The sequence below is a fragment of the Cetorhinus maximus genome, chromosome 21 (genome assembly GCF_964194155.1).
Source record: "Cetorhinus maximus chromosome 21, sCetMax3.hap1.1, whole genome shotgun sequence".
NCBI lineage: Eukaryota > Metazoa > Chordata > Chondrichthyes > Lamniformes > Cetorhinidae > Cetorhinus > Cetorhinus maximus.
Window position 1 is genome coordinate 7,051,564 of NC_135899.1, and position 71,630 is coordinate 7,123,193.

At 44.9% G+C, this 71,630-nt stretch overlaps 3 protein-coding genes across 3 annotated transcripts; 1 reads left to right on the forward strand and 2 right to left on the reverse strand.

The window, feature by feature from the left end:
* The first annotated feature begins 263 nt into the window (after positions 1-263).
* Positions 264-2,983, forward strand: LOC144695605 (tumor necrosis factor-like). The gene is made up of 3 exons (XM_078566503.1): positions 264-470; positions 1,080-1,175; positions 2,571-2,983. The coding sequence occupies exons 1-3, from the start codon at positions 284-286 to the stop codon at positions 2,981-2,983; spliced, it is 696 nt and encodes a 231-aa protein (XP_078422629.1). The 5' UTR covers positions 264-283.
* A 13,507-nt stretch (positions 2,984-16,490) lies between these two features.
* On the reverse strand, positions 16,491-19,794 carry LOC144695322 (tumor necrosis factor-like). Its single transcript, XM_078566224.1, has 4 exons — positions 19,574-19,794; positions 19,058-19,118; positions 18,661-18,726; positions 16,491-17,436 (listed from the first exon to the last, which is right to left on the reverse strand). The coding sequence occupies exons 1-4, from the start codon at positions 19,748-19,750 to the stop codon at positions 17,024-17,026; spliced, it is 717 nt and encodes a 238-aa protein (XP_078422350.1). The 5' UTR covers positions 19,751-19,794; the 3' UTR covers positions 16,491-17,023.
* A 10,473-nt stretch (positions 19,795-30,267) lies between these two features.
* On the reverse strand, positions 30,268-34,298 carry LOC144695324 (tumor necrosis factor-like). The gene is made up of 4 exons (XM_078566225.1): positions 34,090-34,298; positions 33,374-33,419; positions 32,935-33,000; positions 30,268-32,116 (listed from the first exon to the last, which is right to left on the reverse strand). The coding sequence occupies exons 1-4, from the start codon at positions 34,264-34,266 to the stop codon at positions 31,704-31,706; spliced, it is 702 nt and encodes a 233-aa protein (XP_078422351.1). The 5' UTR covers positions 34,267-34,298; the 3' UTR covers positions 30,268-31,703.
* Positions 34,299-71,630: the final 37,332 nt, after the last annotated feature.

Sequence of the window (71,630 nt, forward strand, 5' to 3'; positions counted from 1 at the left end):
CAGCAGATGCGGGTGTTTCGGGGGAGAGCTGGGTCAATTCAGAGTGGGATCCGAGGCGCGAGTTCTTCATTTTCGCTCCTTATGTGTGTAGTGGGGGAGGAAGAGACTTTCCAAACGCTGCAAAATGGTATTTTCTATTTCGATTGACACCCACTCGTGGGTTCTTCCAGAGTGCTGTGGTATATACAGAGAGAGCCAGAGAGCTGAGAGTGAGAGAGGACAGCTGGATCACTCACACACACACACCTGGTACTCGCAAAAACTCCGACTCACATCTGACACCATGAGCGCCGAGAACAAGTCGCTGGACCTTGAGAGTGGAGCAGTATTTGTGGGCAAGCAGTCGGAGCCGAAGAGAAGCTGTTTCTGGCCGTCCCTGTGTGCGGTGGCTGTGCTCGGCTTGTTGGCTGTGTCTTCCTACCTCGCACTCTGTCAGTTCGGAGTTCTCCCTTCAAAGCAGGTGAGTGACCGTGCCTCACGGTTTGATATTTATTGAGCCTGAGCGGAGCGAGTGGCAGGCAGCAGCACATTGTGTGAGACACTCTTCCTCTGGTGTTGCTGCACAGAGTTGTTTGCACCAGTGCCTCTGTGCAGTACAGAGAATCTGCCTTGCAGACCTGCTTTGCACCTTTGTGCAGTGGTTGCCTTGTGATGCCTGCTTGTTTGGGGTGAAGGTTCACAGTTTAATCGCTTTTTGTTGTGCAGGAGACATCACTGAACTCAAAAACTGACCCAGCACAGGACGCGAACAACGGTTCAGCTGTGACAACAGTTCCTGGGAGCGCTGGTGAGTACTATCTGTCCCTATTTTGATTTTTTTTACCCACCCCTCTCTATCAATCTCATTCTCTCTTTGTCTGTTAGCCTCTCTCCCCCATTCTCTATCTCTTTCAATTAATCTCTCCCTCTTGTTCGCTCCCTGCTCTTTCCCTGGGCCTCTTTGTGTAAGTGAGTGCGTTTTGAATGACTGAATTTTCCTCATATTTCTCTGTCTCCCTATATCTCCATCTCACTATACCTCTGCTTGTGACTCTCTCTCTCTCTGTCAGTCCGTTTTCGCTCCTTGTGTGTGACAATAGTGGCTGAGAATCCGTCTTTTCCAATTCCAGGTTTGCTTCACCTCATGAAGCGGGTGGGAAATGACCCGCGGAGGAGAATCGCAGCTCACCTGACAGGTACGAGGCTGGGTTTGATGTTAATGGGCTTTTCAGTGAAGGATTTGTTTTGCTGGCCAATGTGTGCAATCAAAGTCAAGGCCAGAGGGAGGTTTGGGGGAGGGGAGGCGGTGGTTGGGGGTGGCGAGCAAGTGCAGAAAGAGCATTTAGGACAGAGATGAGGATAATTTACTTCACTCAAAGGGTTGTGAATCTTTCAAATTCTCTACCCAGAGGGTTGTGGAGGCTCCATCGGGGGATATATTTAGGGATGGGATAGATAGAATTTTGGGGTCTCAGAGAATTAAGGGATTATGGGAGGCAGGCAGGAAAATGGAGTTGGAGCCCAAGATCAGCCATGATTGGACTGAATGGCGGAGCAGGCTCAATGGGCCCTGTGGTCGACCCCTGCTCCTATTTATTTTCTTCTTGTGCTCCTAAGAGCACTAACTTTAAAATTAGGGCTAGGCTGTTCAGGGGTGGTCAGAAAATACTTCTTCAACACAGGTTTTTTTTGAAACCTGGAGCTCGACCAGTCTGTAAAGGTACAGGTTCACCTTGATGTAATTAAATGGTGGAACAGTTCCAGTGAAAATGGCCAACAAATGAAGGAATAAAAGGACGAGTTTTTCTCTCAAACATCAGAATTGTCATCAATTGTATTCCAACACTAGTTAAAGGTTGAGTTCCCTATCTCAGTCTTGTTGCTTTAAGAAAGATGGCATGTTAAATCCCAGCTCCACTGCATTGGGAGGTTCAGACATATCAGAGGGACAATTATCCCTGAACAGGTCAGCTCCAAATTGTCGAGGTCGGAGACCATCAAATTATGAAGGGATTTCACAGAGTGAAAGAACCCATAGCATTATTACAAATTGGAACAGAAGGAGTTCCCCCTGGTGCCCTAGCCAATATTTATCACACAACCGACTCACTAAAAAAAAAGATAATCCGGTCATTATCACATTGCTGTTTGTGGGAGCTTGCTGTGCACAAATTGGCCACATCCTTTCCTACATTATACTGCACTTCAAAAGTTCTTTGTTGGTTGTGAAGACCTTTGGGACAGCCCACAGTAGTGATAGGTACTATATAAAGGCAAATTCTTACATTTCCTTCTGTTGACTTTAAGGGACCAATGTGAAATAAGGCTTACAGGAAAGAACAGCCCATCAAGCAACACAAGTTGCTAGTTTCATTCTGACAGAACACAAGATAGTGTTCCTTGCAAGCAGAAAGCTCTCATCTGTATGCATTAGGGGCAGAATAATTTTGAAAGTGCTTTCAGGGAGAACCAAATGTAAAAAAAGACACAAAAGTGGCAGCATGTCCTTTGACAAAATGTTGACAGGAAGAATGTTACTAACCCACGCAACTTATTCCATTCTTACCCTGTTTCCTCTCTCCTCCTCTCAGCATCTAAGACTGCAAAAGGGAAGAAAGTGATTTGGCAGAATGAGGCAGACTCCACGTTCACCGAGGGTGTTGAGTTCAGGGACAACCACCTCGTCATCAAGACCCCTGGTCAGTACTTTGTCTACACCCAGGTGGTCTTCTACAGTGTGGGCTGTCAGGAACAGACCATCTACCTGAACCATGAGCTCACAAAGCTCTCATCAGACTATCCTGAGGAAGCCTTGCTCCTGAAAGCCACCAAGTCCACCTGCCACTACGGCCAACACAGAGCACCCTGGTTCAAGACCTCTTACCACGGAGCCATATTCGAGTTTGAAGAGGGAGATCAGATCTTCTCCAGGGTTAGTGAGGCGGTGGTCACATATGTAGACATTACCCAAGGAAAGAGCTTCTTTGGAATATTTGCTTTGTGAGGATCCTGAGACACTTCTAGCCAATGAGTAAATAATGATGAACAATTGAAAATTTCAAATTGAAATACAGCAATAATTGTTCAGGGCACATTGTTCTATCTGGGACTAATTGGACAACAAGGCAAATTGCTCTGCCAGTTTGGACCTGTCTTGTTATTTAAAGGCTGTTCAGACCAAAAATTACTCATTTGTAATCTTTGTGCCTGAAAGTGTGTTATATTCCACTACACACTGCTTTACTACTAAGTCAAAAGTGCTGACTTTCAAATGAGGCACCAATCCAAGTATGCCCTATGGCACTATTTCAAATCAGAGCAGGAAATTTCGCCTTGATGTCCTGGCCAATATTTATCTCTCAATCAAGGTTGCTAAAAAAAAAAGGAAATTGATGGGGTTATTTAGCGCAGCTGCTGTTTGCGGGATCTTGCTTTGCTTGGGTTGTCCCCATTGGCAGCAGTGACTACACTTCAAAAAGTATGTCACTGGCTGTAGGGGGCCATGGGACACCCTCAGATTGTGAAAGACACTACAGAAATGCAAGCCTTTTAACGCAAGCATCAGCTGGCTTCAAACAGCTGGGTTAAAGCTTTTGTGGCAGCAGATTGGGTAACTTGCTGTGACAGAACTGAATGGCCACAAGTATAGGCTGTGCAGAGATTGGACACGTAGAATTAATTAATCAGTGCGGGATGGAGAGGTGGGGAGGGGAGTGGGAACCAACAATCTCCGTTAATCTTTTTGAAACTGGGGTTGATTGAATCTGCTGCAATGTCCTGAGACAGACTAATGTCTGCTCTTTGCTGCTCTGTGTTACCTGGGCTCTGATATAATAATCCCATTTTGAATAAACTAATCCCATTCTGAATAAATTTGCTAGTAATAAAACCCTATCATTAATTTAATTTATGAAGGATGTTATTTAAGTTGGTCCTCCTCAGGGTCAAGACTAAATCAGCAAGCTAACAGGTATTGGGTCTGACATTCAGGCTGGTTAGCCTGTTGATTTGTTTATTCCTGTTAGGTTTCACATTACTATTTACAACGATTAGCTGTTTAAATTTTTGTTTCTAATTATCTGGAACGGTTTCATGTGTTGTTTATTTGTTGGTACCTGTTCAGCTATTTTTCTCCCTAGCATCCCTTGCAGGTACTTGTTATGGAATAAGTAAAACTGCAACCTATTTGCCAGAATATTGAAGATTAAGGGGTGATGTAGTTGAGATCTTTAAGGCAATAAAATGATTTGATATGACAGATTGAGAAAAACATTTGTTTATGTTGGGGTAATCTTAAACAAGTAGGGATAGCATTAAAATTAATCCTAGACCCTTGGGGGATCCTTCCAGGAAGCACTTCCTCACATAAAGGGTTGTGGAAATCTGGAGCTCTTCCCCCTCAAGTGGTGGCATAGTGGTAATGTCACTGGACCAGAGATCCCAAACTAATCCTCTGGGGACATAGATTCAAATCCCACTATGCCAGCTGATGGAATTTGAATTCAATGAATAAATCTGGGATTGAAAGCTAGCCTCAGTAATGGTAACCATGAAACTATCATCAATCATTGTAAAAACCCACCTGGTTCACTAATGTCCTTTAGGGAAGGAAATCTGCCGTCCTTACCTGGCCTGGCCTACATGTGACTCCAGACCCACAGCAATGTGGTTAACTTCCCTCTGAAATAGCCTAGCAAGGGCAATTAGGGGTAGTCAACCAATGCTGGCCTTGCCAGTGACACCCACACCCCATGAAAGATTTTTTTTAAATATGCTGAGGGTGGAGTTCAATTGAAAATTTCAAAACTGAGACTAAAGATATTTGTAAGGCAAGGGACTGTGGGTTAATGAACCAAGGCAGGTAGATGGAGTTAAGATACAGATCAGCCATGATGTAATTGAAGGGTGGAACAGCCTGGATGGGCTGAATGGCCTCCGCCTGTTCTTATATTCCATTATCAAGATTGATTAACTGTTTTTTTCTCTGGAAACACAGCAGAGATAAACAGAAGCGGTCCCTATTAGACTGAACGTCTTGGTCCAGTGACATCCCCGTTGAAAAAAAACCTATATCTCAGCTTTGGACATTTTTAATTCACCTCCAGCCTCAACAACCGTTTAGGGGAGAGAGTTTCAGATTTCCACTTTGTGTGAGAAAGTGATTGCCTTCTCAATATTGTGATCAAACTACATTGGCCTAATGTTGGGGCACCTGATGCATTGAGGGATGGTTCTTCTCCTGTACCAGCTGGTTGCTATGGAGGAAGGACAAGGCAGACAACGCACCTTTGCCCAAAACATGACCTACAGATTCAGCTGGCACAGGCCCAATGGGCCAAATGGCCTAATTCTGTGATGTACCATTTTATAATTCTATGAATGGTCTGGATAAAGGAGTTTTATGATTGAGATGCTCCATAAATTTATTGTTTAGCAATAATTGTTTATGGTGAATGAAATCAGTATGTTTTACATTGAAACGTGAAGTTTGTTCGAAAGGAACTAAAATTACATATTGATTGTATTTAAATAGGTTTTAAGTATGAATATGCATGAAATAAATTTCCTGGAACCTTTTGATTCTAGAACCACTCTATTTTGTTTGTGCTCAGGCTTTTACCTGTGCACGCAGTTCTATACTTTGTTCACGTGGCTTTCAAGGGACTGTGCGCCAATCCAAGCAGCCTATTGTTGGAGTTCCATGTGGTGATACCACGGTTTGCACATTCCTCAGACACCATGTCCCCACAATCAGGCATATATGATAGATGACCCTCTGGTTTGTCAGGCCAGTCACATGTAATTGTGAATGCCTTGTACACCAGTCACTCCTTGACCACCCAAAGCCCTGTAAATGGGAGAGGTAACAAAATTAGATTAAGAAAAAATAACATGTCAAGAAGGGAAAAATAAACCTGGAAAACTCCACTCTGATTTATTAAGGCAATTGAAAAGAGTCCAGGAGATCACATTGACCTTGACTATATCTCTTCCATCTCGTGGACCTATTGCCCAATCTTAAAACCTCCTTTTTGATGTTAGTGTTGGTCCTTTCCCCTTACATCTCCTAATTCACGATTAATGCCCATTCCATCCTTGTGATGTCTCATTGCCTCAAAGATACAGGCTGCTGTTGTTTAGGATTAGAAGCCATTTTGTTACAGTGAATCAGCTGAGACCAGAGTGGAGGGATCAGGGGCGCGAGTTCAGAGAGGAGGGATTGAAGCAGGGAGGATCAGAGCGGAGGGATTGGAAGGAAGATATTGAAATGGAGAATCCATTTGACACAATACCAGGTGAGAATGTAAGTTGTGAGGAGGATGCAAGGAGGCTTCAAGGGATTTTGACAGGCTAATTCAATGGACAAGAACATGGCAGATGGAATTTTATAGTGAATAAGACCAAATTTATTCACTTTGGTTAAAAAAAATCAGGAAGGCATAGTATTTCTTAAGTGGTGAGAGATCAGGAAGTGTTGATGTCTAAAGGGACATGGGTGCCCTTGTTCAAGTGTCTCTGAAAACTAGCATGCAGGGGAAGGCAAATGGTATGTTGGCCTCCATTGCAAGGGATTTGAATACAGGAGTAAAGATGTCTTGCTATATTTGTATAGAGCCTTAGTGAGACTGCACTTGAAGCATTGTTTACAGTTTTTGTCTCCTGACCTTGCCATAGAAGGGTGTAACGAAGGTTCACCAGACTAATCCCTGGGATAGAAGGGTTACCCTATGAAGAGAGATTAAGGAAGCTGGGCCTGTATTCTCTGTAGTTTCAAAGAATGAGAGATGATCTCACTGAAACTTACAAAATTCTTATGGGACGTGACAAGGTAGATGTGGATAGGATGTTTCTCCTGGCTGGTGAGTCTAGAACCAGGGACACAGTCTCAGATTAAGGGGAAGAGCATTTAAGCCTGAAATGAAGAGGAATTTCTTCACTCTGAGGGTGGTGAGTCTTTGGAATCCTGTATCAGAGAGGGCTCTGGAAGTTCAGTCATTGAGTATGTTCAAAACAGAAATCAACATATTTCTGGAGACTAATGAAATCAAGAGATATGGGGATAGTAAAGAAAAATGGCATAGAGGTAGATGATCTGATTGAATGGCGGAGCAAGCTCAAGGGGCTGAATGGCCTACTCCTGCTCCTATGTTCCTATCTGAGAGCATGGATTAAAGGAAAGGGCTCATAGGGGAGGGATTTGGAAAGAGGCATCAAAGGGAAAGGGTCAAAGAGACTGGATCTGAAGAAAGGGATCGCAGGAAGAGGAATTGGAGGAAAGGGGATGGAGGAGAAAGGGGTAGAGCAAAGGAATCAGACAAAAGATGTTGAAGGAGAAGGGATAGGCGGAGTAGGATTGGGGGAGGATTTGGAGCAGGAGGTTGAGAAGGGAATGGTCAGAGAGGAGTGATCAGAGCAAAAGAATGGGGTTTGGGGATCAGAGGAGAGGAATCAGAGAGGTGGAGCCGAGCGATAGGATCAATGCAGAGCAGTCAAAAAAGAAGCATTGAAGGGAAAAGATGAGAGTGGAGGGGGTGATAGATAAAGGATGGGAGCAGAGGGATCAGTGGAATTAGAAGAGAAGGATTGGAGTAGAGGAGTTGGAGCAAAAGAAAGGGATGGGTGAGGAAGAATTGGAGCAAAACGCACGGAGACTGAAGAATTGGGGGACAAGGATCAGAAAAGGATGAATTGAGAGTTTAATGCAGAGATTAAAGGGAAGAGATGGTAATTGGCAATGGACCCAGCTATTCACACATGTGTGTGTGCATACTTGTGTGCGTGTGTGTGACTCAGTATGAGCTCCCATACAAGTCAACAGGAATAATTAACTCAATCAAGCATCACTCAGCTTATGTATCTCTGAGTCAGTCCTGTACATGTACAACAAACAGCAAGAACAATTGGCATTTATTGAGTGAATTTAATGTAGAAAAATTTCCCATGAAGATATTTCCATCCTGATCTCTGCCATCTAGTTACTCACATCTGATTCCACTAGTCTGATCCTTCGGTTCTGTTCCTTTCCCTGCGAGGAAACTGATCAGCTTCTTCAATCAGCTTCAATGGAACTGAAAGATGCCTCTTACTATCATAGAACCATAGACTGATACAGCACGGAAGAGGCCATTTGCTCCATCCTGAGCCTGCTCTTTAGTAGAGCTATCCAATTATTCTCACACATTCTGCCTCTTCCCCATAGCCCTTCAAAATTTATCTCTTCAAGGATGTAACCATTTTCCCCTGCAAGTTCATATTGAATCTGTTTCCGTTCCTCTTTCAAGCTGTGCTAGATTATAACAATTCACTGTATAAAAATGCTTCCTCATGTCTCCTTGGTTCTTTTGCAGTTATCTTAAGCCTGGGCCCTCTGTTTATTGGCCTGCCCACCCATAAAGATAGTTCCTCTTACTTTGCTCTATCAATTTAGATTTGATGACATAAATCCCATGGTCTGCACGAGGTGCCACTGTGCTGAAAATATCACATGTTCCTACCCATGTTGCTCAACAAAAGCAAAATTAGTCCAAAGGGTATTGCCCTAAAAGCATATCCTTTTAACTTAGCGCCATTTTCATTTTGCTGATTGAATTATCAAAAGTCCCTAAAACACCCTAAGGTCACAAGATGAGGAAGTTCACTGGGATCCTTGTTAGAGCAAAAGAGCACAATAAGTAGGAGCTGGAGTAGGCTATTTGGCCCCTTGAGCCTACTCCGCCATTCAATGAGATTGTGACACTAGTGAGACCCCATCTGGAGCACTGTGTACAGTTTTGGTCTCCTTATTTAAGTAAGGGTGTAAATGTGTTAGAAACAGTTCAGAGAAGGTTTACAAGACTCATGCCCAGAATGGGCGAATCACCTCATGAGGAAAGGGTGGACAGGCTAGGCTTATATCCACCAGAGTTTAGAAGAGTAAGAGGTGACTTGATTGAAACATATGATTTGATAGGGTGGATGTGCAGAGGATAATTCTTCCTGTGGGAGAATCAAGAACTAGGGGATCACTGTTTAAAAATAAGGGGTCGCCCACTTAAGACCGAGATGAGGAGAATTTTTTTCTCTCAGAGGGTCAAGAGTCATATGAACATACATACGAAAATACGAATTAGGGACAGGAGTAGGCCACTTGACCCCTCAGGCCTACTTCGCCACTCAATAAGATCATGGCTGATCTGAATGTAACCTCAACCCCACATTCCTGCCTACCCCTGATAACCTTTCACCCCCTTGTTAATCAACAATCTATCCAGCCCTGCCTTAAAAATATTCAAAGACTCTGCTTCCACCGCCTTTTCAGGAAGAGAGTTCCAAAGACTCACAACCCTCTGAGAGAAAGCATTTCTCCTCATCCCTGTCTTAAATGAGCAACCACTTATTTTGAAATAGTGACCCTTAATTCTAGATTCTCCCACAAGAGGAAACATCCTCTCCACCTCAATCCTGTCAAGACCCCTCAGGATCTTAAAGGTTTCAATTAAGTCGCCTCGTTTCAATTAAGTCGCCCCTTACTCTTCTGAATTCCAGTGGACACAAACCTAACCTGTCCAACCTTTCCTCATAAGACAGCCCACCTATTCCTGGTATTAACCTAGTAAACCTTCTCTGAACTGCTTCTAACACATTTACATATTTCTTTAAGGAAGGAGACCAGTATTGTGCACAATACTCCAGATGTGGTCTCATCAATGCCCTGTACAACTGAAGCATAACCTCCCTACTTTTGTATTCAATTCCCCTCACAATAAATGATAACATTCTATTAGCTTTCCTAATTAACTGCTGTATCTGCATACTAGCCTTTTGTGATTCATGCATTAGGATACTCAAATCCCTCTGAATCTCAGAGCTCTGCAATCTCTGACCAATTAGATAATAAGCTTTTTTTTTTATTCTTTCTGCCAAAATGAAGGATTTCACATTTTCCCACATTATACTCCATTTCCCAGAGCTTTGCACACTTACTTAACCTATCTATGTCACTTTGTAGCCTCCTTATGTCCTCTTTACAATTTACTTTCGTACCTATCTTTGTGTCATCAGCAAATTTAGCCACCATTCCTTCAGTCCCTTCATCCAAGTCATTTCTATAAATTGTGAAAAGTTGAGGCCCCAGCACTGATCCCTGTGGCACATCATTTGTCACATCCTACCACCCAGAAAAAGACCCATTTATGCCAACTCTCTGCTTCCTGTTTGCTAACCAATCTTCTATCCATGCCAATATGTTACCCCCTACACCATGAGCTTTTATTTTCTGCAATAACCTTTGATGTGGCACCTTATCAAATGTCTTCTGGAAATATAATTACAGCACATCCACCAGTTCCCCTTTGTCTACAGCACATATGATTCCTTCAAAGAGTTCCAATAAATTGGTTCAACATGATTTCCCCAGCACAAAACCATGTTGACTCTGCCTGATTGCCTTAAATTTTTTCTAAGTGCCCTGCTATAACAACTTTAATAAAAGCTTCTAACATTTCTGTCATTGTGCTTACTACTGGTGTTAAGCTAACTGGCCAGCAATTCCCACTTTCTCTCTACCCCCTTTCTTAAATAGACAAGTTATGTTTGCTACCTTCCAATCCTTGGGAACTGCTCTAAAATCTAAGGACTTCTGGAAGGTCAAAAGTAATCCATCCAATATCTCTTCATCGATTTTAAAATCCTGCGATAAGTTATGAAGAGAGGTTGGATAGACTTGGGTTGTTTTGTTGGAGCAGAGGAAACTGAGGGGCGACCTGATCGAGGTGTACAAGATTATGAGGGGCATGGACTGGGTGGATAGGGAGCAGCTGTTCCCCTTAATTGAAGGGTCAGTCACGAGGGGACAAAAGTGCAAGGTGAGGGGCAGGAGGTTTAGGGGGGAATGTGGGGAAAAACCTATTCACCCAGGGGGTGGTGACAGTCTGGAATGCGCTGCCTGGGAGGGTGGTGGAGGTGGGTTGTCTCACATCCTTTAAAAAGTGCCTGGATGAGCATTTGGCATGTCATAACATTCACGGCTATGGGCCAAGTGCTGGTGAATGGGATTAGGTAGGTAGGTCAGGTGTTTCTCACGTGTTGGTGCAGACTTGATGGGCCGAAGGGCCTCTTCTGTACTGTGTGATTCTATGATTCTGTGATATGGGCTATTTGTCACCACTTAATCCCATTAATTTCTCCACTCTATTTCTTTACTTATTCTAATTTTTTTTAAGTTCCTCATTCTCACGGATGCAAACTATTAATGTTCGTGCTGTTTCCTCGTTCCCCATTATAGTTTCAGCTGTCACTGCTCCTAACATGCCCATATTTTTTCTCCCTAATCCCTTCCTCTTTATGTGGCAATAAAGTTACAACTTATTTTTATATCTCTTAATAGTTCACACTTGCCCTCTCTTTCCTTATCAATTCCTTCATCTGCTTTGCTGAATTCTAAAATCCTGTCAATCCTCGGGGTTTTTATTTTGGCAACATTATCAACTCTTCCTTTGATTCAATGCTATCTTTCACTTCTCTTGTTAGCCACAGCTGGACCACTTTCTCCATGTGTTTCTTGTGCCTTAAAGGAATGCACATTTATTGCAAATTATGCATTCATTCTTTAAATGCTAACCATTGCTTGACTACTGCCATATTTTTTAAGGTAGCTCCCCCAATCAACCTTAGCCAACTTTCCCCTCATACCTACGCAGTTCACTTTGTTTAGATAAGAACATACTTTGGGGCTTAACTAAACTGCTTTCAGACCCAATATAAAATGTTAACATATTCTGGTCACTCTTCCCCAGAAGCCCCTTTATTACAATGATATTAATAAATTCTTTCTCGTTGCACAATACTGAGACCAAAATAGCCTGTTTCCGGGTTGGTTCCTTGACACGCTTATCTCGAAGGCTCATTTTTATCCAGCCCATGATCTCATCTTCAACATCATTGCTGCAAATTTGGTTTACCTGATCAATGTTTTGATTTGAGTCCTCTATGATTACTATATTACTTTGCTACATGTAAATCTAATTTTCTGCCCTACACTAGAAATAACTTCTATCAAAGTTTTCTGCTTCTTCTTGTTTCCTCTCTCCACCCAAACTGATTTTATTTCTTGATTTTCTGAGTGTCACCAATGTATAATGACAATATCAATTTTAAAGACAACTGTTTTAAAGGTACATTTTGCTTTCAAACCTTTAAATTGAGTTTCAAAGCACCTTACAAAATGGAGATATGGACAAACATCTTGGCACCTTCCTGTGTTTGTTCAGACCTTATCAGACTCTTGCTATTTCCTGAACTGGTCACAGAGTCATGAAAATGCAAGACTCCTCCAAGGCTGTCTATAGAATCTTCTAAAGGTGTGAAGACTCCTTGGCTTCTGAGAGATCAGGAAACAGGAAGGGGCTTCAAAGGATCTCAACACAATGAACTTCTTTGCCTGATGGGACAAGGGCTTATTTTGAAATTAACAAAGCCATCTTGTTTTGGTTGCGGTAAAGACAGGCTGTGAAAGCCATGTGTGCAGGAATCTCAGGAAGAACTCTATGAGACATCATCAGAGAGGGTTCTTGGCCAAAGGAGAACAAAATGAAGATTTCCTAGATTCTTTTCAGCAGAGCAACAGCTTAAGTGCCGTAACTGCAAAACTAGTGAGGAACAAAAAATCTTTTCTCTCTCTCTCCCAAAACCTGCTTAACCTGCTGAGGCAAGCACCAACTACTCGACTACAGAAGCCATTGCAGCTGCTGAACACAACTCTTTAACTTCAACACTTCACTCCAGACAACCAACACTTCAACTACAAGCTATGGGCCCACAACTACATCTTAAAGGACTGAACTGAATTTCATCTTTATAAATATCTTTTATCCTTATATGCATTTAATCTTTGTATGTATTCAGTTAGTAACTTACTTTTACTTAAGTAACTTACAGCAGTAGTTTTGTAATAAATAAACCGTTATCTTGTTTAAGACTAAAACTTTGTTGCTGGTTATTTTTCATCTGAATCACTTGCAAAATTTATAAGTGGGGGCTACATGCACACACACACAAATTCTTAGCTCACAGAATCACAGAAGTTTTACAGCGCAGAAGGAGGACATTCGGCCCATCATCCCTGCACTGACTGTCCAAATGAGCATTTCACCTAGTGTCATTCTCCAGCCTTCATCCCATAACGCTGCACATTCTTTCTTTTCAAATAGCAGTCTAATTCCTTCTTCAATGCCTCAGTTGAACCTGCCTCCACCACACTCTCAGGCAGAGCATTCCAGACCCTAGCCACTCGCCATGTGAAAAGGTTTTTCCTCATATTGCTTTTGCTTCTTTCACCAATTACCTTAGATCTGCGCCCTCTTGTTCTTAAGCCGACCACCAATGGGAACAATTTCTCCCTATCTACTCTGTCAAGGTCCCATATGATAATGCTTCTTTCAAATCTCCTCTCAGCCTTCTTTTCTCCAAGGAAAAGAGTCCTAACTTCTTCAATCTATCTTCATAACTGAAGTTTTTCCTCTCTGGAATAGTTCTTGTAAACCTCTTCTGCACTCTCTCCAATGTGTTCACATCCGCCCTAAAATGCAGCGCCCAGAACTGTACACAGTACTCCAGCTGAGATCTAACCAGTATCTTATGCAAGCTCAACATAATCTCCTTTTTCTTGTACTCTAGTCCCCTATTAATAAAGCCCAGGATACTGTATGCTGTATTAGCCACACTGTCAATCTGTCCTGCCACCTTTAATGGCTTATGCACATATACGTTCAGGCCCCTCTGCTCCTGCAGCCCCTTTAGAGCTGAACTCTTTATTTTACACTGTTTCTCCATGTTCTTCCTACCAAAATATATCACCTCAGATTTCTCTGCATTGAACTTCATCTGCCACCTACCTGCCCACTCCACCAACTTGTCTATGTCCTTTTGAAGTTCTACACTCTCCTCCTCACAGTTTACAATGCTTCCAAGTTTTGTATCATCCACAAATTTTGACATTGCTCTCTGTACACCAATGCCTAGATCATTAATATATTTCAGGAAAAGAAAGGGTCAGAATACTGATCCCTGGAGAACTCCACTATAAACCATCCCCCAGGCAGAGAAACATCCATTAGCCACTACTCTCTATTTCCTGTGACTCATCACGGGCCACTTTGAGGAAACGCCCTTTATGTGTTTATGACATTGAGCTAAGATTATCGGGGCTACTGCCTCCCTATTTTCCATTTTGTCTTTCTTATCCTTAAATATCCTGGATTATTCAGTTCCCAACTTTGGTTACCTTGCAACTACACCTTCATACTGGCTATTATCTCAAACTTTTTAATTTCTACCTGCACTAATAATTCATTTAATTTCTTGCGAATACTTCATCAATGCAGGTATTGTACCTTTTGCTTTGATGTTTTCTACTATGCAAAACAGAGGGGGGAAAAAAAATGAATCACATAGTGCCTTTCATGACTTCAGGACTTCCCAAAGCACTTCGAGCAAATGGGTTAATATTGAAGCACAGTCACTGTGGCAGATATGTTGCGCACAGCCAGGAAAACAATGCTATAAATCATCAGATGAACCATTTTAATTGATGTTGGCCGAGGGATAAATGTTGACTTATCCTTTCTCCAATTCCCAATCATCTATTCCACTTTCACTTTCCCAATCATCTGGTCCCCTTTCCTAGATTCCTGATCATTTGATTCTCTCCCTCAGATTCCCAATATACTGATTCCCCTCTCTCAGATTCCCAATCTGATAATCCTGGACACATACAAACATACGAATTAGGAGCAAGGGTAGGCCACTCATGCCCTCGAGCCTGCTCCACCGTTCAATAAGATAATTGTTGATCTGAATGTAACCTCAACCCACATTCCTGCCTACCCCCGATAACCTTTGACCCCCTTGTTAATCAAGGATCTAGCTAGCTCTGCCTTAAAAATATTCAAATACTCTTCTTCCACCACCTTTTGAGGAAGAAGGTTCCAAAGACTCACTAACCTCAGAGAAAAAATTTCTCCTTATCTCTATCTTAAATGAGCGACCCCTTATTTTTAAAAAGTGACCCCTAGTTCTAGATTCTTCCACAAGAGGAAACATCCTCTCCACATATCCACCCTGTCAAGACCCCTCAGGATCTTAAAGAGTTCAATCAAATTGCCTCTTACTCTTCTAAATTCCAGTGGATACAAGCCTAAACTGTCCAACCTTTCCTCATAAGACAACCCGCCCATTCCTGGTATTAGTCTATAAACCTTCTCTGAACTGCTTCTAATGCATTTACATCTTTCCTTAAATAAGGAGACCAGTACTGTACAGACTACTCCAGATGTGGTCTCACCAGTGCCCTGGATAACTGAAACATAACCTTCCTACTTTTGAAATCAAATCCCATCACAATAAATAACATTCTGTTAACTTTCCTAATTACCTGCTGTAGCTTCACACTAGCCTTTTGTGATTTCATGCACTGGGACGCCCAGATCCCTCTGAAGCTCAGAGCTCTGCAATCTCTCGCCATCTGAATCATCAGCTGTAAACGTGTAAAATTTCCTCCCTCGCCTAGAGCCATTTCTCATGAAAAGCTCTAAAAGCAGATCAATGTGTGGTAATCAGAAAGAAACATTTCATTCTTTTAAAATATGTTTATTAATTTACATCCATGAGCTCAGCAGTAAATAACTTAAATAATAAATAATATAAATACATCAATTAATAAATAAGTTTAAATAATAACTTAAATCAAACTGGAACATCCTAAACTTTGAAATAATTTTGCCACTTAAAAATATCTTTAAAACAGATGTCACAGTTTTACATCAAACACAGATTTTAGTCAATGAACCACAATTAATATTCAACAGTGCAACATTCTGGATAGAAAATCTCTCAGTGTGCTGAACCCATTAGGTTTCTTGCTGAGATTACTGCCTGTTCCCCAGCCTGAAGAGTGACCAGTGGAGGCTACAAGACACTAAGAGAATGTGACTTCTCCATGGGAACTACTTGGGAAAGAATCCCACCAATTAACCTTAGATCAGAGCAGCACATATTCCAACAAACAATGACCATGAATTAAACAGAAAGTAAACATTCCCTCAAAATTATTCACCATCATGCATTTTTTGGGGTTATTTTCATAGTGTTTGTAGAATATTCTTTCCCGTTTTAAATTGGTTTAACTGTCAATCATGTAGTAGAAAGGGAACATCCCATAAAAAGCTGACCAATCGCATGGTAGAGGTGGAAGGCCAATTGGCTGCTGGGAGCTGGGCTGGCTTCATCACCCAACAGAAAGTTCAGACTTTGCAGCAGCATCGTCACTGAACTTTCACAAAGGTATCAGAGATATTATAACACAAATAGATGGTAAGGCATATACCATACTCATCAAAGACCAATCACTGGCCCCACAGGCTAACCAGTCTGAATATCAGACCTGAGCTAGTTAGCTCTTGGAATTGGCTAATTACTCTCTCCCGGAGCAGCACCTGTTTAAGTAACATGAACAATATTAAGCACGATTCAAATACAAAATAAATTAAAGAACCAGTTGCTCATAGAGTTAACTTAAATGACAAACTCAGCTTACTTAGAACACAATTATTGAAAACTCTCAAGTTACATGTTTACGACACAATTCATCAAATTCAACATGAAGAACCCTGCACAGCAGTGATTCACCTACACCTGTTCCCAGTGTTAAAGGCATGTGGGAGAACAGGAACATCATAGGGACAGGTGGAGGTCATTCAGCCCCTCTAGCCCATTCTGCCAGATGAATTCAAAAGTAACTCATCTGATCAGCAACACTCTGTACTGTGCATGATTCTGGAGTGACTGTACTGAAAACTCAGTGTGATAACCCACTGCAGTACCCAATCTTAAAGCCCCAATATGCTTGATAATTTTTGTCTCTGCAAGTCTTTAAATAAAATGAAAGAGAATTGAATCTCCCTGTCCAATCAGTGCCGGGTAGGACAATGTGCCCTGAACAGTTTTTGCTGTATTTCAATTTGAAATTCTTGTTCAGTCATCATTAATTATTAGAGGTGACTCAAAATCTTCACATAGCAAACATTCCAAAGAAACTCTTTCCTTGGGCAGTGTCGACGTATCGCACCATCTCCTCGTTAACCCTGGAGAAGATCTGATCTCCCTCCTCAAACTCGAATATGGCTCCCTGGTAGGAGGTTTTGTACCAGGGCTCTCCATGTTGGCGGTAATGGCAGGCGGACTTGGTGGCCTTCAGTAACAAGGCTTCCTCTGGATAACTCGGTGACAGCTTGGTGAGCTCATGGCTCAGATAGATGGCCTTGTCCTGACAGCTGCTGTAATGGAAGACCACCTGGGTGTAAACAAAGTACTGACCAGGGGTCTTGATGACAAGATGGTTGTCCCTGAACTCCACACCCTCAGTGAAGGTGGAGTCCACCTCATTCTGCCAAATTACCTTCTTTTCTCTGCTGATTGGCGAAGCTGTGAGGAGAAAGGAGAAACAGCATAAGGATGGAATAAGGACAAAGAGACAGCATGAATTTATATGGCACCATTCACAACCTCATCAAACAATTAACTAATACACAGCACAATTTTTTTCTTTGTTGGGATGTGGATATCACTGGCAAGGTCAGCATTTGTTGCCCATCCCCAATTGCCTTTAAACAGAGTGGCTTGCTAGGCCATTTTGTAGGGTAGTTAATTATCATCCATGTTGCTCTCAATCTGGAGTCAGATATAGGCCAGGCTGGATAAGGACAGCAGGCTTCCTTCCCTAAAGGACATTAGTGAACCATGGGTTCAATGTTAGTTTCATGGTCATCTAGCTTTATATTCCCAATTTACTAATTGAGTTTTAACTCCACCAGGTATCATGGTGGGATTTGAACCCATCTCCCCAGAGCATCAGCCTGGGCCTCCAGATTACTAGCTCAGTGACATTACCAGTGTGCCACCATCTCCTCAATTAGTATTGTGGTATTGAAGGAATTGGGGCACCCAATTTGTGCACAGCAAGCTCCCACAAATTACAATGTGATAACAACCGGATCAGCTGTTTTGCAGTTATGTTGGGTGAGGGATACATATTGGTCAGGACACCAGGAGGTCTCTCCTGCTCTTCTCCAATTAGGGGTGTAAGTATTTGTGTTCACAGATGTTAAATATTAAACAGCACACGTAGGCCAAGGTAGGTAAGGATGGCAAATTTTCCTCCCATTGGTCGCTGAAGGAAACATTGCTAAATGTTCAGAAATCTGCACTGAGGTAGCTGATCTTGGCCAGGCAGTGAATAGATGGGATACAACTGGCCAGAGCATCCAGGGTGAGCCAGAATCCAGTTCAGGCAGGATTATGCTCTGCATTGCTATTTAGTGAACTCAGTGCCTGGTGGAATCCACAAGTCAGAACAAGACTAAGTTTGGATTTAATCCCTAGTGCAATTGTAAAGCCCACCACCACTCCCAGGCACAGCTCACACACCAAGGATAATCACTTCAGTGAAGCGCTGAGGTCTCCTATCACCCAAGGATTTATAAGAAGGATTTGGCAATCATGTCTGTGCTCTATCTTTGTTAAGACTATCCAATTAATCCCACTTGCCCTTTTCTTTCCCCAGAACCCTATAATTCCCCGCTGTGCCACAGTAGCAGTGGCTACAGGCAGGACATGGGGTTATTAATGAGGTTGAGAATAGTTCTGTACCTGTCAGGTGAGCTGCGATTCTTCCCCTCGGGTCATTTCCCACCTGCTTCATGAGACGAGGCAAATCTGGAAATGGAAATGACGGATTCTCAGTCATTATTGAAACACACACACAGACTGAAAACGGACTTACATCGAGAGAGAAAAGAAAGAGACAGAGACGGGGACAAGGAGAGAGTGTTAAGCAGATTACTAGACAGATTGCCATTGACTGAGACAGAGAGAGAGATTGTGAAAATGATTGACAGAGAGCTAAAGAGAGAAATTGACAAGGAGAGAAACGGAGTGATATTGTTAGAGAAATAGGCTGATAGAAATATTGTTAGAGAGATTGATATAGCGAGAGATTGACATAGAGGTAAAGAGAGAGAAAACAAATTGGAGATAGAGCACTCACCACTGCTTTGAGGCGTTGTTGCCAGGGGCGAATAAATAGTCTCAGTTTTCAGTCTTAATTCCTGGAGAAATTAAACAAAGAAAGAGATGAAAGTGTGAAATTCACCCAGAATCTCCATGAGATTTAACAGGACCATGTGTACAAAAGCTCAGCGAAGATCCACATGCGCACTCTGGGGCATTCAGACTCTGATTCTCAGATTCAAGATTGAAAGCAGATCGTTTATCAGAGAGGGGGCTGCTATTAACTAGCTCGCTGGGCTAAAGCTGCATAATGTACAGGATTTAATTTTAAACGTCTGCCGCTGTCCAATACAGGGCTGCTGAGAGACGGCAGCAAAAGCTAGCCCCTTGGATGAAGTGACTGAACACCGTTTACCGCTTTACTGCAAGGAGGTGGAAACCCACACTGAAACAACCACAGCTTTAGAGCGCACTTAAAGCAGACTCCCTGAGGAATGCAGAAAACCAGAGAAAGATGGAACTTGATCACTGTTCTCCAGAGAAAGTCACTCACCTGCTTTGAAGGGAGAACTCCGAACTGACAGAGTGCGAGGTAGGAAGACACAGCCAACAAGCCGAGCACAGCCACCGCACACAGGGACGGCCAGAAACAGCTTCTCTTCGGCTCCGACTGCCTGACGACAAATACTGCTCCACTCTCAAGGTCCAGCGACTTGTTCTCGGCGCTCATGGTGTCAGATGTGAGTCGGAGTTTTTGCAAGTACCAGGTATGTGTGTGTGAGTGATCCAGCTGTCCTCTCTCACTCTGAGCCAGTGCTTTGTGACTTCTGCAGCTCCACAGCAGCTCAATATAAAGAGCAGGGCCTCTCACTGGTAACGGTGATGTCACGGAATGGGGAATGCCCAGGCGAAAGCAGCAGCGTTTGGAAACTGCCATACTCCTGATCCGAATGTAACTATGTTGTGATTTGAGGGGGTGATCTGCCCAACTTTCATTCCATGTGTTTCCCAAACCCTGGTGAAACTTGAACAAAACCAAAAGTGGATTCCACAAAATGTCCCAATCTTTAAATTTATCCTAATGTGCCAATGACTGTCATTAACAATGAAAGGGAGAGGATATAGAAAGATATAAACAGAGAACTAAACCAACCGAAGAACTTGCATTTATATAGCACCTGTCTCAACTTCACGGTATCGCAAAGTGCTTCACAGATTGTGGCGTAGTGGTAAAGAACTGGGCTAATTAATCCAACAGACCAAACGAATCTTCCGGGCGACAAGCGTTCGAATCCCGATATGGCGGAATTTGAGTTCAATTAGTAAATCTTGCATTGGACGCTTCTCTCAGTAATGGTGCTATGAACCCATCTCAAGTGAAGTCAACCTGTTGCCCATACCTGGTCTAGCCTGCATGCGATGAAATGTGGTTGACTCTTAAATTGCCCTCTGAAATGGTGTGGCAAGCCACTCAGTTCAATGTTAGAAATATTGGCCTTGCTAGTGACACTCACATCCCATGAAAGGGAGGGGTGGGGAACAATGAAGTTCTTCCTGTTGTGCTTTGGGAAACAGGAAAACCAGTTTACACACAGCAGGATCACACGAACAGAAAGTGAATAAAGAAAATCAGACAAATAAAAGCAAAACACTGCAGATGGTGGAAATTTGAAATAAAAACAGAAAATGCTGGAAAAACTCGATGGGTTTGTAGAGAGGGGGACAGAGTTAATGTTTCGAGTCTGTATGACTTCTTCAGACCTGAATCGTTAACTGTTTCTCTCTCCACAGAAGCTGCCAGATTTGCTGAGTGTTTCCAGCATTTTCTGTTTTTCTTATAAAAGATCAGATAAGGTGATTTTTGTTGAGTGATGTGTATTGGAAAGCACAAAGTTCACAAAGGATGTATTGACCTTGGGGTGTTGTGGACCAGGTTTGCTTGAATTACATCAGGACTTCAAGGGTTAAATCATGAGGAAAGGCTGCATAAACATGGCCATGTGAATAAGAGATTGAGGGAGGTGATCTGTTCAAGGGTTTTAAAATATCAGTGGATCTGATAGAGTCAATTTGCAAAAGCTTTATCCTCTGCTGGGTGATCAGAGGACAAGTGGGCATAAGATTCATATTAGAGCAAGGCTGTTCAGTGGGGATATCAGAGGGCACTTTTTTACACAAAGGGAAGTAGAAATCTTGGACTCAATTCCTCTCCAAAAATTGGTGGTGACTGAGGGACAATTGGGGCTTTCAAGACTGAGATAGATTTTTGTTAGCTATGAATATCAAGGGACATGGGCTGGCGGATGGGTTCAGGCGCAGATTGGCATTGATCTAATTGAATGGTGGAACAGGTTGGGAGGCTGGGGCTGAATGGCCTCCTTTTGTTCATATGTCCTTATGCTCTAAATCATCTTGACCAGGTCATGTTACTCTACATCTAACCTGTGTTACACCTGATCTGGAGTAGGAGTAAGCTGGATTTAACAGTGTCTGAAGGACTTTGCCTACATTTCCCTCGAATTTGGAAAGACATTTCATCCCAACTATGGCCTGATTCACCTCAATGAACTCATTTCCATTGACTGAATCTTCCTCCCACAAAACCAACATTCTTCCATCTGCCTTCTAGAAATAGGCAAGTAAATTATTCATCAGAGCTACTTGGTCATTTTACATGGTAAATATCTATTTCACAGAAAGGAGAGGAGTTAATATGAAGCATAACCCTTTCTAAGAATTCACCTTATGAAGACTCTGGGTGGTATTTTATCTCTGGCATGCCATTTCTGATGGCAGAACCAGAAGTAGGCATCGCTCCTGCTCCCATGTCAGGAGCTGGCTCCCACCCGATTCTAATTGAAATCTAACATGCCAATGGCTGGCCTGGGAGCCGCATGTGATTTCACCGCGGGGGAAACTTTACATTGGTGAAACTTGCCATAGGCTGACGATGCAGCAGAAATGTATGGGCTGTAAGAGAGCCTCCGGGACAAACAGGGAGCCTCTTCCACACAGCCACACCTTTCCTGCTCAACTCCATGTCCATTAACAGAGGCTTATTGCAGGAGCACATGTGGCACGGGGGGGCGCGGTTTTCAAAATTTCAACTGTAAATATTTCACATTACGTTGGTTCCACTTTATTCATGCATGCATCATCATCATTTGTTCAGACAAGCTTAGTCAGAGAGCGAGGTGTACTGGCTTGCCTCACAGTTGGCACGTATTTGATGGTTACAGAGGAGTTAGGGACATTTCTAGTATTGTGGAAGAAACAATGTTGTGTTTTTTTTGTTCCCTCTTTGCTGAATGTTCACGTTAGTGTCAGTGTTGTACTTACCACTCTGTGGGACATGGCTGCACTTGCAGTCTCAGCTGGCCCTCCCTTCTATGCATTGTAAAGGACATTGTCCGAGATCACTCTCAGTGGCGATAATTGAAATGTTGTAGATGGACTCAAAGCCCTGTATGGACTCTGCCAGCCAACACACTGAGATGGACCCACATTTGGACAGTACTGACATCACCTTTTAGGCACCTCATTTATTTCCCTTGACTGACTTATCCCTGCCACCTCCCCACCCACCAAGCTCAGGATGCCAAGCCCCCTCACTTCACTCCTCCAAGCCCCAAGACCACCCTCTATCCTCCCTAGGATCCCTCTTCAACTCCTCCATGCCCCCAACCCCACTCCACAACCCATCCCTCCCTCACCCCTGACTCCGGTGTTGTACAACTCCCGCCCGATTCCGCTTCATGCGGGAATCCAGGACGTGGCAACCACCGCTCAGCATGTGAGCCAAGCCCAGGACAGATTCTTCACACCAGCCTGGGCCTCGCTTCCCTGAAAGGCTGAGGATGTTGGGCTAATTGAAACCTTCAGAACAATGGCTGATGGATTTCTCAAAGGGATCGAGTGTTAAAGAGCAAAGGGCACAGAAATCAAGTTAAAAGTTACGGATCAGCCCAGATCTGATTGGATAGTGAAGTTTCTCCCAGCGGAGCGAGCTTCTCCTGTCCTGATGTTTCTAATCTCTACGAATTAAATGGGCAAAACAATTGGCAAATCAAATTTAAGCGACAGTATGTCTCTTTTCCAAATAGCGCCAAGGGATTTTTCACATGCACCTGAATAGGCATGACCTCTGTTTAATGTTTGATCTGAACTGTTTGGCTTTGGCACTTTGAGTCATAGAGCCATTGGGCAGAATTCCACGGTTGCTTCCTGCTGGATTTGCACAAAATCCATAAATTTCCTCGAGTGCCCCACCCCGCCCCCACCCCGCCCCCCCCGGCCCCCCATTGCCTTCCCACCTGCTCCTTGACCTGCCCCACTAAGGGTGGTCCACCCATCTTTGCCCTAACTGAGGCCCTTAAGGCATCTTGCTTGACCCTCGGGTGGGAAAGGGTGTCGGGCGGAGGGGTGTGCCTCTCTCACGGGCCCCACCAAAGTTTGCCAACCTGCCAGGGGCACCCTCCCTATTTGGCCTTACTATCAAGACCTCCAACCCCTCTCCCCACCACCCCATGGTCTCCACTCCCTTCTCTGCCACAAGACCACCACACGTAGTCCTAGGGCTCTGGCACTTTGACGCTGGGGACTGCTTGTAGTTCCACCAGTGGACAGTGCACCCAGTGTCGCTGCTGGGATCACAGAGATGCTGGCCATTCAGATTGGCTGGAAGCTTCTTGGGGCGGAACCTCCTCCCGAGTGAGGGGCAGAAGACCCTCCTCCAGCCATTCAACACTCCACAGAGTACTAAAAGGCTGTAGGGCTGTCGTGATCGGAGTGGAGGGGAAACTGTTCCATCTGAAAAATCCCGCCTGTAAATTCATTCACTGTGTTGAAGGAGGCATTTCTACCTACCAAGTCCATGCCAACTGTCCATGGAGCAATCCAGTTAGTCCCATTCACTCCCCTATTCCCTGTAGCCCTACAGGATTATTCCCTTCAAATGGCCACCCAATTTCCCTTTGAACTCATTGATTATCTCCACTAGCCTCATAGGCAAGGAGTCCCAGGCCATTACCACTGGCTGCATAAAAAAAACTTGTTCCTCACATTCCCCCTGCATCTCTTGCCCCAAAATCTTAAACCTCTGTCCCCCAGACCTCGTACAATTAATTAATAGGAAACATTTTTCCTTGTCTACCTTATCCAAAGCTGTCATAATCTTTTGCACGTCTATCAAATCTCTCCCCAGTCACTTCTGCTCCGAGGCAAACCCCATCTTCTCTAGCCTACCCTTATAGCTAAAATCCCCAACCCTGGAAGCAGTCTGGTAAATCTCCTCTGCACTACCTCAAGGACCCTCACATCCTTCCTAAAGTGTGGTGAGCTGGAGTGGATGCAACACTCTAGTTGTGACCTAAACAGAGCTTTATAAAGGTTCAGCATAACTTCCCTCCCTTTGTATTCGATGCCACGATTTATGACTTCCAAGATCACAAATATTTCTGATGTTGTAGTGACCTCTCAGGATTGCAAAGCAAACAGCTTATATTTATTTCATGACTTTAATGTGATAAAACATCCCTAAGTCCTTCACAGAGTAATTAAGAGTACCAAACAAAATATGATACCGAGCCACCTAAGGAGATATTAGGGTGGGTTACCTAACCAGGTGTCCCTGTACACTAGAGGGTTGTCTTGGTCACTATGCAATTGGTTACAAAAACAGAATTACCTGGAAAAACTCAGCAGGTCTGGCAGCATCGGTGGAGAAGAAAAGAGTTGACGTTTCGAATCCACATTTCCCTTCAACAGAACTGAGTGTAGTTAGGAGAGGGGTGCAATATAAGCTGGTTTAAGGTGGGGGGCGGGGGGAAAGAAGTTGAGGGTGGGGTGGTTGTAGGGGCAAGCAAGCAGTGATAGGAGCAGATAATCAAAAGGTGTCACAGACAAAAGGATCAAAGAGGTGTTGAAGGTGGTGATATTATCTAAGAAAAGTGCTAATTAAGAATGGATGGCAGGACACTCAAGGTACAGCTCTAGTGGGGGTGGGGTGGAAAGACTGACAAGGTATTAGTTGTAGATTTAAAAATAATGGAAATAGGTGGGAAAAGAAAAATCTATATAAATTATTGAAAAAACAAAAGGTGGGGGAGGGGGAAGAAACGGGGTGGGGATGGGGGGAGGGGGAGTTTAAGATCTAAAGTTGTTGAATTCAATATTCAGCCCGGAAGGCTGTAAAGTGCCTAGTCGGAAGATGAGGTGCTGTTCCTCCAGTTTGCGTTGGGCTTCACTGGAACAGTGCAGCAAGCCAAGGACAGACATGTGGGCAAGAGAGCAGGGTGGAGTGTTAAAATGGCAAGCGACAGGGAGGTTTGGGTCTTTCTTGCGGACAGACTGCAGGTGTTCCGCAAAGCGGTCGCCCAGTTTGCGTTTGGTCTCTCCAATGTAGAGGAGACCGCATTGGGAGCAACGAATGCAGTAGACTAAGTTAGGGGAAATGCAAGTGAAATGCTGCTTCACTTGAAAGGAGTGTTTGGGCCTTTGGACGGTGAGGAGAGAGGAAGTGAAGGGGCAGGTGTTGCATTTTCTGCGTGGGCATGGGAAGGTGCCATAGGTGGGGGTTGAGGAGTAGGGGGTGATGGAGGACTGGACCAGGGTGTCCCGGAGGGAACGATCCCTACGGAAAACTGCCAGAGGGGGTGAAGAGAAGATGTGTTTGGTGGTGGCAGCATGCTGGAGTTGGCGGAAATGGCGGAGGATGATCCTTTGAATGCAGAGGCTGGTGGGGTGATAAGTGAGGACAAGGGGGACCCTATCATGTTTCTGGGAGGGAGGAGAAGGCGTGAGGGCGGATGCACGGGAGATGGGCCGGACACGGTTGAGGGCCCTGTCAACAACCGTGGGTGGAAAACCTCGGTTAAAGAAGAAGGAGGACATGTCAGAGGAACTGTTTTTGAAGGTAGCGTCATCAGAACAGATGCGACGGAGGCGAAGGAACTGAGAGGATGGGATGGGGTCCTTACAGGAAGCGGGGTGTGAGGAGCTGTAGTCGAGGTAGCTGTGGGAGTCAGTAGGCTTGTAATGGATATTGGTGGACAGTCTATCATCAGAAATTGAGACAGAGAGGTCAAGGAAGGGAAGAGAAGTGTCAGAGATGGACAATGTGAAAATGATGGAGGGGTGGAGATTGGAAGCAAAATTAATAAATTTTTCCAGGTCCCGACAAGAGCATGAATCAGCACCGAAGTAATCATTTATGTACCAGAGAAAGAGTTGTGGGAGGGGGCTGGAGTAGGACTGGAACAAGGAATGTTCCACATACCCCATAAAGAGACAGGCAAAGCTGGGGCCCATGCGGGTACCCATAGCCACACCTTTTATTTGGAGGAAGTGAGAGGAGTTAAAGGAGAAATTGGGAGGTCATGATGGAGTTGTATAGAACCTTGGTGAGGCCACAGCTGGAGCACTGTGTGCAGTTCTGGTCGCCACATTATAGGAAGGATGTGATTGCACTGGAGGGGTTGCAGAGGAGATTCACCAAGATGTTGCCTGGGATGAAACATTGAAGTTATGAAGAGAGGTTGGATAGACTTGGGTTGTTTTCGTTGGAGCAGAGAAGACTGAGGGGCGACCTGATCGAGGAGTACAAGATTATGAGGGGCATGGACAGGGTGGATAGGGAGCAGCTGTTCCCCTTAGTTGAAGGATCAGTCACAAGGGGACACAAGTTCAAGGTGAGGGGCAGGAGGTTTAGGGGGGATGTGAGGAAAAACTTTTTTACCCAGAGGGTGGTGACGGTCTGGAATGCGCTGCCTGGGAGGGTGGTGGAGGTGGGTTGTCTCACATCCTTTAAAAAGTACCTGGATGGGCACTTGGCACGTCATAACATTCAAGGCTATGGGGCAAGTGCTGGTGAGTGGGGTTAGGTAGGTAGGTCAGGTGTTTTCACGTGTTGGTGCAGACTCGATGGGCCAAAGCGCCTCTTCTGCACTGTGTGATTCAGTGATTCTGTGATTCTGTGATTCGGTGATTCTGTGATTCGGTGATTCGGTGATTCGGTGATTTGATGATTCTGATTCAGTGGTGTAACCAATTCAGGGTCACAAAGATGGTGATTAACTTTGCACGAGTGGGTCAAGGGAACCTGCCAGAATCGCTTGAGTAAATCTATCTTTGTAATGTAGGATGCTTTACCTACCCTAACTGTGCCGTCTTCTAGCCGGGGTATCGGGTGGGAGTCGGCTCTGGTCACTGCATTAACTTTTCGGTAGTCAACGCAGAACCTTGTGGAGCCATCCGGCTTGGGAATGAGCACAACTGGGGAGCTCCAGCTACTGCTGTTGGGCTCTATTAGTTAGTGCTCCAGCATGCAGTTAACCTCCTCCTGAACTGGGCCAGCTTTCCTGAGCCAAGACAATAGGGATGTTACCTTATTGGAGGGGCCTCTCCCACACCCACAGGTAGGTGGGAGAGGTGGGTGAATAAGTAGTTTCATTCACTCATATCTCTGTGTTGGTTAGCCAGGTGGTCGGAGGTTCAATGTGGGTCCCACCCAAGCCTCCCTCCAATTCATCCCCACTGTTACCCTCATCCTCTGATCGATGGCAATGGGACAGACGGTTAACTGCTTGTCCCCTTCTCGGCTGTGATATTCCTTTATCATGTTGACATGACACAGCTTTTGCTATTTCCCCTAATCTGGGATCTCAGTTAGAGAGTTTACTTCCCTGAGCTTCTTTGCTATTCTGTAAAGTCCACTGAACCGGGCTTTTAAGGGTTCACCTGGTATTGGTAGGAGCACTAACACGTAGTCTCCAGGGTGACAGAGCATGTTTGTCTGCCTGTCTCTTCATAGCTGTATGGGAGATGTTTAAGTGTTCTCGAGCCACAACACAGGTTCTCATGAGTCGCTCCCTGAACACTGTTACATAGTCTGACATGGATACTTCCTCCTTCTGTTCTAAACACCTCTCTCTGATTAGTTCCAGAGGCCCTCGCACTTGGTTCAAACAGAGTAAACTCATTAGGTGAGTCCCTGACAGCGAACAGAAGAAAACCTAGTCCTTTATCCCAGTCATGGAGGTACTTGTGCCCTGACCATTGTTTTTAGGGTCTGGTGGTACCGTTCTAGCGCCCCCTGCAACTGCGGGTAATACGCTGAAGACTTCAACTGGGTCATGCCCAGGTTACCCATGACTTCCTGGAATATTTTGGACATGAAATTTGAGCCCTGATCTGACTGGATCTCGGTGGGCAGACCATACCCGGTAAAGAATTGGGTCAATTCCCCCACCCACTGTTTTAGCAGATATGGTCCTCGGGGGAACAGCCTCTGGGAAGCGGGCAGCCACGCCCATGGTGGTACTTCCTTGCAATCCCCACTTCAGTTGCTAGAAGCCTTGTCCTGAAATACTTCACCTGTTGTGTATTTCCAAGGGGTTTGGGGTGGGTCTGCCTGTGACAGCCATTGTTTTAATATCCAGCACTTTACATTTTAATGTCTCTTCCTCAGACAGTGACAAGTTTTGGTGGGTCATTGAATTATAGCAAATGTCTCTCTCATCACACTCATCTGAGTGTGGTTTGTTTGTTTCTTGCCTTCACCCTGGAAGGTAGCCTTGTATATTTAAGTAGCTTGTCCTACCTCATTTCAAATTGAAAAATTTCAGTTCAATTGAAAGTTGAAAAATCATATTTTCAAAACTAAAAGTGCGTTGCCTTGTGACAGAAGCTACAGAATTAGGGATCCATGATGGTTAATCTTCCCCTTTAAAGGGATCTCTGATGGTTGAACTCCCTCTTTTAAAGGGAGCCCCATTTTTACACTCCCTCTTTAAAGTGGGTCTCTGATTGTTAGACTCTCTCTTTAAAGTGGGTTTCTGGATGGTTAGGCACCTCTTGAAAATTGCGCCTGATGGGTTGATTCCCTCTTTAACGGCTGTCTCAGATGATTATACTTCCTCCTGAAAGAAAATCTCCGATGGTTAGAGATCCCTTTAAAACTGGTCTCTGAAAGCAATGTAGCTAAGGGAGAACCAGTGGATGTAGTGCATTTGGATTTTCAAAAAGGTGCTATAGGAAAGGTTGCTGTAAAAGGTAAGGTCTCTTGGTGTTGAGGGTAATATATTAGAAGCAATAGATAATCAATTAACGGTAAGAAAAACTGAGTAAGAATAAGCAAGTTATTTTCAGGTTGGCAGCATATTATTACTGGGCTGCCACACGGATCAATGCTGAGGCCTCAAATATTTGCAAATGACGTAGGTGAAGGGACTGAGCATAATATATTCAAGTTTGCTGACATTACATAGCTAGGCAGAAAAGTAAAATCCAGAGAGGACACAAAGTGTCTTCAAATAAATAGAGATAGTTTAAGTGCTTAGGCAAGAAGTTGACAGATGGAACATAGAAGTCGGGACATGTGAGGTTATTCACTTTGGATGGGAGAATAGAAAAGTAGTGATGAGAAACTATTCAATGTTGTTGTTCAGAGGGATCTGGATGTCTCTGTACAAGAAATTTAGCATTCTGGTACAAGAAGCTATTCAGAAGACCACACCTGGAGTACTGTGTATAGTTTTGGCCCCTATATCTAAGGAAGGATATCTAAGGAAGGCCTTGGAGGTGATACAATGAATTTTCACTAGTTTGGTTCCCGGGATGAGAGCATTGTCCTTTGAGTGGAGATTGAGTCGAATGGGTCTATGTTCACCAGAGCTTAGAAGAATGAGATGTGATCTCATTGAAAAACATAAGATTCCGAAGGTTATCCAGGAAAGAGACTGAGAGGTGGCGCCTCCCCTTGCTGGGGAGTGTAGATCTTGAAGCCACAGTCACAGAATCAGGGGTTGGCCATTTTGGACAGAAATGAGGAGACATGGTTTCATGCAGAGGGTTGAGGATCTTAGGAATTCTCTGTGCCAGGTGGTTGTGAATGTTCAATCATTGAGGTGGTGATCAAAGCTTTCTCAAGCCTTCAGGGGAATCAAGGGATTATGCGAGTTGGGTGTGAAAGTGGATTTGAGGTCGACGATCAGCCATGATCTAACTGAATGGTGCAGCAGGCTCGAGGAATTATATTCCTCCTCCTGCTCCTATTTCTTATTCCCAAACACCTGACCCCCCTCACCCAGAATCCCAATCTCCGAAACCTGTGAATTCCTGATCTCCTGATCCTCTCTCAAATTCCCAATTTCCTGATCCCTTCTCAGGTTCCCAATCTGGTAATTCTGGATTTGAATTCCCATGAAAATCTCTAAATGTAAATCAATGTGCAGTAAACAGAAAGAAACATTTCATTTTCTTAAAATATTTTTATTAATTTCTGTACACCCATGCAGAAGTAAATAATAATTTAAATAATAAATAATATAAATATGATACTTGATAAATACAATTAAATAATAACTTAAATCAATCTGGAACATTCTAAGCTTGACAGTATTTACATCACTGAAAGATATTTTTAAACCAGATGTTACATTTTTAATAAAACACAGATTTTGGGCAATGAAGCACAAACAATATTCACCAGCCCAACATTCTAGGTAAAAAGAATCTCTCGGTGGGTCGAACCAATTAGGTTTCTCGCTGGGATCACTGCGTATTTCCCAGTCTGAAGAATGACAAATGGAGGCTGCAAGGCACTGGGAGAATGTAACTTGTCCAGAGAGACAAACAACCCCAGCAATAGATCAGAGCAGCACATGTTCATTCAAATAATGACCAGTCAAAACAGTAATAAACCACCAACAGCTTCTTCAAATTATTCACCATCGTGCATTTTTTAAAATGGTTTTCATAGTGTTTGGTGAGTCTTCTCACCCCATCTTAATTGGTTAAGTGTTAACCACACATATTCTAGAAAGATTAAGATCCTATGAAAAGTTAACCAATGGCATTGTAGAGGTGGAAGGCCAATTGGCTGTTGGGAGCTTGTCTGGCTTCATCACCCAACAGAAAGCTCAGAGTCTTTGCACGAGAATCATTACTGAGTTTTCACAAAGGTATCAGAGATATTATAACACAAATAGATGGTAAGGCATAGCCCATACTCTTCAAGAACCAATAACTGGCACCACAGGCTAACCAGCCTGAATATCAGACCTGAGCTAGTAAACTCTTTGGATTGTCTAATTACTCTCTCCCCGAGGAGCACCAGCTTAAATAACATGAACATTAAATATCATTTAAATATGAAATAAATTAAAGAACCAGTTGCTTTCAGAGTTCACTGAAATGAGAAATTCAGCTTGTTTAGAGAACAATTATTGTGCAACCATCTCTTTACACGTTTGCAACACAATTCAGCTCATGGAACATGAAGAATCTGGCACAGTAGTGATTCACCCACATCTGTTCCCAGTGTTAAAGGTATGTGGGAGTACAGGAATGTCATTGGGACAGGTGGAGGCCATTCAGCCCTTCCAGCCTATTCTGCCAGATGGGTCCAAGCATAGCCCCCCCTGATGAACAACACTCTGTGCTGTGCAGGAAGCTGGAGTGACGTTACTGAAAGTTCAGTGTGATAACCCACCACACTATCCAATCCTAAAACACTAACACATCTGATAATTTTTTGTCTCTGTAAGTCTTTACATAAAATGAAAGAGAATTGGATCTCCCTGTCCAATTAGTGCCAGATAGGACAATGTGCCCTAAACAGTTTTTGCTGTATTTCAATTTGAAATTGTCAATAACTGTTCATCACTAGGGGCAATGCAAGATCCTTACACAGCAAACATTCCAAAGAAACTCTTTCCTTGGGCAGTGTCGACATATCCCACCACCTCCTCGTTAACCCTGGAGAAGATCTGATCTCCCTCCTCAAACTCAAATATGGCTCCCTGGTAGGAGGTTTTGAACCAGTGCTCTCCGTGCTGGCGGTAATGGCAGGCGGACTTGGTGGCCTTCAGTAACAAGGCTTCCTCTGGATAACTTGCTGACAGCTTGACGAGCTCATGGCTCAGATAGACGGCCTTGTCCTGACAGCCGTTGCTGTAGAAGACCACCTGGGCGTAAACAAAGTACTGACCAGGCGTCTTGATGATGAGACTGTTGTCCCTGAACTCCACACCCTCGGTGAAGGTGGAGTCCGCCTCATTCTGCCAAAAGACCTTCTTTTCTCTGCTGATTGGCAAAGCTGTGGGGAGAGAGGGAAAACAGCATAAGAAAGGGATAAGGACATAGAGACAGCTTAAATTTATATAGTGCCATTCACAACCTCAGGACATCACAAAGCACTTTACAACCAATGAGGTACTTTTGAAGTATAGTCACTATGGTATTGCAGGAAATTGGGCAACTAATTTGAGCACAGCAAACTCCCACAAATTGCAATGTGTTAACAAACGACTCATCTGCTTTTCAGCTATATTAGGTGAGTGATATATATTGGCCAGGACACCAGAGAGCCTTCTACTCCAAATGGGAGTGTAGCCAATTTGTGTTACATATTAAGCAGTACAAGTTCTATTCATTGGTCACTGAAGGAAGTATTGCTAAATGCGCAGAAATCTATGTTGAAGAAACTGATGTTGGCCAGGCAGTGAATAGATGGGATACAACTGGCCGCAGCATCCAGGGCAAGCCAGGATCCATGTCAGCCAGGATTTTACTCCTCCTTGCTCTTCACCAGCATCGGGTGGAATCCACAAATCAGAATAAATCTGGGTGTGGATTTAATCCCAAGTGCAATTGTATAGCCCACCATCACTACCAGGCTCAGCTCACACATCAGTGAAGCGCTGGAGTCACCAATCACCCAGGGAATGGGAGGAAGACATTTCACAGGTGGATTTTGGCCCCATTGTGCCTGTGCAGTGTCTTTGTTAAGACTATCCAAATAATCCCATCCCCCCTTCTCTATGCCCAGCACCCTGAAATTCCTTGATGTGCTGCAGCGATGGTGGTTATCTAAAGGACATGGGGTTATTAATGAGGTTAAGAATAGTTCTGTACCTGTCAGGTGAGCTGCGATTCTTCCCCTCGGGTCATTTCCCACCTGCTTCATGAGACGTGGCAAACCTGGAAATAGAAATGACGGATTCTCAGTCACTATTGTAACACACACAGACTGAAAACTGACTGACAGTGAGAACGAGAGAGAGAGAGAGAGAGAGAGAAAGGAAAGAGACATAGAGATGGGGCAAGGAGATAGAGTGTTAAGCAGCTTGCTGGGCAGATTGCCATTGACTGAGACATCGTGAGAGAGAGATTGTGAAAATGATTGACTGAGAGCTAAGGAGAGATGTTGACAAGGAGAGAGATTGAGCAATATTGGGAAAGAAACAGATTGATCGAGAGAAAAATTGATAGAACAAAACAAAAATTGATAGAGATCGATACAGAGAGAGAGAAGAGATTGGGAGAAAAGCAGATTGATAGAGAGAGCACTCACCACTGTTCTGGGGAGCTGCTGCCACGTTCGAATTCTGTCTTAATTCCTGGAGAAATTAAACAAGGAAAGAGATTAAGAAGTGAAATTCACCCTGAATTTCCATGATAATTTAGCAGGACCATGTTTGTATTCAATCCAGACCTACAGGTACATTATCTTTGTATTCTAAACGTTTTATTCTATTGTTTTGATGTTTTTTTTTAAAGAAAAAGAAGCCTTTTTAAACTTTATGTTTTGGCCTTTTTCTGGTTCAGGTGTCATTATTGAAACTAGAATGAACAATATTGGTGCGATGGAGGAGAATCATTTGAGGTCCTTCTGAAACTATTTTCCAACTGTGTTAGAGTCGAGACTGACAGCAGATCGTTCCTGTTTCTGCCTTAGTTGTGTCGACAGCACAGACTAGTATCTATATTCCGCGTTTATCAGAGAGGGGGCTGCTATTAACTAGCTCACTGGGCTAAAGCTGCATAATGTACAGAGTTGGATTTTAAACGTCTGCCGCTGTCCAATACAGGGCTGCTGAGAGACGGCAGCAAAAGCTAGCCCCTTGGATGAAGTGACTGAACACCGTTTACCGCTTTACTGCAAGGAGGTGGAAACCCACACTGAAACAACCACAGCTTTAGAGCGCACTTAAAGCAGACTCCCTGAGGAATGCAGAAAACCAGAGAAAGATGGAACTTGATCACTGTTCTCCAGAGAAAGTCACTCACCTGCTTTGAAGGGAGAACTCCAAACTGACAGAGTGCGAGGTAGGAAGACACAGCCAACAAGCCGAGCACAGCCACCGCACACAGGGACGGCCAGAAACAGCTTCTCTTCGGCTCCGACTGCCTGACGACAAATACTGCTCCACTCTCAAGGTCCAGCGACTTGTTCTCGGCGCTCATGGTGTCAGATGTGAGTCGGAGTTTTTGCAAGTACCAGGTATGTGTGTGTGAGTGATCCAGCTGTCCTCTCTCACTCTGAGCCAGTGCTTTGTGACTTCTGCAGCTCCACAGCAGCTCAATATAAAGAGCAGGGCCTCTCACTGGTAACGGTGATGTCACGGAATGGGGAATGCCCAGGCGAAAGCAGCAGCGTTTGGAAACTGCCATACTCCTGATCCGAATGTAACTATGTTGTGATTTGAGGGGGTGATCTGCCCAACTTTCATTCCACGTGTTTCCCAAACCCCGGTGAAACTTGAACAAAACCAAAAGTGGATTCTACAAAATGTCCCATTCCCTAAATTTATCCTAATGTGCCAATGACTGTCATTAACAATGAAAGGGAGAGGATATAGAAAGATATAAACAGAGAACTAAACCAACCGAAGAACTTGCATTTATATAGCACCTGCCACAACCTCGTAGCACCTCAAAGCCTTTTCACAGAGAGTGAAGTCCTTTTTGATGCGCAGTTACTGTTGTGATATAGGAAGCAGAAAACCAACTTAGACACAGCAGGATCACATGAACAAAAAAACAAATAAATGATCAGACCAATATGATGTTTGTCGAGGCGATGGGTATTGGAAGCACAAAGTTCACAAAGGATATATTGACCTTGGGGAGTTACGGAGCAGGTTTTCTTGAATTACATCAGGACTTCAAGGGTTAAATCATGAGGAACGGCTGCATAAACTTGGCTTACGTTCCCATGTGTATAAGAGACTGAGGGGGGTGATCTGTTCAAGGGGGTTTAAAATATCAAGGGATCCGATAGAGTCAATTTGCAGAAGCTTTATCCTCTGCTGGGTGATCAGAGGACAAGTGGGCATAAGATTCATGTTAGAGCAAGGCTGCTCCGTGGGGATATCAGAGAGCACTCTTTTACACAAAGGGAAGTAGAAATCTTGGACCATCTCCCTCCAAAAAGCTTTGGCTTGTGGCGGGGATGAGGTGCGGAGATGGGGGGAGGGGGGTGGGGTGGGGTGGTGCAGTTGCAGCTTTCAAGATTGAAATGGATAGATTTTTGTTTGGGTACCAAGGGACATGGAGTTGAGATACAGATCAGCCATGATCTAATTGCATGGCACAACGGGGCGGAAGGGCTGAATGGCCTCCCACATTCATATGTTCCAATGTTCCAGATGACCTGGTAGTGTTACTTTACACTTAACGTATGTTACAGCTGACTTGGAGTATTACTAAAGTGGGCTTAATGGACTAGCATCTGAAGGAGTTTATCTATATTTAACATGCAGTACTTCCCTGGGATTTAGAAAGACATTTCTCCTCACCTATGGCCTCCATAACCTCAATGAACACATGAATTCACTGAATCCTCCTTCCTCAAAACCAGTGTTCTTCTATCTGCTCTCTAGAAATAGGGAACTATGTTATTAATCATAGAATGAACCATAGAATTATTGAATTGTTATTGCAGAGAAGGAGACCATTGAGCCTCTTGTGCCCGAGATAGTTCTCTGTAACAGCTGCTTAGCTAGTCCCATGCCCTGCCTTTTCTCTGTGACCCTGGAAATTCTTTCTCTTCAGACAATGATCCAATTCTCTTTATGAAAGCCACAATTGAACCTGCCTCCACCACACTCTCAGGCATTCCAGATCATAATGACCCACTGGAACAATTTCTCCCTATCGACACTATCCAAGCCCCTCATATCTGAATATCTGTAACCAACCTGTTCGCAATTTCCCCTTCTCTGGATAGAACAACCCCAACTTCTTCAATCTATCTGCGTAACTGAAGCTTCTCATCGCCAGAACCATTCTCGTAAATCATTTCAGCATCCTCTCAAAGGTCTTCCCCTCCTTCCTAAAGTGTAGTGTCCAGGATTGGAGACTAAACCAGTGTTTTATTTAATTTGCCATAACTTCCTTGCTTTTGTCCTCTGCCTCTATTTATAAATCCCAGGTTGCCACATGCTTTCTTATCCTGTCCTGCCATCTTGAACAATTTTTACAAACATACCCCCAGGGCCCTCTGCTCCTGAATCTCCTTTACATTTGCACCCTTTGTTTCATATTGCCTCTCCCAATTCTTCCCAGCAAAATGACACTTCTCTGCATTAAATTTCATCTGTCACGTGTCCATCCATTTCACCAATCTATGTCCTTTTCAAATTTAATAATACTACCCTTGTAGTTCAAGTTTTTTTGCTTCCAAGTTTTATGTCATTCACAAATTTTGAAATTGTGCCCTGCACATCCAAGTGTACGTCATTAGTGTATAACAGGAAAAGCAGGGCTCTTAACAATGACCCTTGGGGAACCCCAGTGTATACCTTCCTCCAGTTCGAAAAACAACCGTTCACTCTGTTTCCTGTCACTTAGCCAATTTCATATCCATGCTGCTACTATCCCTGTTATTTCATTAGCTCTAACTTTGCTCACAAGTCTGTTGTGCGGCACTTTATCAAATGCCTTTTGGAAGTCCAGATACACCGCATCAACAGCATTACCCTCATCAACCCTTTCTGTTACTTCTTCAAGAAACTCCAGCAAGTTAGTTAAACATGATTTTCCCTGAACAAATCCATGCTAGCTTTCCATTTCCCTCAGTGACTATTAATTTTGTTTCATGATTTATCATTTCTAATTTTTTTCCCACCACTGAGTGTTAAACTGACTGGCCTTTAGTTACTGGGTTTATCCTTGCAAACTTTTTTGAACAAGGGTGTAATATTTTTCAATTCTCCAGTCCTCTAACATCACCGATGTAACTAAAGAGGACTGGAAGGTTATGTCCAGTGCCTTCACAATTTCCAGCCTTACTTACCTCAGGCTCTTTGGATGCATTTCATCTGGTCTAGATGCCTTTTCAGTTTGAAGTATAACCAGTCTATCTAATGCCTCTTCCTCTTCAATTTTAAACCCATCAAGTTGCCTCTTTTTTTTGTTGTTTTCTTTGATGGGATGTGAGCATTTCAGGCAAGACCTGCATTTGTTGCCCATCCCTAATTGCCTTTGAACTGCATGGCTTACTAGGCCATTGCAAAAGGCAGTCTGGTGTAACATTTAGGCTAGACAGGGATTTCTTTCCATAAAGGGCATTGGTGAAGCAGGTTTTGTTTTCACAACCACCATGGCACCATTACTGAGACTAATTCTCAATTCCAGATATAAATTATTGAATTTAAGTTCTACCAGCTGCCATTTGAACCCATGTCCCCAGAGCATTAGCCTGGGTTACTGGCCCAATGATATTACCACTACGCCATGACCTCCCATGATAACTTGAGTAGCATCTTGTGCCTTGGTAGAAAGACAAATGCAAAGTACTCAGTTATTTCTTTTTTTAACTTCCCTTTGGACATGCTATATTTAGCCTGGCTCTCACTTGTACTATCAACCTGACGTCTGTCAGATGCTCTCTTTTTCTGCTTCATTTTACCTTCCATCTCTTTTTTTCATCCAGGGACCTATGAAGTTTTTTACCTTCCCTTTTTCACCTCATGGGAATTTACCTTTGGCATTTTACAACCTGAACAATTGGTTCGCAAAAAAGGAAGCAGTTAGTCTGAAGCAACTTCTTAGAGTTAATCTTACAGAGAAACTATTTCCCCCAGGTGAGCGAATCCAGAACAGGAGGACATCATTTTAAATTTGAGCCAAGCCAATCAGGAGTGAATTCAGGAAGCACGTCTTCACACAAAAATGTAATAGGAATCCGGAACCCCCTTCCTCAAAAGGCCGAGGCTGTTGTGCCAGTAAAAACTTTCAGAATTATGGTTCATAGATTTTTCAAGCGTATCACAGGAAATGGAACAAAAGTGGGTGAATGAAATTGAGATACAGATCAGCCGTTATATAGCTGAACGGTGGAAGAGTTTTGATGAGCTGAATGGCTTCCCCCTGTTCCTATGTGTCTAATCTTTGGAATTAAATGGACAGAAAATTTGGCAATGCATTCTTGCAAATCAAATTTCAGCCGCCATACCTCTTTTCGCAAATAGTGCCATGGGATCTTTCACATCCAGCTGAAAAGGGATCTCTGTTTAACATCACTTCCAGCAATGCTAAACTCACTCAATATGGCACTGAAACGACAGTTTCAATTTTGGAGTGGGATTTGAACCCACGACCTTTTGTCTCAGAGGTAAAAAACCTTACGTTCAAGCTAAGGTGATACGTAGAGCTAAGTGCTCCAATTGGAACAGGTGAATCTACCCCAGGTGAATCTTTTCATGGAATAGTTCTCAAGTTCAGATCAGGATTGAATGAGTAACAAAAAATCCAAAATCCTGAATCCAAATACAGCGCCTCCCATAATCTCAGGCCATCCCAAAGCTCTATGCGGCCAATGAACTACATTTGTAGTGTAGTCACTGTTGTAATGTAAGGAATGCAATAGTCAGTTTGCACAGAACAAGATCCCACAAGCAGCAATGTGATAATACTCAGATAATCTGATTTGGGGATAAATATTGAAACACTTCCCTGCTTTTCTTCAAGGTGGTGACATGGGATCTTTTACGTTCACTCAAGAGGGAAAACGGGACCTCGGTATAACAGCTCCGGCATCTCTGGCAGCACTCCTGGCATCGGAGTGTCAGCCTAGATTATGGGTTCACGTCTCTCAACTGAGGCTTGAACCCATGCCATTCTGCTTCAGAGTGGTGAGGGGTGACCCACTGTAGCAAAGCTGAAGAAGAGGAGCTGACCCGGACTCTGCAATGAAAACATGGAATCACAGAATTATTACAGTGCAGAAGGAGACCATTTGGCCCATCATCCCTGCACCGGCTCTCTGAATGAGCATTTCACCTAGTGCCATTCTCCTGCCTTCTCCACGTAACCCTGTACATTGGTTCTTTTCACCTAATTCCCTCTCGAATGACTTGATTGAGGCTGTCTCCACTGCACTTCCAGGCAGTGCATTCCGGACCTAAATCACTCACTGTGTGAAAAAAAGTTTTCTCTCACATCATTTTCACTTCTTTTGTCAATTACCTTAAATCTCTCCCCTCTCATTCTCAAACCTTTCACAAGTGGGAACACTTCCTCCCTATCTACTTTGCCCATGATTTTGAATACCTCTATCGAACCTCCTCTCAGCCTACTTGTCCCCACGGAAAACAGTCCCAACTTCTCCAATCTATCTTCATAACTGGAGTTTCTCATCCCTGGAACCATTCTCGTCAACCTTTTCTGCACTCTCTCCAATGCCTTCGTATCCTTCAATACTCCAGCTGAGATCTAATCATCTCTAATACAAGCTCAGCAGAAGATCCTTGATATCAGAACAAAAAATGCTGAAAAACCACAGCAGGTCTGGCAGCATCTGTGTAGAGAGAAACAGAGTTAACATTTCGAGTCCGTGTTACTGTACTTCAGAGCTCTGACTCGAAACGTTAACCCTGTTTTTCTCTCCGCAGATGCTGCCAGCCCTGCTGAGTTTCCCCGGCATGTTTTGTTTTTATTTCAGATTTCCAGCATCCGCAGTATTTTGCTTTCCTTGATCTTGTACTCTAAAGATAAGAAGCGTGAGATATTCTGAAAGCCGTCCGTAGCATCCTAAACACTGTGCTATTTCTGCCTGACCAGTGAGTGATGGTGAAGTCACTGGGGAACTGAGCTGGAGGAGTCATGAGTGAGCTAGCTGAGTTCACTGAGAGCGAAGCAACTGTGAGTGATGAGCTGGTGATGACTAACAAACCCTTCCCGTTCGCTGTTGAAGACAGTGCCTAAGTTTCATTCCCTTTTCTTCAAATTTTGAATGAAATCAAACAAAAGTGAGGACCTCCTAACCCTGGCCGACTTTTCAGAGAGGATTTTTGGGTGTGAAATTCATTCAGAAACCAATGAAAAACGGGGTGCAGTGTAAAACAGTCATTCAATCCATTATAGCTTATTTTGTCAAGGCAAATTTTGACCCCACCCTTTTTCATTTTTTCCATTTTTGCATCAGTTTTATTGTGACCTTTCAGTACTCATTACACCATCAGGGCTTCTGCTTTTTCCCTCTTCGTTTCCCTCCTCTCCTGAAGGTGAGGGCAGTGAAATCAGATGTCGGGCAGGCAATACAAGAAGGCCTGCTATTGCATTGCCCTCTGCTATATGCTCAAGAATAGAAAAGCAGTATATTATTTAACTGGAGAGAGATTGCAGAACTCTGAGGTACGGAGGGATCTGGTGTCCTGGTGCATGAATCAGGAAAAGCTAGTATGCAGACACAGCAAGTGATTAGGAAGGCAAATGGAATAGTATTGTTTATTGCAAGGGGGAATGGAATATAGAAGTAGGGATGTTTTGCTGCAGTTGTACAGAGCGTTGGTGAGACCCCATCCAGAGTAACGTGTACATTTTTGGTCTCCTTATTTAAGAAAGGATATAAATGCGTTAGAAACAGTTCAGAGAAGGTTCACTCGACTGGTTTATCTTACAAGGAAATGTTGGGCAGCCTGGGTCTGCATCCATTGTAGTTTAGAAGAATGAAAGTTGATCTTATTGAAACATATAAGATCCAGAGGGGACTTGACAGGGTGGATGCTGAAAGGATGTTTCCCCTTCTGGGAGAGACTAGAACTAGGGGACACAGTTTAAAAATAAGGGTTCTCCCATTTAAGACGGAGATGTTGAAAGACTGGTAGCTAAAGTCAACTGGGGCTGCAGTGATGGGTGACTGGGAATTGGTATTGGATAGGACAGGGGCAGCATAGTTTTGGATGATGTCAGGCTAAGCATGGACATGGCTGGTGTTGGAATAGTCAAGTTGCGAGTTGCAGGGCGAGAATTTCAGCAGCAGAAACAGGAGAGGAGGGGAGTGATGTTAAGGAAGTGGAAGTAAATTTTTTTTGCTAAAAGCAAAACACTGCAGATGCTAGAAATCTGAAATAAAAACAGAAAATGCAGGTCTCGCAGCGTCTATGGAGAGTGAAACAGAGTTATCGTTTCGAGTCCGTATGACTATTCTTCAGAGCTAAAGAGAAGTAGAAATGTGATAAATTTTATACTGTTTAAGAGGGGATGAAGCAGGTCAGGGATAGCCGGGAGCTCAGGAGAGATTGACAAAAATGTCATGGACACAAGACAAAGGGAGTGTTAATGGTAGTGTTAATGACTAAAGAAGGTGCTGATAGTGGTATAAAGGTAAGATAGCAGAATGTGTTAAAAGCAGAACAAGGGTCTGCGCTCTGTGAAAGCACAGCATAGAAACAAGTGACAGACGGCCCTGTAGGGTGGCGGGTGGGGGGTGCTGGGGAATGGGCTGAGGGAAACGATTTTTTTAAAAATTTAAAAGAATAAATAAAGAAATAAAAATTTAAAATAATTGGATTAAAACGTTTCTTTTTGGGTCTGGGTAATGGTGAGAATAGGGGCCAGAAACTCAGCTCAGAGTTAGACTGCACACTGAGATGCTGCTTTTCTATCCTTGAGCAGATGGTAATGCAATAACAACCTGAAACTGTGAGAAAGGTGGGGGGCAGATTCAGTGATGAGGGTACTGAGCTTGTAGCAGGGTCCAAAGATAATTGGCTTTGTTCTTACCTTTAACTGGAAGAAACTACTTCTCATCCAGGGCTGGAGGTTGGACAGAATCATACAGAGGTGGAGGGAGGAGATGGGAATGTAACATTGGCGTGTCAGCAGTTATGGGAAGATGGTAGCATGGTGGTAATGTCACTGGACTGGTAATCTTGAAGCCCAGGCTAATTCCACTGGTGGGATTTAAATTAATTTAAGAACTGAATAATGAAACTGGTGACTATGAAACTATATTACTGTATAAACCCATCTGCTTCACTAATGTTCTTTCGGGAAGGAAATCTGCCGTCCTTACCTGGTCTGGCCTACATGTGACTTCAGATCCACAGCAATGTGGTTGACTCTTGACTGCCCTCTGAAATGGCCCAGCAAGGCACTCAAGGGCAATTAGGGATGTGCAATAAATGCTGGCCTTGCCAGTGATGCCCACGTCCCATGAAAGAATAAAGAAAACATGTGGAACCTGACGCCAAATGTTTGGATGGTGTTGCTGAGGGACGTGAGGAAGAGGAGCAACCAGGAATAGGTTCTTGAAGATCTCTGGGGGAAAGAGAAGCCATTGCTGGGGATGATCTAAGTATGACTGAATAGAGAAAAGTGGAAACAAGTGAGAGCGGTCCCAACCAGCTAATCAACAGAGGAGAGGTGTTGGAGGAGGAGGGTGTGAGCAAATGTGTCAAAGGCTGCAAACAGGTTGGCAAGAACAAGGAAGAAAAATGCACCACAGTTCACAATCCTAAAGGATATCATTTGTCACTTTGATGAAGGGTGCCTTGGTGGGGCAGGAATCTAATTCGGGAACAGATTTTGTAGGCAGCAACACGTTCAAGGACTTTTGAAGTGGAATGGGAGGTGGGGGATGGGGCGGTAATTTGCAAGGATGCTCGGTCAAGGGTGGGACCTTTGAGGAGCAGGTGACGGGATAAAGTTGAAGGAGATGGAGGGACAGAACCCGAGGAGAAGGAACTGCCCACAAAATCAGCTAAAATGGGGGCTAGGACAGGAAGTTGAGTAGTCAGTGGTTGCGTGAGAATGGGATCAAAGGAACACGAGGGTCGAAAGAACAGAAACAGCTTGAAGAAAGCAGAGGAGAAGATAAGGGAGAAACTAAAGAAGGACATAAGTTCAGGACAATGTGGGGGTGAGGGTTGGGGTGTGGAGGAGGCGGTAGCCTGGGGACTGGTTTGCTTTGATAGCAATGGAGAAGAAGGAGATCAGTATCAGCAGCTGAACGGATCTTCATAATGAAGACGTGCATGAGCTCCTCTCCTTGCTGTTGGAGGTGAGGGTGGAGGTGAAATGAAAGGTTTTCAAGGGGAGGGTTAGTAGTGGGACAGATAAAGCAAGGCTTCAGCATGGTCTTCAGAATGCCCCTGGCTTAGTGGCCGGTTTTGCCAGTATAGAGAAAGGACTGGAATTGTTTGATATGATCCAGGGAGATCTGGTGATGAATGGCTAAACCAGTGGTGCATCAGACATGTTCCACCTGCAACCTTTGGATTCCAGGGAACAGACATGGGAGGGAGGGTCTCCCAGAATGACCAGGATAGAATCGAGAAATCGTTTAATTGGGACATCAAAGGGAGAGCTGAGGGAGTGTATATGCAGACACTGAAATAATGTGGCTTCTGGAGAGACAAAGGAGGTGGGGCTAGGGAAGAGATGTACTTCAGGGAGAAACCTAGTGGGGAGACAGGGAATAATAGAGAGATGAGAGGGCTGGAACAACATGAGATACTCAAAGGAGGAGAAGGTGCTATAAGAGACAATATGGCAAGTGTCCAAAATGTGGCCTGGTGCTAAGAGCCATACCGTCAATGAAGGTCTTTGGGTTCAGACACTGGTGGCAAGCAAGGAGGGTTTGTTAAGGGGTCAAGACGTCGTCAGCTGTGAGTCGAATTTCATTCAAAGCCGTGTTGTCAATGCGTAAGGTCGTGAGTCCTGATCACGTGAAGGGACATTCTAGAAGGAATTGCAGAGAGGGGCAAAGGATGTTGAGCCACTGGCAGGGCCCAGGGTGACTGAGGTGATGAGAGAGAGCGGGAGTGAGATAGTGCTTGGTGAAATTAGCCCCCTTCCCCTCCTTACTCCATGAGCCTACTCGGTGTACAATTTGGCGAAGTAGGCATCTCGGGCAGCATTTGCCCAAAAGGTGGCAGTGGCGGGTGCTTTGTTTTGTGGAGTGCCAGGATAGGCACAGAGGGGAGCTGAGGGCTTATTCAAAGGGGATTCAAGAGAAGGGACAGCTGCAGGAGAGCAGGAAGGCAGAACAGTAATGGGTTTGGCAGACGGACTGACAAACCCTCCTTGCTTGCCACCAGTGTCTGAACCCAAAGACCTTCAGTGACGGTATGGCTCTTAGCACCAGATGGAGGCTCACTGCCATCTTCTCCAGGGCAATCAAGGATGGGCAACAAACGTTGGCTTTGCCACCGATGCTCACATCCCATGAACAAATTTTTAAAAATAGAGGCCAATTTAAGGAATAGATGAGAGGCTTTGAAGAGATGAAAGATGGCATGAGCTGGTGACAGGAAAATGAGGGGACAAGGGAGAGCTGCCGGGAAGACTTAAAGGAAAAGGAAGAGGGAATTGGCTTGGTAACAGAGTGAATCCAAAATGAGTAAATGAATGGACACAGAGGGGAACTCAGTTTACAAAGACATGGCAGAGAAAGCAACCTTTATTGTAACAGGGGAGAACATGTTAATAAAAAGATCTTAATGTTAATAGTAAACCTGAGAGAATTCAAACCTTACGTTTGTTGTCATTGGTCATGTGGTGACTTAAGGAAGTGAGCACCATTGTGTAACATCATCACACAAGATCTATCATCTGAAAATTCCAGTTTCTACTGGGGCTATCCTTTTTCTGAGTAAAGGGGGCTTTCCCTATTCTAAATGGATTGTATCAGATGATTTGACCAACTGCTTCTTGCATTCAAACATCAAGCCTCTCATCTATTCCTTGAATTGGCCTCTGTTTTTTAAAATTTGTTCATGGGATGTGAGCATCGGTGGCAAAGCCAACGTTTGTTGCCCATCCTTGATTGCCCTGGAGAAGATGGCAGTGAGCCTCCACCTTTAAACATTGCAGTCCGTCTGGCACAGGCATACAGTGTTTTTGGGAAGAGAGTTACAAAATTTTGACCCAGCAACGGTGAAGGAACAGAGAAATATTTCCAAATCATGATTGTGTGTGGCTTGAAGGGGAACTTGCAGGTGGTGGTGTTCCCAAGCATCTGCTGCCCTTGTCCTTCCAGGTGGTGGAGGTCATGGGTTTGGACGGTGCTATTGAAGGACCCCTGGTGAGTTGCTGCAGTGCATCTTTCAGTTGGTGCACACTGCTGCCACTGTGCGTCAGTGGTGAAGGAAGTGAATGTTCAGATGAGTGAATGGGAATCTGATTAAGTGGGCTACTTTGTCTTGGATGGTGTTGGGCATCTTAGGTGTCATTGGAGCTTGTCATTAGGCAAGTGGAGAGTATTCCATCACACACTCCTGACTTGTGCCTTGTAGATGGTGGATAAGGAGTCAGGAGGTGAGTTACTCATTGCAAGATTCCTAGCCTCTGACCTGCTCTTGTAGACACAGTATTTATATGGCTAAACCAGTTCAGTTTCTGGTCAATAGTAATCCCCAAGATGGGGGATTCAGCGATGCTAATGTTGTTAAATGTCCAAGGGTGATGGCTTGATTCTCTTGTTGGAGATGGTCATTGCCTGGCAGTTGTATGGTACAAATGTTTCTTACCTCTTATCAGCTCAAGCCTGGATATTGTCCAGGTCTTGCTGCATTTGGACATGGACTGCTTCAGAATCTGAGGGGTCGCGAATGGTGCTGAACATTGTGCAATCATCAGCAAATATCCCCACTTCTGACCTTATGATGGAGGGAAGGCCATTAATAAAGCAGCTGAAGATGTTTGGGCCTAGGACATTATCCTGAGGAACTCCTGCAGTGATGTCCTGGAACTGAGATGATTGACCTCCAACAATCACAACCATTTTCCTTCTAATTATGACTCTAACCAGTGGAGAGTTTTCCCCCTGATTCCCATTATACTCCAGTTGTACCAAGGCTCTCTGATGCCACACTTTGTCAAATGGTCCCATGATATCAAGGGCAGTCACTCTCACCACTGCAGTTCAGCCCTTCTGTCCATGTTTGGACCAAGGCTGTAATGGGGTCATGAGCTGAATGGCTCTGGCAGAACTCAAGCTAAATATTGGCGAGCAGGTTTTGCTGTGTTAGTGCCACTTAATAGCACTATCAAAGACACCTTCCATCACCTACCATCACTCTACTGATGATCGAGAGTAGGCTGATGGGCAGTAATTGGCCAGGTTGGATTTGCCCTACTTTTTGTGGACAGGACATACCTGGGCAATTTTCCACATTGCCAGGTACATGGCAGTGTTGTAGCTGTACTGGAGCTGCTAGGTTATGGACACAGCTAGCATTGGAGCACAAGTCTTCAGTATGATTGTAGGTTGTTGTCAGGGCCTATAGTTTTTGCAGTATCCAGTGCCTTCAGCCATTTCTTGATATCACGTGGAGTGAATCGAATTGGCTGAAAAGTGGCACCTGTGATACTGGGGAGCTCAAGAGGAGGTTGAGATGGGTCATCCACTCGGCACTTCTGGCTGAAAATGGTGGCACTTGCTTCAGCCTTGTCTTTGACACTGACGTGCTGGGCTAGCCATCATTGAGGATGGGATTGTTCATGGAGCCTCCTCCTCCCATTGGCAGTTTAATTGTCCAGAATTGTTTAATTCGAACAAAACGTTATCAGAGATTTATTCAGGTTTCTGCCGGGGAAAGGTACTCCTTCCATGGGAGCTTAGGTTCATAGGGGTGTCATCCACTCTCCCCGAGTGACCCCCGCCCCCCCTCACTGATGCAACAAGGGAGAAGTGGCAAATAGTGAGCAGGCACCCAGAGTAATATGTTCCGGGCATGAAAATCTGGCTGCCCCCCATGTCCAGCCAGATAGAGAATACCTGATGTTAAAGCAGCCCACTCAGTGAGTACTGTGCAGAAGTACTGTTTTACACTCTGAATAATGCTATATTCCACTGGCTTGAATGAAATGTGATTCTGGGTGGGGTGGAGAACAGGCACATAACAAGATCCCAATCTGCACTGCAGGAAAGGCTGGACTGAAAATAGTTTTGAGCCACAAGAAAGCTTTGCATTTGTACATTATCTTTCACAATCGCAGGCCTTCTCAAAGCGCTTCACAGCTATTTGTTTAAAAAAATATATTGAAGGAGAAATCCCCGGCTCTTCCTCAAAATAGCAGCTTCGGAAACTTTTACCCCCACATGTGACACGCCCTCACCCAGCCTAGATTCTGTGTTCAAGCCTCTGCATGGGGGCTTGAACACTTGACCTTCTGACTGCAAGTGTGGCGATATGACCCGGTCACAGTCAGCACTATGGCAACACACTGGAGTTTGTGGGCTTGACATAGTGATAGTAAAGCCGACCGAGCGGGTTGAGCCATACGAATAAACATTGCCAACGACCGCTGGAAAACATGGGCCTGAACTTCACGCTTGGTGCGCGCGCCAAGTCAAGCGGGCCCAGGAGCAAACGTGAACGGCGATCGGCTCCTCCCCGAACGCAATTTCACGCTGGTTGGCCAAATAACACCCTCTTCCCGCTGCCGGTGGGGGCGGGAAGGGGGCAGGCGCCGACAAAGGGGAAGGTGTGGACGGGCGCTCCTAGCGAGCTCCCTGAAGGCAGGTAGCTGCTGCAGAGCTGCCTCAGGGAGCTGCAGACCCGGGCAGCTTGAATGAGAGGAAAAAAATGCAGCCAACTGTGTCTATGCAGCACATTCAAACACCAGGTATAATTTTTGTCATATTTCACCACAGGCTTTTCCTCCTGCCCTTGGATGAAAAGAGGCTGCCTGCCTGCCTGTCTGTTTTGCCCGTGCGACAAGCACAAAACCGCATGGGCAACGTAAAATCATGGACAATAGGGTTTTTAATGGCCTCAATTGGCCCTCTAATTGTTGGCGGGCGTGGGTCCGACTCCCGCCTGTGCCCACCGACCTCAACATTGCTCCCGTACAGGATGATGTCGGGGCCACCCATCATGTTGCACAATTTTGCGTGCGATCGGGTTGGGTGTGTACCCGCCCATTCGAGGTAAGATCCTGGCCATGGAAACCTGTTTGCTGAGCTTCTGGCAGAATGGGGGTTGCTATTAATAGAAACAAGGAGGTATGACAATAGCAAACAGGATCACTGACTGGCACACAACTTTGGCAGAGCTGCAGCCTTTGGGCAAATAGCTGAAAGTACAGGAACAATTGCGGATTGGAGCTAATGTACACTGGAAAGGCCTGTACATGATAGGGTAGGGGAATGGCGCGTTCCAATGGGAGATCATCTCATGGGAATGAATTATTCTGTGGTATTCTATGCAATCGCACAGGTTAATTATCAGCCTGCAAACCCTTCCAATACGCCTGATGGCAGGCGGTAAGAGCGGGAGGGTTTCCTGGTCAGCCATACTGCAGGAGGCAATGGCAAACCACTGCAGTACCTTATCAAGCATGATCATGCACAAATACAATGGAAGTCCATGGTCGGCAATGCCCTCTTAGGGCATGGCACCTGAAGAAGGAAGAGGATTCTATACAATGGGAGTGAATTGTTTCAATAGCATTCGATATATCAGGAGTGAATTATTCCAAGCCTGCTGTATATGTAAATCTAGGTAAGACTTAACAAATTAAACTGCCCGACAAGGAAATATTAACAAATTCTTGGGTTCAATGTTCCAGTGGAAATTAAACCAAACTAGAAAACCAGAAGTTAAACAGTTGCAAAACCTGCTAAATATAAAAGGTAGTTACTCTCACAAATAGTTTCCTGTTGGGGCGAGTTCTTAGGCCAATAAAATATTAGGTGCCATTCCTTACTAAATCATCCTGGAAACACAGACCTTATGAATTTTCATTAACCTTCCAATATTAAGTATTAATAATTTGGCTAAAGTGAATTAAACCTGGCTGAGGTTTTGTGATGTTTAAAAGCGAGGTAAATCCAATTGCTAGGAGCAGAAATGCACCACTGACCACAAGTCGCTGGACGTTGCAAAATCAAAGTGACCGGTCTATACGTGTCCTCATGCCTTGGCTGAGACTGGGCTGGGGGCGCATTGCTGTAGCCTGCGAGTGCAAGTCTCCTTCAAACTGGGAAGCTTGGCTCACCTTTCTTCCTGATGTCGAAGGCATCTTCAGTTCACCATCAGCCATCTTGAACTGCCTACTCATTGACAGACCCCCGAGACCACACCTGGAGTATTGTGTGCAGTTTTGGTCTCCTTACCTAAGAACGGATATACTTGCCACAGAGGGAGTGCACGAAGGTTCACCAGACTGATTCCTGGGATGGCAGGATTGTCGTATGAGGAGAGATTGGGCCGACTAGGCCTGTATTCACTGGAGTTTAGAAGAATTAGAGAGGATTTCATTGAAACGTATAGAATTCTGACAGGGCTGGACAGACTGGATGCAGTGATGATGTTTCTTCTGGCTGGGGGGGTCTAGAACAAGGGGTCACAGTCTCAGGGTATGGGGTAAACCATTTGGGACTGAGGTGAGAAGAAACATCTTCACTCAGAGGGTTAATGAACCTGTGGAATTCGTGACCACAGAGGGCTGTGGAGGCCAAGTCACTGAATATATTTAAGAAGGAAATTGATTTCTGGACTCTAAGGGTGTCAAGGGGTATGGGGAGAGATTGGGAGTATGGCGTTGAGATAGAGAGTCAGCCATGATCATATTGAATGGCAGAGCAGGCTCGAAGAGCTAAATAACCTACTCCTGCTTCTATTTTCTATGTTTCTATGCTGAAGTTGCCTTCCCAGTAAACTTTGGGATAAGTGCCCTTTCGTTTGTGGGCATGTCTGTGTGTTTACAAACACAAAAAAATCGCAAGATATGAGAATCAGCGCCTGTTCATGAATGGGGCTCAAAAATCGCAACCCGCGGGATGAATTTGCAAGAGCTGACATGTGTAGCAGTGAGCTGTTACAGTCAATTCTATGAAATGGGAGTGCATTCTTCCTGTGGGAGTCTATATATTGGACGTGAACTGGTGCAATAGGATTCTAAAGAATGAAAATTAATAGTTCCAGTCAGAGCCTATAAATATGGAGTGCTTTGGATTTGTTCGCTTGGTTCGAATTCTTAATAATGAAAATGGGTTAGTCAGTTTGGGTGTTAAATAACAGATTTGTCTGTTTATGTTTTGAATAATGGATATCCAGGATTCACAGGTTGTAATCCAACAGGGTGTTGTAACAAGTTTAACATACAAAAACTACCTTGGGGTGAGTTTCAGGCGAAAGCTTAATCACGAAGTTCAGATGGTTGATATACAGAATAACAGATACCTGGAAATGGGTTACACATAGGAACCAGATTGAGGGGTCGGATATTTTATTCAGTACATGAAGTAATAGATATTGGGGACTGAGATACCGACTGGAATCTATTCAAGGGGTTCAGATAACTCATATGTGGAATAGCAGATAGTCAGGAATGACTTAGGTGTCAGAACCTAATTTAGGTGTTCAAATAGTTTATGTATACAGTAACAGATACTTAAGAGTGAGTTACAGGCTGAAATTTAATCAAGCGATTCAGAGAGTTTGGATGTAGTAAAATAGATTAACCAGGGGCGGGGTTTTCAGTTGGCATGGTGGGGGGGGGGGGGGGGCCTGAACATACCGACACGTAAAATGACATGCGTTGGGTGTGCATCCCAACGTCATCACGCTGAGTCGCGATGATTCGTGCGGTGGGCGCGCGCCGGAGTCGGCTGCACTCCCGCCAATATGTAAACGGCTGATTAAGGCCATTAAGAAAGTGATTGAAGAAATCAACCTTAAGGTTGGCGGGCAGGCAAAAAGGCCAAGTGGCCTTTGCGTTTTTTAGGAAACCTCATCCACGAGCGGGATGAGGTTTCCTAAAGCTTTAATTAAATAAATAAATAAAACATTTTATAAGTATCAAAACATGTCCCATCTCATGTGATACATTTTTAAACCTTTTATTTAATCATTTCAAAAGCCCTTCGATCTCCCTGAGCAGCTCTGTGCCTCAGGGATATTGCGCGCAAAAGAGCGCCGGCCCTTACTCTCCCTCCTCCCCCTGCCCGCACAGGTAGTGCTGAGCACTACTGCTCACATCTTACGCAGGGCAGGTCTTAATAGGCCTGCCCGCATAAAATAGCAGCACGGAGCCAATCTCAGGCGGCAATCAGCACTACAACCGCCCCACCCTAACCCGCCAAGCCCGCCCGCCACCTGAAAAATTCAGGTTCAGGTTTAACTCAGTGGTCAGCATTCTTGAAATGTGTAAGGTTCTGAGGGGGCTTGACAGGGTAGATGCTGAGAGGATGCTTCATTTCATGAGGGAATGTAGATCAAGATGGCACGGTTTAAAAATAAAGTGCCTCCCATTTAAGGCGGGGATGAGGAGGAATTTCTTCTCTCAGAGGGTCATTAATCTTTGGAATTCTCTACCTCAGAGAGTACTGGAGGCTGGGTCACTGAAGATAGTCGAGGCTGAATAAGACAAATTTTTGATCCACGAAAGAGTCAAGGGTTATGGGGCAGGTAGGAAAGTGGAGTTAAGGCCACAATCAGATCAGCCATGATCTTATTGAATGGAAGAGCAGGCTCAACAAGCCAAATGGCTTCCTCCTGCTCCTATTTCATCTGTTCTTATTAGTGACAGTTCAAATCCCCTCTATTCTCTCATGCCCCCTCCGGCCAGCGACCAGCCCAATCTCTGTAGTCTCCTGCAGCCCTGAGATTGTCTGAGATTCTCTGAGATACCTGTGCTGTCCTAATTTTGGCTTCTGGCCTATTCCCCCAATTTTCATTGCTCCACCATTAGTGGCCATGCCTTCAGCTGCCAAGGCTCTCAACTCTAGAATTTCCTCCCTAAAACTGTCTTCCTCTCTAACTCTCGCTCCTCCTTTGAGACGCTCTTTAAAACCTGTCTCTTTTGAACAAGGTTTTGATCACCTGGACAAATATCCCCGTCATGCCTGAATGTCCTTGTGAAGCGCCTTGGAACATTTTACGACAGTAAAGGCGCTATATAGATGCAAATTTTTTTTGGTGTTAGTGAGTGGAGTGGTATCTGTACAAACTGAGTTATTAGGCATCGATAATTGGGATATCGCAATAATTCTGGAAGAATTACCATTGAAAAATTGCGATGCTTAAAGTGACCAATTGTGTTTACATGGCGCATGAATTATAAAAATATACCATTGAACGAGCTGACTGAGTTGTTTAAGATAGAAATTAATCATTCTGGTGGTCCATCTTCTCATATGCATCACCCATTGTGAAGTTCCATCTTTGGACTCCAGATTGACGGGGGACTGACTCTTCCCCCCCTTTGGGCCAGATCCAACTCCATCGACAAGAGACATTGACACAATCAGTTTTATGCAAGCGAATTAGGTAAAGAAACCAACCCGATCAATGTAGTGCAACCAAGATGGTAGGAGGGAGGGGAAGGAGGAAATGTCTGGGATGTGTATCACTCCAGATGGGAAAACCCACAGAATCATGTAAGAATGATCTCATTCTCTATCAAATGACAGAGGTGCTTTTGTAGTTTGCAGAAATCAGAGAGAGAAATTTTGAAAGCTCGTTTGCTTGAAGATTATTGGCAGATTCTACACAGGATATTGTCTCATCGAAATCCCCCTTGTGAATTGTTTTTTTTATGTTAAACAGCTTCATACTTTTGTTTCAATGGCAGAAAATGGAAGTTCATACAATTGGTTGGTGGAACTATCGCATCTTACATCGAGTAAGACCTTGGCTTGCTGCTGTAAACCATCACTGTGGCCAAGAACCATTACATAAAATATACAGCACAGAAAGAGGCCATTCGGCCCAATCTGTGTTTACTCTCCACCCCAACCTCCCATCTTCTCCTATCTCGGCTACAGAGAGGAAACGTTAAGGGGTTTAACATTTTTGAAAGTAAACAAATTAACAGATGCCTGGATGAAATGTATCGCAGGCTCTTAAGAGAAGCAAGGGAAAAATACCAGAGGCTCTGATCGTTATATTCTAATCCTCTTTGGCTAGGGTGTGCTGTCAGAGGACTATTACTCATGCATCATTGTTTAAAAAAGGGATGGAGGGATCAACTGAGTATTACAGGCCAGTCAGTCTAACCTCGGTGGTGGGGAAACTATTGGAAGCACTTATGAAGACAGTGTCCTCAAACGTTAGATTAATCAAGGACAGTCAGCTTGGATTAGTTAAGGGAATAGCATGTCTGACTAACTTAAGTGACTTTTCCAAGGAGGTAGAAAGGAAAGACGATGAAGGTAACACATTTGATGTCGGCTGCGGGGACCTTACCAAGGCTTTTGATATAGGGCGAGGGGACAAGTGGAAGAAGCTCCTGGGATCCATGGACACGTGACAAGTTGCATCCAAAATTGACTCAGCAGCAGGAAGTAAAGGGTGATGGTTGTCGTGTGTTTTTCTGATTGGAAGGCTGTTTCCAGTAGTATTCCACAGAGCTCAGTCATAGGCTTTTTGCCAATAATTTATACTTAAATGCAAGGGGCATGATCCAGAGCTTTGCAGGTGATCAAACAATTGGTCATGAGGGAGAAAGGTACCAGCTGAAGATATCCATGGACTGGGCACGTGGGCAGAAAAGTGGCAATTGGAATTCAGTCTGGGGAAGTTGTGAGGCACAGCATTTGAGGGGGACAAGCAAGGGATGGAAAGGCACAATAAATGGCGGGATTCTTGGAAGTGTAGAGGAACAGAAGGATCTTGCAGTATATGTCAACAGATTCCTGAAAGTAGCAGGACAGGCAGATAAGGCGGCCGAGAAGGCATATGGGATCATTTCCGTTATCAGTTGAGGCATAGATTATAAGAACTGCTAGAACTGCATAAATCACTGGATGGGCCACATCTGGAGAACTGCAGTTCCGGTCAACACATATAGGAAGGATGTAAGTGCATTAGAGGCGGTCCCAGGGATATTACAAGGATGGAGAATTTTAGTTATGAGGAATGAATGGATAGGCTGGGGCTGTTTTGTTTGGAAAAGAGGACGTTGAAGGGAGATTTAATTAAAGTGTTAAACTAATGTGGGGCTTCAAGAGAGTTGAAAGGAAGAGCCTATTTTCCTTAACAGAAGGTAGGGAGACAGTGGCATAGCGGTAATGTCACAGGACTAGTAATCTAGAGACTCAGTCGAATGCTGCATACGAACATATGAACAAGGAGCAGGAGTAGGAAATTCAGCCCCTCGAGTCTGCTCTGCCATTTAATAAGATCATGGCTGATCTGAATGTAACCTCAAATCTGCGTCCGACCTACCCCTGATAACCTATCACCCCCTTGCTTACCAACAATCTATCCACCTCTGCCTTAAAAATATTCAAAGACTCTGCTTCCACCGCCTTTTCAGGAAGAGAGTTCCAAAGGCTCACGGCCCCCCTGAGTGAAAAGATTTGCCCTCGCCTCTGTTTTAAACGGGCGACCCCTTATTTTTAAACATGCTGTGGGAATGGCAGCTGGTGGAATTTAAATTCAGTTAATAAATCTGGAATTGAAAGCTAGTCTTAGTAATAGTGACCATGAAATATCATCAATTGTCATAAAAACCCAATTGGTTCACTAATGTCTTTTAGGGAAGGAAATCTGCCATCCTTACCTGGTCTAGCCTACATGTGACTCCAGACCCCCAGCAATGTGGATGTCTCTTAACTGCCCTCTGAAATGATCAGTTCAAAGGCACTTGGGGTTGGGGAACAAATGCTGGTCTTACCAGTGAGGCGAATATCCCATAAAAGAATAAGAAATAAAAAGGTCAATAACCAGGGGCATAGATTTCAAGTGATTTATCACAGAATCACACAGTGCAGAAGAGGCCCTTCGGCCCCTCGAGTCTGCACCGACATGTGAGAAACACCTGACCTACCTACCTAATCCCATTCACCAGCACTTGGCCCATAGCCTTGAATGTTATGACGTGCCATGTGCTCATCCAGGTACTTTTTAAAGGATGTGAGGCAACCCGCCTCCACCCTCCCAGGCAGCGCATTCCAGACCGTCACCGCCCTCTGGGTAAAAAAGCTTTTCCTCACATCCCCCCTAAATCTCCTGCCCCTCACCTTGAACATTTGTCCCCTTGTGACTGACCCTTCAACTAAGGGTTGGAAGGATTAGGGGAGAGTAGAGGAGATTTTGTTTTCCCACCCAGAGGGTGTTGAGGATTCTGGAACTCACTGCTTGAAGTGCTGGTAAAGACAGAAACTCTCATTGCATTTAAAAAAAAAACACTTGGATGTGCACTTGAGATGCCGTAACCCACAGGGCTATAGATCAAGAGGTGGAAGGCGGGATTTGGCTTGATAGCTCAAGATAGCAGATATGATGAGCCAAATAGCCTCCTGTGCCATTAAAGTACTGTGGTTCACCTCTATCTACTTCATCTCACCCTATTGACATGGCAAACAAACGTTTCTTTATTTCCAGCTTCAGGTCTTAGTTGCTGATTTAGCAACATCAAACAGGAGGAGGCTATTCAGCCTATCACGCCAATTCATGAGATAATGTCTAATCTGTGACCCTATTCCATCCTTGGCTACATTTCCTTTAACTGGGCTAGAAAAAAAAACATTCTATCCATCCCAGATGTAAGATTATTACTTAAATTATCAGCACTTGCTGGCTTTTGACGGAGGGAATTCCACACTTCCACCACCTTCTGCATGAGAAGTATTCCCTTCCTTTTAACCTCCCTCCTGAACGGCCTGGCTCTGATTTCAAAATTTCAAAACGTAACTGAGTAGTTGTACCACAGAATGATGATGAAAAGCCTGCCTGCTCTCTCAGTTAGATGTAAAAGCTACCATGTCATTATTTCGATAAAGAGTGGTGGGCGGGGAGGGGTTCTTGTGTCCTGGCCATACGTATGTTACAACAACAAGGGGTAAAAAACAGATGTACTGGATCAGGTTGCGTGTGCAATCGTTATGGGTACAAATTAGCTTCTTTACGTCCCAACAGTGATTTCACTTCAATCTACAAAGCACTTAATTGCCTGCAAAGCACTTTGAGAGGCCTTAAGATTGTCGTATGTGTTGTATAAAAATGCAAGTTCTTTCAAGTGGAGGGAGGGAGAGGAAAACTTTTGCTGGCACCAGAGAGTAGCTGGCACCTTGCCCACCAGGTCAAACTGTCTCCAGTTTCAGAATGGGGAACTCACAGATCTGTTGACCCAAAAGTGAAAGGAAGGGAATTTATTCTTTTCAGACAGCGGACCTGAAATTCCTCACACAAACAATTTTAAAAATTCCAGATGGGGGATGTAAAACTGAAACAAGGAAATCAAAATAGGTAGGCTGTTGAAAACACCAAGCAAGCCAGGCAGCCTCGCTGGCCGGAACAAGAGAGTTAACCACCCCCACCCCCCACCGCCCCCCTCTCCCACCTCCCCCACCCCAGCATCAGCAACTTGCATTTCTACAGCACCTGTAACATAATTAAAATGTCCCAAGGTGTTTCACAGGATCAAATAACATTTGGCACAGGCCCACAGAAGGAGATATTAGGACAGGGGACTAAAAGCTTGTCCAATAGGGAGCACCTGAGAGAAGGAGAAAGTTGAGCGAGATGAATACGGGGCCCAGGTAGCTGAAAGCACAGCCACCAATGGTGGAGCCATTAAAATCGGGGATCTGTAAGAATCACAGAACCTCACAGTGCAGAAGAGGCCCTTCGGCCCATCAAGTCTGCACCGACACATGAGAAACACCTGACCTACTTACCTAATCCCATTCACCAGCACTTGGCCCATAGCCTTGAATGTTATGACATGCCAAGTGCTCATCCAGGTACTTTTTAAAGGATGTGAGGCAACCGGCCTCCACCACCCTCCCAGGCAGTGCATTCCAGACCGTCACCAGCCACTGGGTAAAAAAAGTTTTTCCTCACATCCCCCCTAAACCTCCTGCCCCTCACCTTGAACTTATGTCCCCTTGTGACTGATCCTTCAACTAAGGTGAACAGCTGTTCCCTATCCACCCTGTCCATGCCCCTCATAATCTTGTACACCTCGATCAGGTCACCCCTCAGTCTTCTCTGCTCCAACGAAAACAACCCAAGTCCATCCAACCTCTCTTCATAACTTAAATGTTTCATCCCAGGCAACATCCTGGTGAATCTGCTCTGCACCCCCTCCAGTGCAATCACATCCTTCCTATAATGTGGCAACCAGAACTGCACACAGTACTCCAGCTGTGGCCTCACCAAGGTGCTATACAACTCCAACATGACCTCCCTACTTTTGTAATCTATGCCTCAATTGATAAAGGCAAGTGTCCCATATGCCTTTTTCACCACCCCACTTACATGCCCCTCCGCCTTCAGAGATCTATGGACACACACATGCCAAGGTCCCTTTGTACCTCAGAATTTCCTAGTGTCATGCCGTTCATTGAATACTTCCTTGTCAAATTATTCCTTCCAAAGTGTATCACCTCACACTTTTCAGGGTTAAATTCCATCTGCCACTTATCTGCCCGTTTGACCATCCCATCTATATCTTCCTGTAGCTCAAGACACTCAACCTCACTGTTAACAACCCGGCCAATTGTGTCACACGCAAACTTACTAATCCTACCCCCAACATTGTCATCTATGTTGTTTACATAAATGATAAATAATAGGGTCCCAGCACAATCTCTGTGGTATGCTAACAGAGGTCAGAATTGGAAGAGGATTAACTCCAACAAACACTGAACCAGCACTAGACTGAAGCAGCTGCTTAGTTCTTAGGCAAAACTGGTTGGAGCAGGAATGGAACAAACAACATTCTGGCCCATCAATGTTGGAGGTAAACCCCCCCCACACCGAGCCAACCGGGTTTCCAAATAGCATTTGTGGGATATGAAATCATATCCTTTCGGCTGCTAGCCCAGTCCACTATCAAATCCATGCTGCTACAGTAACGGAAGGAAATTGGACTGCTTGTTTCTCCCCCGAATGAAAAACAGTAAAAACTGGGAAATTAGAATATTGGTCCAAATTGGCCTTATATACCTTAAAATGAAACACCAGTAAAAACTGGGAAATAAGAGGACTGGCCTGAATTGTTTTTTACTTCTGGGGTCTTTGGTAGCGATCCTGCAACATTGGGAAGGTAGCCAATGACAAACAAGGAATTTGGGTGGAAAATTGTTCTGGCAGCACTAAGGCAGTGCAAGCTCGGAGGAAGGAAGTGCACATTAATTTTGAGGACGTGAGCATGTCGAGTATTTAAATTCGTCCCTCACCGTGAAAGGGAAAGGAAGCAGTTCAGTCCTGAAGCAAATCGCCACGGGTGTGTTTACAGCTCTTCCACAGGTTCAGTGCCGCAGCAAGTCGTGTGTTCAGGCTGTTTGCGTCCTGAAGGAGTGAGAGATACACGGACTCGAGCAGTCCCAAATGTATGGCCTTGAAAGGTGTTTAGAGGGAAGCCCATTTATGCACAGCAAGCTCCCACCAGCAGCGAATCAGGTGATGGCCAGTTAATCTGCTTTTGAGCATTGGCCGAGGGCTATAAGTATCGACTAGGATTCAGAGAGAACCCGAGCATGACTGACATCCACCTACCGAGGTGGTGAGGGCCTTGGTTTCACAGATCGCCAGAAAGACTATTCGGGAGTCCAGCAGTATTGCACTAAAATATCAACATGAACTGGGTAATGAAGGCGATACATGGAGCTTGAATCCACAGCCTTTCCACTGAAAGACAGCGGTATAACAGAATAAACCTGCCACTGCGGCTACTAAAATAACAATGATCGTGTCACCCAGTAATTACATTAATCCCAGTGAGATTACAAGGGCTCAGGATAAACAGAAAGTGAGAAAGCTCTCAGGCAGATCGCTCCAAGGGGTTTGCAAGGTTTTTCCGTGTGAGCTGGGAGAGTGACATTGTGTCACAGGGTCCACGCTGACACTGCCAGTGCAGCACTGAGGAAATACTGTATATCAGTGGGGCTTTATACTGAGGCCCCATTTGCCCTCTCAGGCAGATGTAAGAGATTCCATATTCCGAAGAGCAGAGGAGGAGCTCGCCATGGTGTTCCGGCCAATATTTATCCTTCAACCAGCAGCACTGGTCTGCAGGCGGTGAAATTTGAATCCAATAAAAATCTAGAATTAAGGGGGTTATTGGTGGTATTGTCGCTAAGCCAGAGATCCAGGGTAATGCTCTAGGGACCTGGGTTCAAATCCTGCCACAGCAGATGGTGAAATTTGAATTCAGCATAAATCTGGGATTATAAATCTAATGATAACCATGAAATGATTGGTGTGAAAACCCATCTGGTTCACTCATGCCCTTTAGGGAAGGAAATCTGCCATCCTTACCCAGTCTGGTCTACATGTGAATCCAAAGCCACAGCAATGTGGTTGAGTCTTAAATGAGCCTTTGAACGAGGGCAAGAACAATAAATGCTGGCCTAGCCAGTGATGCCCACATCCCAAGAATGAATTTAAAAAATGTAGGGAGGGAGCAAGGCCATGGATGAGACCTTTTTAAAATCACACCAATGAAAGCCAGCTAGCACAGCGAGAAGTGATGGGTAAACGAGACTTGTTGTAAATCAGGAAATGGGCAACAGAGCTGTGGACGAGTTCAAGTTTATGGAGGATGATGGGTGGAGGCAGGTGGAGGTTTTTAACCCAGTTCTGAAACATTAGATTGGAATTGGGCTTGTAAACCAAGCACTCAGGAGATGGACATTGTGATCATCGTTATCCGCAACTCTGGGATTTCCCATTCATCTGCTCCCTGCCCCGGTCACTACACTGAGGAAGTCTTTACATTAAGCCCCAATATAGCTCCTCATCAATGCCTCCAGCTTATGGTGTCCTGGACAAGGTTGAAATTCTGCTTGGTGTACAGACCTGCACAGTATTGTGCATTCAACCATACAGCCCAGCTGGCCTGTGTTTTTTTTAATGCTCCACACAAGCCTCCTCCTGTCCTTCTTCATTTCACCCAACAACATGACCTTATTCCTTTGTCCAATGTTGTTTTATAAAGCTATCTCTTAAATACATCTATATGATTTGCTTCATTCATTCCCAGTGGTATCTGCTTCCACATTCTAGCCACTCTCTGGGTAAAGGAGTTTCTTCTGAATTCTCCTGTTGGATTTAATATTGATTATATTATATTTATTACCCTTAGTCTTGCCAAGTGGAAACATCTGCAGATGGTGAAATTTATCAAGCTTTCGCTTAAATACATCAATATAATTATCGAAATGGTGTCCTGGACAGGGTTCAAGCTCTGATTGCTCCCTCCCTACATTTTTTAAATTCATTCTTGGGATGTGGGCATCACTGTCTAGGCCAGCATTTATTGTTCTTGCCCTTGTCCAGGGACTCATTTAAGAGTCAACCACATCGCTTTGGCTCTGGATTCACATGTAGGCCAGACCAGGTAAGGACAGCAGATTTCCTTCCCTAAAGGACGTGAGTGAACCAGATGGGTTTTTACAACAATCGGCAATGGTTTCATGGTCATCATCAGACTTTAATTCCAGATTTTTATTGAATTCAAATGGCACCATCTGCAGATGATTCCACTTGGCAAAACTAAGGGTTTTAATAATAAATTAATAAATACTTAAATGATTACATAATAAATCATTAAATAATAAATAATTAAATCGATAAATCTGTAATAAATATGAGATGATCAGCATTAAATCCAACAGGCGGTGGTATAGTGATACTGTTGCTAAACTGGTATTCCAGAGATCCAGGGTAATACTCTGGGTACCCGGTTTGAAATTTGAATTCAATAAATGTCTGGAATTAAAAGTCTGATGATGACCATGAAACCATTGTTGATTGTTGTAAAAAATCCATCTAGTTCACTAATGCCCTTTAGGGAAGGAAATCTGCTGTCCTTACCTGGTCTGGCCTACATGTGACTCCAGACCCACAGCAATGTGGTTGACTGTTAAATGCCCTCTAAACAAGGGCAATTAGGGATGGGCAATAAATGCTGGCCTAGACAGCGATGCCCACATCCCATGAATGAATTAAAACAAGTGATGAGATTTGAACCCAGGTCCCTAGAACATTACACTGGGTTTCTGGAATACCAGTCCAGTAATAATACCACTATGCCACTGCCTACCCACCGTGATATCTGCACTCCTCTAATTCTGGCCTCTTGTTCATTCCCTATTTTCATTGCTTCACCATCGGTGACCAATCCTGCAACTGTCCAGGCCTGAAGCTCTGGAGTTCTCTCCCTACACCTCTCCACCTCTCTACCTCCCTTTCCCCCTTTAAGACAGTCCTTTAAACCTACCTCTTTAACCGAGCTTTGGGTGACCTGTCCTAAAATCCCCTTATGTGCCTCAGTGTCAAATTTTGTTTCAGTCGTGTTCCTGCGAAGGACTTGGTGATGTGTGGTAACCTGAGGTGCAATACACCTTTAAGAGAAAGTGAGCAGTTTGACCATGTGACTATATTACCCAATTGCTGTGTAGCGCGGGCTACAATGTTAAACGGTAGTTTAGAATAGGATCTGGTTTGAGAAGCACACATGTTAGTGCTCTGCCACTTTGTGCTTATAAACATAGTGTGCTTCATCTTACATTGGTCTCTGCATCTGCAGTATCTTGTTCACCAACTCCCTCGCCAGTAGATAGGCATGCAACCCTGTTCGATCAGCAAAGTGACCCGATAGAAGGAACTTAACAGGTGTTTGTACTATGTTGCCGTCGAAGGTGACATGTTCACATCTCTAATCACTTAATGAGGATCGCAACATCCAATAATCACGTTAATCATAGTGAGGTTAAAGAGCTCATGGAAAGCAGGAAGTGAGAAATTCCTCGAGGCAAATCACCACGGGGTGTTTTTTGCAAAGTTAAATCATATGTACAATAAGAGCAGTTTGTGCGAAACTAGGAGAGGGATGAAACTACTGGAAGCCTTCTAGGTTCAAAGATCACAGTTACCCCACCCAGAATGCACCGCTAAAAGACAAAGGAATATCCACACATCTGGTCACCCACAAAAATACCAACTTGCATTTATAACATATTGCCTTTGATTTAATAAAGCGTCACAAGGCACACTTCACAGGAACAATACTGGATGAAAATTAACACTGAACCACATACAGAGAGATAGGGACAGATGGTCAGAGCCTTGATCAAAGAGGTAGTTTTTTTAAGGAGCATCTTAAAGGAGGATAGAAAGGAAGAGAAGGTTAGTTAGGCATGCTAACCCTCCAGAGCTTAGGGCCCAGGCAGCTAAAGACACGGTGTCTAAAGGCAGAGTGATGGAAATCGGGGATGTGTAAGAGACCAGGACTGGATGAGCACAGAGATCACGGAACATGCAAATCCAGCCATCTAAGTTTACAAGTAGGTTTTACCGTTTTTTTTTCTTCTCAAATTAGCCACCTGTCTGATAATATTCCACGTTGTTTATTGCCACTTCCAGCCATTGCCATGGAGACTCAGATGGTTCGCCAGGTCCGGGCCTGTTAAATCTGCTTTGTGTGGGGAAATGGTGCTATTTCTGAGGTCTCCAGAATCAGGTCAGCAAGTGTGAACCTGCAACTCTAGTAGCTCATTAAACCAGTTCTTTGATGCCAGCTGGAGGCTGCTCTTTGTCATTCATTTTAATGGAAATTTGAATGCTGGTGGAAACTCCGCTGTGTGGAATGTGAGGGCTATTGTGGGGAGGGGGGTAGGGGGTGGGTGTGACAAACTTAACAGCAGACCGGGAAGGGAGGGGCAGGGCTGAGGGCAAGATAAGGGAATGGGATCGTTCTCATCTTCGTGTTCGAATCCCTATGTGGCTTCACTCTCTTCCTATCTCTGTAACCTGCTCTAGCCTTACCTCCATCCGAGATCTCTGCTCATTACCTGCTGCTTTCACCCCACTATTGGTGGCCCTGCCTTCAGCCACTTAGGCCTTAGGCTCTTGGATCTCCTCAATTCATGCCTGAGTCTGCTGTAGACCAATTGGTAGGAGATTGATTACCCTGGAAGGGCAAGCTATGCAGTAGCAACATGAGTTGTGTTCGCCACTAACAGAATGCTGCCGTCAAGCCAAGTGGATGTTCTGCCTATCACACAAATGAGTAAAGTGGTCTGTGGATTTCAGTGTCAGTGTGATGCTGGGTATGTAGGCCGTATGCCCAAAACAGCATGTCCCAGCCGCTACTCGCAATGGGCAGGGTACAGATCGTACCCAACCAGCCCGTGCTTGCAAAACTCAAAACAGTGTCCAACATTAGATGGGATTCCGCGATTGGATAACATTTGCTAAATAGTTCTCAGTATGCTAAGAAGTACACTGACAACCAATTTAAGATTGTCAGTGGGGCTCGCATTGTGGCCACTGGAAGCTACATATGAAAGAACATGTACACACATTGCGCCTGTTTCAGCTAAGCAAAATACGTGACAGCCATTCACTGACTCATTCCTCAGGGCAATGCCTTGATTAATCAGAGTCAAGCTGCCTGGTTTAAATTCCAAACAATGCTTGGCAGTTAACTTTCAGTCACCAACACTGCCAAATTTGCCAAATGACTAACTAAAAAACCTGAGTAAGAAGTTAGCCTCAGTAAAAATGACCACAAGATGACTGGATTGTCATAAAAACACATCTGGCTCCATACCCAGCCTGGCCTACTTGTCACTCAAGATCAGAAGAATATGGCTGACTTGATGGCCTCGCAGGATACACAGCTGTATCAAACTGCTACAGAAAAGCCAAAAAGAATAAAAATGGACAATCTACCCAACACTGACATAGGCACTGGAAATGGCAAAGTCCTTCTCATCTAAGAACTTGTGCCACAATTGGGAGAGCTAGGCTAGTCAAGCAAGACCCTGACATAGCCATACTCCCAGACACCACCATCACCATCCCTGCCCCACTGGCAGGACAGGCCCAGCAAAGGTGGCGGCACAGTGGTATACAGTCGGGAGGGAGTTGCCCTGGGAGTTCTCAACTCCAGAACTCATGAAGCCTCATAGTAGCAGGTCAAACATGGGCAAGGAAACCTCCTGCTGATGACCACATACCATGCCCACACTCCCCACCTCAGCTGATGAATCAGTGCTCCTCTATATTGAACACCACTTGGAAGAAACACAGAGCGTGGCAAGGACACAGAGTGTACTATGGGTGGGGGAATTCAATGCCCATTAGCAAGAGTGGCTTGGTAGCACCACTCCTGCCGAGTTCTGAGGGGCATACCTTCCGGGCTGAGCCTGCAACAGGTGGCGAGGGAACCAACCTGAGAAGAGGAACTTACTTGACCCGATCCTTACCATTCGACCTGCCGCAGATGCATCCGTCAATGACCAGGAGCGACCATCGCACAGTCCCATCTTCACACTGAGGATAACTCCCACTGTGTGTGACACTCCATCAGTTAGCATTCTTCCATCTGTGAGGGATAACGGGAACGATGCCTCAGAGCTTTGGGCAGGTCGAATCAGACAAGATCAGCAGCTGCACTACTTTTGATGGCTGAACAAGACGATTCTGGAAAGGCAAAGCCTGCCACAAATGTCACACTGGGGCCGGGATTTTCCAGTCCTGCCCGTGGTGGGACCCGCTGCAGGCGGGGTGGAATATTCGGAGAGGCAGCCACAAATCCATAGGATTGGGGCGGGAATTTTCAATCCTTCCACAGACGGGATCGGAAAATCCCGGCCAGGAAGTTGCCCCTAGCCGGGATGAACTCTGCTCATCTTTCTGAAACCACGTGCCAGGGGCGATGGTGGTGAATTTCTGCTCCTAACTGGTGTCAACTTTTACATCGATCGCCAGCAGGAGTTTCTCAATGTGTTGCGATTGATGCTGAGGCCTTTGCTGAGACTTTTGACGGCATCCTTGAATCAGAGCTTTTGGGCACCTTGCTGGTCTCTTGGCACAGTCTAACCCACCCCCCCACTGTACAACACATCCTCAGGGATGCGGTTATCTTCCATCCTTTGGATGTGCTCAAGCCAGGGAATCTGCCATTGCTTGATTAGCGTCCGTATGCATGCCCCGTTTTGCCTGGAAAGCACTGCTTCACCAGCAACGTTGTCTTTCCACATGATACCATGGACGTGTGGCAGATACTGGAGATGGAAGTTATTGAGCCTTTGTGCTTGGTGGTTGTAAGATGTCCATAATTCGCTGCTATAGAGCAACGTGCTGAGGACACAAGCCTCATAGATAATGGACAACAACAAAAAATCAAAAACCTGCAGTGTGTCCAAATGAAAACGAATTCCCTTCTGTCTCTTTTTCTCATTAGGGGAGATCAGGGCTGTTACCAACACGTCACTCAGGATGTCTATTTTTCTTGTTCTGACTGTTTCAGCCACAGATTCTGACTTGGATCAGTGTGTAAACAGTTAGTGTTGGGTGTAACCAGAGGTTGGAGGTATCGGTCCTGTCTGAAAAGCAGCAACTAATCAGTTGCTCCCACTCAATGTTGAGTCACTAAAGCTACGTGACATGGAGCTGTAAACAACCTTGCAGAAATAACTATTAACCTGGGGTGATTCACCTTAACTTAGTGCCTCTTTTGATGGTATATACCTGTGGTACACATGGGCAGAATTCTCCCATCTGGAATATAGAATTGGGAGGTGGGAGGGGGGCGGAAGTGAGAGTGATTTCCGCTCAGGGGAAAGACAGCTGGACACATGCGATGTAGGGCTGGTCAGCTCATTAGATATGCGTGCGTGAGGAGCACGACAAAACCTGCAGCTGGGCTTGGGCAGGATGTTGATGTCCCCCCAGCCCCAGCCTCGCCACTTCATCCTCAGCTACACCATGGCTAGCAGAGGTGCAGGCTTGTCTGGAGCCAGTCTGGAGTATGGCTGAGGGGACCTGTGTACAAATTTCTGCGAGTCACCTAGTCAGCATATCTGAAGCTGCCCCACCGGCCCTGAGTATTTCAGCCAATGAGAAGCCCTGTACCTGGCATTGGTCTCTCCCCTGGTGCCCTCACCACCCCACCCATCCTGGAGGACCACAGATGAAATCTCCTCTCCTTCGTACCTCCATGTGCATGGAGACTGCAGCATTGGCCGGGGTAATGAAAGCCATATCCGTGCAGCCTCCCTCAAATGCTATTGAGCTTCCCTCCATCACCCTCGAGACGCATTCGAGAGACCCTCGTCTCGTCATCACAGACGTACCGCCTACCCCATGACCATTTGCCTGGGACCCTCGAGGTTCCAAACTGGCACAACCCCACCCAACCCTCAGGCCTCAGGGAGCTAACCACTGCCACCCTCCATTCATCCCACCCTCTGTCCCCTCCCCCACTCCAAGCAACTGTGTGGTGAAGAGGAGCCTTGAGAAAATGGTGCACGTAACTTTCCAGACATGTTCCACCACCTTCTACCCTACTGGTCACCCACCAACCTCCCCTCATCACTCTAGGCCTACCAAATATAGCCATTCCTCTCCCCTCTGTTATCCTTAAACCTCCACCATTACCCTTGAGTCTATAACCATCACCCTCCACATGCCTTCTCTCCCCACTGAGCCTACACCCATTACCACCCTGACCCTGACCCTCACCCTGACCCTGACCCCTCCCCTTATCTGCACCACCTGTTTTGTCCATTTCCATGACCCCCTTTCCCCCAACATCAACTAATTGACCATGGACCTGCCACCCTATCACAGCCCACTCCCTCCGCTCACTATGACTGGTCTCTCCACTACCCAGTACCCTCAATTCAACCCCCAGGACCCCCACTGTAGACAGCACTGACCCTATCTTTAGGACCATCTTGTCTTCCACCATCCCTGCCTGGAAACCCCCACTCATTCACAGGGCCCCCTCCCCTCACCCAACATGCAAGGCCCTCCCCTCCCTTCCCACATCCCTGCACCCTCACCATACCCCCCTGGCTTCATCCCTGCCCTGGAATCCCTCCCTCCCTCCTTCCCTCGCTCGACCAGCCTCCCTGACCCCTGCGCCTTAGACTGCCACCTTCCGATTGTCGCATTGTTGAACGACTCTCCCCAAAGAGGGAAAAAACTGCGACTGCTCAGTCCAATTCCTGCAAGTTGACTACCTCGCCTGCTGCACACCACTTATAAGCAGTCATAAATCTGTAGGCAAGCATTGCTCGTTCGCTGATAGCTTCATTGGGAGGGGGAGCTTAATTTTGGCAAGCTGGCCTTTTAATGAGCATGACTGACATGCAGATGCTTGTGAACGTGGTTGCCAATGCTTGGCGTTGGAGGGGTTGACACACCGTCAATCTTCCCTGAACTTAATTGCCAAAGTTCACCCTGCTATTTCAAGCTGATTTTTGACCTCCCAATCAGTTAGGTTCCCCACCCGCCTTCCTTCCCACCCTAAGGCACAATTTTATGTCCCGTGGGCAGGGGTGTGCCCGACCCGAGCGGGTGTAAAATAGCGCGCGATGACATCGGGTGAGCGCCCCGGCGTCACTGCGCACTCGCACGATATTCCGGTCGACGGGCATGCGCCAGAGTCGGCAGCACGCCCGCCGACAATTAAGAGGCCTATTAAGGACATTAGAGTATTAATTAACAGCAACTTGTCACTGCCCATCCAACCTTACGGAGGAGGTTTCCGTCATTGGGTGAAAACAATTAAAATGCTTGGGCAGAATTTTTATAATGGATTTGTTTTGGTGAGTGAGTCCAATCTGTCAACATTTTTTTCCCCATTTATAAACCTTTCTTTGATGGTTTCATATTCTTCAGCTCCCTGAGGGTCAGCTCTCTGCCTTCAGGGAGCTTTCTGTCAGTGCTCGCCCGTGCCCACACTGATGTCAGTGCCCGCCCTCTCCCTGGCAGCGCTGAGCCTTTCAGCGTGCATTTCATACTGACTGAACGGTAATTGGGTGGCCCAACCATTCCCGGGCCCGCCCACTGCACCTGACTGATGACCTCAAAATTCAGTCCCTGGGACCAGCACAAGACTCTGCTCCATATGTGTGTCTATCTGTCATGTGTGTACCTCTGTCTGTCTCTATATATATGTTGTGTGTGTGTGTGTGTGTGTGTGGGGGTGCTGTGTGTGCGTGCGTGTGTGTGGATGAGGGGTTCTGTGTGTGTGTGTAGGGGGGATGGGTGCTGTGTGTTTGTGCATGTCTGTTGTGTCTGTATGTGTTTGTGGTGTGTATGTGCATGCTGTGCGTGCGCTGCGTGTGTGTGTGTATGTGTGTGCGTGTGTGTGTGTGTGTGTATGTGTGTCATGTGTGTGTTTGTATATGTTTGTGGTGTGTGTGTGTGTATGTGGTGTGTGCGCATGTGTGTATGTATGTGGTGTGTGTGTGTGTATGTATGTGGTGTGTGTGTGTGCATGTGTGTGTGCGTGTGATTCCAGACCCTCAGTGGCTGACTCTTAACTTCCCTCTGAAATAGCCTAGCAAGCCACTCAGTTCAAGAGCAATTAGGGATGGACAACAAATGCTGGCCTTGCCAGTGACACCCACATCCCACCAAAGAATAAAGATGTCAAGGGCAGCCACTCTCATCTCACCCCTTGAGTTCACCTCTTGTGTCCATGCTTGGACCAAGACTGTAAGGAGGTCTGGCGTCAAGTGGCCTTGGCAGAACCCAAACTGAGCATCAGTTAGCAGGTTATTCCTGAGTGTGCATTGTTGACGCCACCTTCCATCACTTTGCTGATGACCGAGAGTAGACTGATGGTCAGATTAAATTTGTCCTGCTTTTTGTGGACAGTAGGCTTGCTTTACCTTTCTCTGCCTGACTGATGGCAACAAGCTGCAACCCTTCAGTCTCCTGCAGCGCTGTGAAAAAATTCAGGTTGCACTCCCTTTGCTTTGGGGTTAACCTCTTCCTCCCTTCTCTTGTTTGAGAGCCATCTAAATTTGCACGGAAAGGGCACATTGATGGACAACTAAATGTGGTGATACCAGGAATGAGGGACCTCAGTTCTGTGGAGGGACTGAAGAAGCTTGGGGTTGTTCTCCTTAGAGCAGTTAAGGTAAAGAGATGCGCAAATTCTGAGATATTTTGATAGACTAAGTGAGGAGTCATTGTTTCCAATGGCAGAGGGTTCAGTAATCAGGGGATATCAATTTAAGGTAATTGGCAAAAGAAGCAGAGGAGAGATGAGAAGAAATATTTTTCTACAATGGGTTCCGTGATCTGAAATTTATTGCCTGACAGGATGGTGGAAGCAGATTTAATAGTCACTTTTAAAAGGGAATTGGATTAGTACTTGAAGGAGAAAGTTTGCACTGGATGGTGCTAGGTTCTCTTGGAGACATTGTTGATATTCTCATCAGCTAATCAATTAACCAGGAAAAAAACCCCGTCAACTGGTCATTTATCTCAGTGATGTTTTGTGCACTTTGTTTTGTGTTAACAGCAGCTGCCACCTTTGTCTATATGAGAGTCACTACATTGCAAAATGAGTTCATTAATGTGGGGGAGTGTGGAGCGAATTTCCTAGGAACTGTTCTCCTTCCGCTGTTATAACTTCACAGAAAGGAGGAGTGTGCGAAATGCTGTGAAGCGTTGTCGAGGGCTGCAGCATAGCAACACACAAATCAGAGTGCGGATCCCAGAGTGTCCGGGCAGTTGGTGAGGTGATATGAGGGTTCACGCAAGTCGAGAAATTGCAGCCCATTTAGAGTGAGCAGAAAACAACTGGGGCAGCCTGTGGCCTCGGAGAAGGGCAGAAGCGATGTGTCACCTTCCTGAAAAGCAGTGAGCAATGACATGCACTCTCCAAATGAGTGGCACTCACACCAAAAAAAGCCCCTTTGCTGGTTGACTCAATTGCAGCAGAACTCGACAAAGCGGTTCGGGGAGTGGAACCAGTGCAGCTAGGGAAAGGCGTCAGCTGCTGCTCATGGTTTCAGGAGCAGCCTCTGAGGCTGCCTGGGTGGCTGGGGACTTTGAATCAGGTGAGCACTCAAAACCTTTCCGCGGAACACCCCAGCACAGGAGGAGGCCATTCGGCACGTCATGCATATGCCAGCTCTTTGAAAGAGCTGTCCTACTAATCCTAATCTCCCCCCTGCTTTTCCCCTGCAAATTTATCCTTTTCAAGTATTGATCCAATCTCTTTTTTGGTATTACTCCTGAATCTGCCTCCACCACTCTTTCAGGCAGCGGATTCCAGACCATAATATCTCCCTGTTCAAAACCATTTTCCCTCATCTTCCCCCTGGATTTTGTACCAATTGTCTTAACTCAGTATCCACTGGTTACCAACCTTCTTGCCAGTGGAAACAGTTTCTCCCTGTGTGCACAATAGAAGTGTTGAAAATTACAAAGGGTTTCGAATCAGTGAGGAGAGACTGTTTCAATGGCTCCATGACAAGCGGAGGGCACAGCTTTAGGATGATTGATGAAAGGGGCAGCGCAACATGAGGAAAAACCATTTTACATAACTGGTGGTTCGAATGTGAAATGCGCTGCCTGATAGGGTGCTGGATACAGGTTCAATAGTAGATTCTGTTTGGGTTTTGGAAACGCAATGCTGTACTGACTAACTGGCTTGCCTTAGTCCTGTGACCCTGCCATGAGGCATTTGGCCTCTGGGGGCAGACATCTTAAGATCAGTTCAATAAAGACCTCTCACAGGCACACACTGAAGAATACTGATGTCCTTATACTTGAAACATGGTTTACAGAAGTGAAGAAAGAATAGATTTGTGAACCCAATTGGATAAATACTTAGAGAAGGAAATATTGCAGAGATAGGGGGCTAAGAGAATTTCTCTTTGAAAGAGCTGCCACAGACTAGATGAGTCAAATGGCCTCTTTCTGTGCTGTACTATGATTTTATGATTCTATCAAAACCGTTCATGATTTGATTAAGCTTCCTCTTAATCTCCTCAGCTCCAAAAAGAACAGCCCCAGCTTCTCCCAGTCTCTTCCCATAGCTGAAGGCCATGATACCATTCTGGTAAATCTCTCCCGTAGCCCCTTGAAGCTGTGACATCCTCCCTAAAGAGTTGTGCCCAGATTCGGGCACAATAATCCAGTTGAGGCTGAGCCAGTGTTTGATAAAGGTTTGGCATAATTTCCTTGCTTTTATACTCCATTCCTCTCTTAATAAAGCCAAGGCTCCCAAATGTTTTCTCTAACAGCCTCTTAACTTGACTTGCCAGCAAGATTTGTGCACATACACCCACGTATCTCTCTGTTCTGGCATTCAATTTAAAATTGCAACATGTGTATTTTGCAATTCTTTTATATGTTGTTTATTTGCGTTAATCCAGAGTAGTATTTCTGCCCAGTGCTCCCCCTGATCTTTCCCTGTCTCTTCAGACAAATACCTAAGGATAAACTTGGTGAGATGATGGCATAGTAGTAATGTAACTGCACTAATAATCCAGAAACCTATCCTAATGCACTGGGGGCATGGGCACAAATCCCACCACAGCAGTTGGTGGAATTTAAATGCAGTTAATAAAACCTGGAATTAAAAGCTTGTCTCAGTAATAATAATCATGAAACCATTGTTGATTGTTTTGTAAAAATCCATCTGATTCACTGAAGTCCTTCAGGGAAGGAAATCTGCCAGGCTTACCTGGTCTGGCCTACATGTGATTCCAGACCCACAGCAATGTGGATGACTCTTGCCTGCCCTCTGAAATGGCCCAGCAAGCCACTCAGTTCAAGGGATGGGCAACAAATGCTGTCCTTGCCAAGGACGCCCACATCCCATGAAAGAATAAAAAAAACCTATTCCCACCAATCTGCGGTTAAAGTTGGGGC

Coding starts and splice junctions, on each gene's coding strand:
- LOC144695324 (XM_078566225.1), bottom strand. CDS start 34,266: ATGAGCGCCGAGAACAAGTCGCTGGACCTTGAGAGTGGAGCAGTATTT. Junction 33,001..33,373: donor AGCAGCTCCCCAGAACAGTG/GTGAGTGCTCTC, acceptor TTCTATTTCCAG/GTTTGCCACGTCTCATGAAG. Junction 32,117..32,934: donor AATCGCAGCTCACCTGACAG/GTACAGAACTAT, acceptor CTCTCCCCACAG/CTTTGCCAATCAGCAGAGAA.
- LOC144695605 (XM_078566503.1), top strand. CDS start 284: ATGAGCGCCGAGAACAAGTCGCTGGACCTTGAGAGTGGAGCAGTATTT. Junction 471..1,079: donor TTCAAAGCAGGTGAGTGACC/GTGCCTCACGGT, acceptor GTGTGACAATAG/TGGCTGAGAATCCGTCTTTT. Junction 1,176..2,570: donor AATCGCAGCTCACCTGACAG/GTACGAGGCTGG, acceptor TCCTCCTCTCAG/CATCTAAGACTGCAAAAGGG.
- LOC144695322 (XM_078566224.1), bottom strand. CDS start 19,750: ATGAGCGCCGAGAACAAGTCGCTGGACCTTGAGAGTGGAGCAGTATTT. Junction 19,119..19,573: donor GAGTTCTCCCTTCAAAGCAG/GTGAGTGACTTT, acceptor TAATTTCTCCAG/GAATTAAGACTGAAAACTGA. Junction 17,437..18,660: donor AATCGCAGCTCACCTGACAG/GTACAGAACTAT, acceptor TTCTCCTCACAG/CTTCGCCAATCAGCAGAGAA.